General features: G+C 46.4%; 1 pseudogene; it reads left to right on the top strand.

Moving 5' to 3' along the window:
- Nucleotides 1–40,052: 40,052 nt before the first annotated feature.
- Nucleotides 40,053–44,030, top strand: LOC146871386 (methylated-DNA--protein-cysteine methyltransferase pseudogene; annotated as a pseudogene).
- The last annotated feature ends 28,059 nt before the right edge of the window (nt 44,031–72,089 follow it).

Genomic DNA, 72,089 nt, shown 5'->3' with positions numbered 1-72,089 from the left:
TTGGAATACGTTTTATTTCAATTTCATACTACCAACTTGAATTAGGTGTTCTTTTGAAATGGTCATACAAGGGTTAATTGTTTTTGAGAACAATCATATGATTGTGTTTGTGATACATTTAGTTCTATTCGGTTTATTATGTCACATGTGTTGATGTTGTCCTTTTTTGTATGTAATGATACTGTTGATGTTATTTTCAATGTGATTTGTGATGTTTGTATTCATGTATGTTCGCATTGACATGTGTATTCAAACATTTATTATATTGTAGTTTTTTATATGTTTTAATTTTACAGCCCTGAAGAAGTTCTCTTTAAGAATGAAACGCGTTTGGCTGTGGTTTTGTCTAAATAAAGAGAAGATTCTGTACAAACAATTAAGAAGGAAATCCAATTATTCACTGGATTTTATGTGGACTATCGGATTGTATATATCTGCCAAGTGGTGCAACCTCAACACAACTGTAATTGGCATTCATATTTCACTTGATCTCAGACTAATGCTTTTCAGTTTTCAAACTTCCCCAGAGGATTGCATTAAAATCTGGCAGGCAAAATCCTCTTTCTCGATTTGTTTTAGAGATAGTTTCAGTAAAGAAATTCTAACTCCTTGGAAATCCGTAAAGCGAGGCCATGAACATTTTACAACTCGCTAACAATGTGAGAGAAATGTTACATTGTGTTTTTCTTTTTTTTAATAAACTCGGAGGGGCAGCAGAGGTGGGCGCTCAAAATATTTTAGCAGGGCAACCCCAGCCGGAGCCTAGCCACGGGTCTGGCTTGGCTCTTAGAGTTCATGCACGAGCCGAGCACTGAAAATGTTTGCCATGTAAATCATCAACATATATTACCTGAAATAGGTTAAAGTCCCTCTAAAAAGTGCATTTCTTCAACATGTGGAACCTTTGCCATTAAAACTTCACATTATAGCACTGCACTGAGAAGTACATATTAAAAGTGATCGTTTTTAAACATGAACCTAGATCCTTTCCTTCTCCTGCCCCCACTCCGGCAACATTGCCATTAGTCATCTAAGAGACAAGAGAGACATTATCTCAAAATATAAAAACATATAACAGAGATTGCATCAAATAAGGTGGAGAAGCGTTGCCCCACTGCTTTTTAGTAGTGTACATAAAGGAAAAATAAAATGATAATAATTCAATGACATTATAATTTTATTTTCGTCCTGCTGCTGCAGCTTTGCGGGCAGGGCAGAGCTACTCTGCTGACAGAGGAGCAGGGGGAGGAGTGGTGAGCCGTCTTGGGCCGGTCAAACAGTCATGCGCACTTAGCATGTTCTCCACCCAGGCTGCATTACAGCCTGGGTGGAGAACATGCCCAGGCTCCCAGTCCCCGTCTCAGTGCCGAACCATGGTGCTCAGACCAATCAGAAAGCTGCATTGCATCGTTGTGATTGGCTATGGGAAACCTGGGTGCTTCCTGATCCAGCCGGAGCAGAGGGATGAGGAGAAGAGATAGGGTGAGGAGGTAAGTGACTTTTTATTTACCCCGTGATAGAGCGCGGGTCACCAGCACGGGTTAAGATACACACATACCTAAATACTCACCTGGGCCCAAACCATTCACACAAATGAGCTAGCAAACCCCGCTGATATCAATTTTGGAGTTTTTCCTGCAAATTTAATATAACTTTTAGCAAGTCTTACCAATTTTATCTCCTTAATGATTCCTTTCTTGATGAATCAGTTTTCTGAGATAGTTTAAGGTAGAAAATGACATTTATCTTACACTTGAAATAACCACATCCTCAGAAAGTTTGGAAAACCTTTATCTAAATTAATAATTTTGTGAGTCAAAATCAATCACAGCTTAAACACATTATTTCAAGAGGCAAAATTAAGTCAAACAAAACATAGTCAAAATAATGATCAATGAAGACAGTACATGAAAAAGGAAAAGAGACAGCAGGTAAAATGGCAGTCTTCTCAGATTTATATTTACCTAAGGTGATAGATGAGCCCAACTCTTTGAAGATAAGCCAGATAGAATCTGCCAGGATAGGATGCAGACAGAGTATTGGATAGATTCAGATCTGCGAAGGTGACCTCTTCTAAGTGACCTCTTTATGTGCACCCCTCTCTGATACTACTCTCCTCGGGTGTCCATCTTCCGAAATTCCCTTCTAGATGATTAGATTAGTGACCAGTATCTCAATTTCTCGAGCAGAGTTTCTGGCAACAGCAGAGTCTGAGACAGCGTCTCAGACAGAGTAGCAGCATACACATTGGGTCGGTGACGAGTCGAAATGGTGGCTCTGACAAATCTGACAAAGTCTCTAGCTAACTTACCTCAATTATACTATTTCTATATCCATGTCCCTCCCCCCGATATTGCAATTTCTGTGTTTTCCCTTATTCTGATTGGTCAGGGCAAAGAGGTGAGTTCATCACACCATATTAAAAGTAATAATTTTACTGTGGACTATTGTTCTATGTTTTCGAACCTTAATTTACTTTCCCATAGCTTTATTCCCACCCGCATTTCTCATTTATGATCAATTTGAGTTTATCCAGTTTATTCAAAATTGTTGCTTTCGTCCGGTTCAGGCGTCTTGTGTTTCAAGTGGTGCTGTCACAGGGTTTACAGCAGGTTCTTGTGCGCCTGCGTGAACATCAAGTGGGTAGGGATTTTCAGTCAGCCTTCGAGGCCCAAACATGAACTAATAATAAAATAAAAAAAAGACATGTTAGAATGTGATAATAAATGATTTCACTGTATACCACTTATCTCTACTCTATCCCCATTTACTTATTTAAATCTTTTGCATTAGTGTTTAGTAGAACTTACGAGATTTAGTTCAAGCAGTAGTGTTAGACCTGGTACCATAGACGTGAGTCTCCCTTCCATTTTTTCTGATTGCCTCCTCTGTTTTTGATATGTTTTTCTGTTTTAGATGCTTTGGGCACTGTGCCACAGCTATTCAGTGCCACAGAGCAAGTCCTCCCTATGTTAAATTGATGTATTGATTAGTGAATCCATGATTGGGTTATTTGATTTACTTGTCAGACCCTAGTACCGTGCACCATGTGTGCCCAGGGCTTGTAAGTCAAATGCTGCTGGTGGACTTGCAGCACTGATTGTGCCACCCACAGAAGCAGCCTGTAAAAGTGTGCCTCAAGTCTGCCATTGCAGAGCCTGTGTGCAGTCTCTGACTTCCATGTTTACTGACAAAGTGCACCCACTTGCCAGTCCCTAAACCTTCCCTTATCTTCATATCAGACACCCCTATGGTAGGCCCAAGTGCAGGGTGCATTGTAAGTATAAGGTAGGACATACCCTGGTGTGTGTGGCATGTCCTAACAGTGAATTGCAGCCATTTCCGTTTTTCACTATTGCAAGGCTACCTGTTCCCCATAGGCCGGAATGGGCAGTTTGATTATTACATCTTATAATCCTAACTGACTCAAGGTACTAGGTAGAAAATCGAGTTTAGTATGCCTGAACTCAGAATGATAAAATACATATTTTAGTGAAGTTGGTTTTAACATTCTGTGTTTGAAAATACCACTTTTAGAAAGTAGGTATTTTCTTGTTTAACTGTCCAAGCCTACCTCTGCTAGGTTGTGTATTGTGTGTCTGGCTCTGTGAGTGACAGGGGCTGGGGGATTCCAGGATAGAGGGTGAGTCAGCACAGGGCTGAATAGAAAGATCTGCATGTAGATGGGTGGGAGGAGCTGCACCTGGGACCTGAATAGGGCTGTGCCTTCCCTCCACAGTGCTGGCTCCACCTCCTGTGGTGCGTCTGATGTCCCTGGCCTGCTCTGTGAAAGAAAAGAAGGAGTCTTGTCAACAAAGTGCTCCAGGACTGACCAGAACTGGTTTGGAATAGGCAAAGGCCTCTCTGCCTTCAGAGAACAAAGAGAAAAGTAGTATAAATATGGGGACCCATACCCCAAGACTTTAGATCACTTCTGGAACAACAAGACAACCCTCTGCCAAGGAGAAGAACCAAAGGAAGATGTAGGAGTTTTACTGCCCCCCCCCCGCCAGTGTGCTGTGTTGCTGGGTTGGCCTACAGTGGTGTCTTCAGTGCCAAGGACAGGAGAAGGAACTTTCAAAGGACTTTCATCATCTTGCAGAATATTACTCCAAGGGCTTTGAACTTGTGCTTGCCTCCTGCTGAAGTCTCAGGGACAAAAGACTTCACCACCAGCTCCCCTCTGAATTTCCTTGCTCTGAATTCTATCTGCAGAAGCCTGCGTGTCGCTGGGAGCTGGAAGCGCGATGCAACAAGAAGAAGCATGTCGCCGCCGCAGCTGTAGTCGTCGCATCGCCGGAGAAGCGTGCCGTCGCCGCATCTCCCCAGAAGCGTGTCTTCATCACAGTTGACTGCTGTCGCATCCCGGAGAAGCGTGTCGCCACCATGAGGGTCGCCGTCGCATCACTGGAGAAGCGTGTCGCAAGGCCTGTCGTGGCTCCAAAGTACAGAGTCGCCGCAAGGCTGCCAGGGTGTGCACGCATTGTCTCAACATCATTGCATCAAAGGTGCCATCTTATCGCATCGCACCGGATTGTCGCATCGCATCGAGGTGCCATCTTGCCGCATCGCAACCGGGCTGCAGCACGAGATTCTACGCATCACCTCCTGTCCCGTAAGGATCAAGACGCATCCCCAACTCTGCGCAAGCATTGAGGCGCAATGCATCGTATCCCCTGAAGCAAGGAACCGACGGATCTCCAATGCTGCAACCCTTTTGTTTATTTTGCGTTACGCATCCAGGCACTTTTGTGAGAACTGTGCCGCGTTTACCATCAACTTGAACTAAGTTAATTCTACCATCTTTAAGTCAATTTTGAGTACAGTATTGTGGATTTTTTTCATTTGTGGTCTTGTGTTAAGTCTATATAAAGAATACTTATTTTTTATAAAACGTGTGTGGTGTCCATCTGTAGTGTTTTCACTGTATTACTGTATGTGTTCACAAATGCTTAACACACTGCCTCTGAGATAAGCCTGTCTGCTCGTGCCAAGCTACCAAGGGTGTGAGCAGAGGTTATCCAGTAGTGTAATCCCCTTTCCCTGACTTAGAAGCAAGGGTCCCTGTTTGGTCAAAGGTACCTACCTCTGCCAACTGGAGACCCCCAGTTCTAACATTGGTGGTCAGCGGTGAGGATTTGGACCTGCATTTGTGACTCATATACAGTAATTGGTGTACACTACTAGTGAGTACAGACCAAACGTGACCATATACTTTTTTGGTAGAATTTGTTTTTTTCCTTGGACTGTTATTTTTCCTGAGAACTGACAATTCTTACTGCCATGAGTAGGCCAGCATCTGTTGCATCTATGGATCTAGATTTTGAGGAAGAGAGGTTGGAAACCTACACTTTGAAACAGCTCAAGCACCTCAGCAAGAAATTGAAAGTTGCTACACCAGGCATTTCCAAAAAGGATGACTACCAAAAGGCGCTGAGGGCCTGGGTAGAAGCAAGAAATGCCCCTGACTCAGTGGTGGAGCCAGCTGGGGATGCAGATGGGCAACTGGATAGGCCAGTGTTTCCACCCAGGGAAGGGGTACCGTCCCCACCTGGCAGTAGTGTCTCTTCCAAAGACCTGTTCCCCAGAGAGTTGGAAGACAAGGAGAGAAATAGGGCGCACAAGCTGGAGATGGCTAAGCTTAAGATGGAGGGTCAGAGGGAAATAGAGAATAACAAGTTGTCCTTGGAGAGAGAGAGAATGAAAATGGAGAATGAGAGGATGTTGAGGGAGTTAGAGATCAAGGCAAAGGGCTTAGAGATCGCTCCCTCTGGTGGCAGCGCACCATATGTACATTCAGAAAGCAGAGTGTATATTCTCAAGGATGTCATCAAAGATTTCCACAAGCATGAGGATATTGGGCAGTGGTTTGCAGCCTAGGAGATAGGAATATTGGCCCACCGGGTCCATGAGAAGGATTGGGGAGCTGGGTTGTGGGGCCGCTTTATGAGTGAGGGTAGGGATATTTTGTTACACCTGCCCAGTGAGAATAGGATGTCTTATGCCTACATGAAGGAAGCCCTGATGACAAGGTATGGTTTGACCCCAGAACTCTATAGACAGAGGTTTAGGAGTTGCAAGAAGCTGGAGGGAACCACTTGGGTGGAATATGTGTCTTTCTGTTGCAGAGCTATGGATGGTTGGGTGAAGGGTAGCAAAGTGGATACTTTTGAAGATCTCTATGATTTGTTTGCATAGGAGCACTTGTCTGCTAACTGTTTTTCAGAGCTACGCCAGCACATTTTTGATAGCAATTTAACTAACCCTAGGAAGCTTGCTGAGGAGGCGGACTGCTGGGTCAGTACCAGGGTCCACAAGGGTCATGTGGGAGATTCCGCCAAAGGTGGGCAGGGTCCCCAGCAGAAGAGTGGGGGGACAAGGGTAAACAGAGGGAGTTGCAGAAAGGGCCCCAAAGTAATTCCCAAGGGAACCAAGGGAAGGGTTCCCAGCCTCCCCCTCAGAAGAAGCAAGAGGCTCCGACACGTAAACCTGTTCAGAGGGGCCCCTACAAGTGCTTACGTGTGGTCAAGTGGGCCACCATTGGTTTGATGCACAGTGTCCCATGAAGGATTCCAGAGTGCCACCACGTGCACCACCCCGTCAGATGGCGAGTGTAGCCCTGGGAGGTGAGGAGAAGGGTGCCCAAGTTGGGTGGGGTCCCAAAGAAATGTCCCTTGTCTCATTAAGAGACTTTGATATGATCCCTAAAACTCAGCTGCCTGATAACTCTAAGAAATACAGGCAGTGGGTGACCATCAATGGCCATAGAGTGGAGGCTCTTAGAGACACAGGAGCCAGTGTGACAGCTGTCAAGTGTCACCTGGTGTCTCAAGAGCAGGTTGTCCCCAATGCCTTTTACACAGTCGCTGCTGCTGACAACACAGAGAGCCACTGCAAGGTGGCTCAGGTTCCCTTTGAGTGGGGGAGGGGTCTCTGGCACTCTTCAGGTAGCTGTGAGGCCAGCCATGCCTGTGGATTGTCTGTTGGGCAATGATTTGGAAAGCTCCCCTTGGGCTAAGGTGGGGAAGAAGGCTCATTTGGAGATGTTGGGTCTGCCTGAGTTGGCGTGTGTAATCACTTGGTCTATGGCACCCAGTAAGGGTATTGAAGATGTCCTGGAGCCTGAAAGTATGGCCCAGGGACCTGCCTTAAAAAGAAGAGGTAGGGGGCCCGGGAAACCAGCCCCCTTTGTTCCCACGGTCCAGGAAGAGGCAGACCTTGAGTGGGATGTCCTGGAACCTACAGGGCAACAGGTTGCTGGACTGGGGGACCTGCATGAGCTGACCCATTGGCAGCAAGAAGAAGGACCCTCCAGGGAGGAATTTTGTGCAGAACAGAGGAAGTGCCCTTCTCTTGTAGGTTTGCAGCAACAGGCCACAAACCAGGCAGCAGGTGATCAGTCTGGATCACATTGGATCTACTGGGAGAACGCCCTCCTGTATACGGAGCCTAAGGTTGCTTAGCCTGGGTCAGCCCGTGTGCTGGTGGTACCCCAGCACTTCAGAGCCTTCCTACTGGGGTTGGCTCATGATGTATTTTTAGCTGGACATCTGGGGCAGGACAAGTCCTTTGAAAGGCTGGTCACCCACTTTTATTGGCCCCAGATGTGGAAGAGTTCAGACACTCATTGTAGGACCTGTCAAACTTACCAGGCAAGTGGGGAAAGTGGAAGGAAGCAAAAGGCTCCTCTCCAACCTTTCCCTGTAGTCAGTACCCCCTTTGAATGGGTGGGCATTGATATTGTGGGGCCACTGGACCCCAAGACTGCCATGGGCAACAGGTTTATCCTGGTCTTGGTGGTCCATACTACCCGGTACCCGGAAGCCATCCTGCTCAGGACAGTGACGGCCCCCGTGGTGGGACGTGCACTGATGGGGATTTTCTCCCATGACGGGTACCCCAGAGAGGTGGTGTCCGACTGTGATACCAACTTCATATCCAGTTATATGAAGTCCCTGTGCAAGGAGTGTGGTGTTACATACAAGTTTACCACTCCTTACCACCCCTAAGGTAATGGGCTGGTTGAGAGATTCAACCGGACCCTTAAAGGCATGATCATGGGTCTTGAGTAACCTATGAGTCATAAGTGGGACGTCCTCTTGCCATGCCTTCTTTTTGCTTAGCGTGAGGTGCCACAAAAGTCCCTAGGGTTTAGTCCCTTTGAACTGTTGTATGGACACCCGGTAAGAGGACCTTTGAGTCTGGTCAAGGAAGGATGGGAGCAATCTCCCAGGAAACCTCCCCAGGATCTATACAGTTACATGCTGGCCTTCAGGAACCAGACTCGGCGATTCAGAGAGCTCGCTCAGACGAATCTGGAAGCCAGACAGGAAGAGATGAAGCGGTGATACAATTAGAATGCCACTCTGATTGAGCTTCAACCTGGACAGAAAGTTTGGGCCATGGCCCCTGTAGAGCCTTGTGCACTCCAGGACAGGTGGACCTGTCCATTTGAGGTGGTGGAGTGCAAGAGTGATGTCACCTATCTGGTGAACTTGCGGTCTCCAAGGAACCCTTTGCGGGTCCATGTTAACCGCCTGAAGCCCCACTTAGAAGGGTCTGAAGTGGGCATGCCCCTAGCAACGGATGATGGGATGGAGGAGGAGACCGAGCATCTTCCTGACCTCCTGTCTTTAACACAGCAAGATGGGTCAGTAGATGGTGTCAGCCTCTCTGCCACACTGACCCCTGATCAGCAACAAGATTGTTGCCAACTGTTGGGACAATTCTCCGATTTGTTTTCCTTGGTTCCTGGTGTCACTGAGTGTTGCGTCCATGATGTGGACACTTGGGACAGTCCTCCTGTGAAGCACAAGGCTTACAGAGTGACTGACAAGGTCCGGGCTTACATCAAGGAGGAAGTCTCCAAGATGTTTGCCTTAGGGGTGATTGAGTCCTCCAACAGTCCTTGGGCCAGCCCAGTGGTCTTGGTCCCAAAGGCTTTCTCGCCTGGTGCCACACCTGTACTCAGGTTCTGTGTGGACTACCGAGGACTCGATTCAGTCACCAGGACTGACGCGCACCCCATCCCCAGAACTGATGAGCTCATTGATCGGTTAGGGGCTACACGGTACCTCAGCAAGTTGGATTTGACATCTGGGTACTGGCAGATCGCCTTAACTGATGGGGCCAAATGGAGGTCAGTATTCTCCACACCAGATGAGCACTACCAATTCTGGGTTATGCCCTTTGGGATGAAGAATGCCCCTGCCACCTTTCAGAGGTTGGTCAACCAAGTGTTGGCTGGACTGGAAGATTTCAGTGCCGCCTACCTGGATGACATTGCAGTGTTCAGCGCCAGTTGGGAAGAACATCTGCGCCACCTCTGGGAAGTGTTGATGGCATTGCGCAAGTCAGGCCTTACGATCAAGGCGAGTAAGTGCCAGATCAAGCAGGGTTCCGTGGTGTATTTGGGGCACCTGGTAGGGAGCGGCCAGGCGGCGCCCCTGCAACCGAATATTGATACCATCCTGGCATGGGAACCCCCTAAGACTCAGACACAGCTGAGAGCCTTTTTAGGGCTCACGGGTTACTACAGGAGGTTTGTCAAGGGGTATGGCAACAGAAAGTGAACTAGACTGACACCTGTCAGAAGGCTTTTGACGCCCTGAAGACTGCCATGTGCACAGCACCCGTGCTTCAGGCGCCCAACTTCTCAAAAGAATTCATTGTTCAAACAGACGCTTCAGAGCATGGTGTGGGAGCTGTTCTATCAGGAGATTAATGAGGAGGGCCTAGACCAACCTGTAGCCTTCATCAGTAGGAGGTTACTTCCACGGGAACAGAGGTAGAGTGCAATTGAGCGTGTGGCATTTGCTGTTGTCTGAGCACTGAAGAAGTTGAGACCATACCTGTTTGGGACTCACTTCGGGGTTCAGACAGACCACAGGCCCCTCAGATGGTTGATGCAGATGAAGGGTGAGAACCCAAAGATGTTGAGGTGGTCCATTTCCCTACAGGGGATGGACTTTTCGGTGGAACACCGCCCTGGTACAGAACACGCCAATGCTGATGGTCTGTCCAGATTTTTCGTCCTTAGTGAAAAGAACTCCCAAGGGGAAGGGAAGTTCTCCCCACATTTCAGCTGGAGGGGACACGTGTTAGACCTGTTACCATTGGCGTGAGTCTCCCTTCCATTGTTTCTGATTGCCTCCTCCCTCTTTCTTCCATCTGTTTTTTATATGTTTTGCTGTTTTAGATGCTTTGGGCACTGTGCCACCGCTAGTCAGTGCCACAGTGCAAGTGCTCCCTATGTTAAATTTATGTATTGATTAGTGACTCTGTTGGACTTGGCCCTTTTGGCAGGTTCACCCCTGAACTTTTTGCATTTATCCTAGCCTTTGTCCCTATGTAGTGTTAGTGGTTTTAGGCCTCTAGGCAATTTAGCACTGTGTCCCAGTGTAAAGTGCTTGCGCTCCCATAGGAATGCATGGAGGATATGTGTGTCCATGGTAATTCCTGGTGTGAGAGGAGTGCAGGGTCAAGTTTAGTATGTTCGAACTCGTAAGAATAAATGCTGCCCAATGATGTGTGCAGATTTATCATAACTATAGGAGAAGTGCCACTTCTAGAAGTTGGCATTTCTGTGTGCTGTGTGTCTGCCTGCCTGTAGTGGAGTGCAAGTCTGGCTTGTGATTGACAGGTACTGGATGGTGTGGGGAATTCCAGGAGACATGGTGAGTCAGCCCAGTGGTGAATAGAGAGATCTGCATGCAGATGGGAGGGAGGAGTTACACCTGGGACCTGAATAGGACTATGCCTTCCCTCCACAATGCTGGCGCCGCCTCCTGTGGTGCGTCTGAGCACCTAGCCCCCACCTGACAATGGAGAGAGGAGCTGAGCACAACAAATTGCTCCAAAGCTCCCCCAAATCAGTTGCATCTGGTTTCCCCCCAGCCCTGTGCTGGGGGACCAAAGGAAAAATGTGTATAAAAGAAGGGGCTGTGACACCATGAAAATGTTCTCTGTTGCTCCTGACTTGAGGGGGGCCTGCTGCTGGGCGCCAGGAGGAACCGCCACTAGGGACTGCCTCCCTGCTGGAGGGCCCTGTGAGCTGGCCTGCCTGGGCCCAGCCTTTGCCCCCCCTTCATCCCAAGACTTTCCCTGAACTTTGCCTTTTTATTTGGAAAAGCGCTCCACTTGTTGATCCTGGACTTTTTCCCCTAGTGCCCTGTGAGCGCTGTATTTTGATTCCTTGAGTGCTTGGCTCTGGGCAGCCGAGAAGGAGCAGGTGTGCCCTGCAGCGAGGAGCTGCCCTTTGCCCGAAGGAAGAATCCCAGCATGGGGATTCCCCCACAAGACCGTGAAACAGAACGAGTGCCACCCCGCATTGCGTGCATCGTGGGAGCCCACCCCACGTTATCTGCTGCCAATTTGGGGTTAAAAACAAACCTGAGCTGGAGCCCACCCCGCTGGTAACTTACTTAATTAACAGGAGCCTGCCCCGTATTTCCCGCAAGGAAAAATCACCGCCGCAGCCTGGGTTGAACCAGGAAGTCAGGCAGCCTCTTTGGAGACCTGGGCGGGACTTAAAGCAGGAAGCACACGGGAGCCTACCTCCTGTGCCGAAGGACGAAGCCGGAAGCCGACGGGAGCCTACCCCGCGCTCTGGTGCACCAAGGGAGTGAAGACGTGGATGCGGGGGCTGCCGCACTCCAGGAGAGAGGCAGGAATCAGATGGAAGAAAGAGGGAGGTGGCAGCTTCCTGAGCAGGGCTCCCTGTGTGGTGAGAGCGCTGCAGAGTCCAGAAGTCCCGGTTCCACGGAGACCGTACCGGAAGAGAAGGGCTCCGGTCTCACCAGACGCCTACCCAGGAAGAAGCAGCTTCGTGAGCAACTCCCCAGGTAAAACGCTTTGCTTATGCGAGGCCGGGAGCAGGTGAAGAGCCAGTGGGGGGGGGGGGGCTGTGAGCGGGCGGACGCAAAAGCAAGATTCGAGGAGCGCCCTCGCCATGATCTTGAGTACAGCGGGGGCATTCGAGGAAAGCGGTCCCCCATTGGAGCCCACGTGCAGCGGGGGCATTATACGGGACAGCGTCCTTCTGGTGATGTCCCAGATAAGTGAGGGCCACAGTTAGAGGCAGTGTCCTCTTTGGGGACCGGCGCGCCCTTGCGCATCGCAAAGGGGGCTCAAGAGGCACCGGGAGTGCCTGACCTGATTGGGGCACTTTTTTTTGCTAATTGGTTACTTCCCAGCTGCACCGCAGTTAGCGGACGGCTACAACGAGGGGGGCAGGTTTTGTTGAAGAGCCCCAGAGAGGAGCTCAGAGGGCACACTGGTGCCCAGGCTCAATGTCACAGCTGCCCAACAAGTAGTGGGCAGCTGCAACGTTTAGGTTGTGCCCCTGCGCGCTTTGCTTTCGCTGCTTTTGCAGCCAGCCCTGACACTGTTGGACAGAGGGCGTTGGAGCCCTGTGAGAGGCCAGTTGGCCTGGGGACAGTTTTTCATGTGTTGTGTCCCCGCTTGGGGCACCCTGTGTTTATGCTGGTAATTACATAATGTAATTGAGGATATGTCTTATACCTAATGCTACTGTGATAATGCCGAGGTCATTATTGTGCCAGTAATTACTGGTTGTGTTCTACGTCTATGAAAAATCTTACTATTACTATTTCTACCAAGTGATGATTCTGACAGTGGTCCATGTGGCCCTGTCATGTGTATATACTGCCCAGTGCCAGTTGGCACAGTGTATATTATGTGATTATGATCTAATGTGTTTATTATAATACAAAGGCTATTTTTATACATAACCTTGTGTGGAGTTCCTTTTGTGGTGTGCCTGGGGTGTTGTTGCTGTGTGCGTGTGCAAACGCTTTACACATTGCCTCCGGGATAAGCCTGACTGCTCGTGCCAAGCTACCGAGGGGGTGAACAGGGGTTATCTTTGGCGTGTAACTTCCTTGCCCTGACTAGAGTGGTGGTCTCTGCCTGGCTTTGGCGCAAGCCTTAGCCAACCAGAAATACCATTTCTAACATTGGTGATCAGCGGTGGGATAGGACTTGCGTTTGCGCAGTACCACAGCAGCGACTGGCTGCACTACAAAACTCTGCATTTAGATAATCACGTATTTGGGGATTATTGTTCTGAGTTTTATTTTAATTCTTCTCCTAAAAGTGTCATTTTTGAATTGTGTACTTTTGCTTCAGCTCAGACACCTAGGTCCCTTGTGTTGCATGTGTCCCTGAGCGTCCTGCCAAAATGGAGTCTGCTTTTCATTTTTGTGGTCTGTTTAGATACAGTATGTGGGAGTTGGTTGAGTGTTGTGAGGAGAGAGACATAGCAGTGAGTGGGTCAGACTCCCAGTCAAAACCTAGGGAAAACCTGATCCAATGGCAGAAGGATGAATGGGAACGTGAACGCAGTGAGGAGGAGAGGGCCCGGGCCGCACGCCAAGAGGGTGTTGGGTCTGAGGGGAGCCCTGAAGAGTCTGAGGAGGAGGAAGAAAGTGACAGGACAGGGACGCCAGTAGATAGTGAAGACCCAATAGATAGGGAGTCCCTTGCTGGGTCCAGTGTCGGGGGCAACGCCCCATCCCTTTCCCTGTTCCCAGAGGAGTGGGTAGATAGGAGGGAAGAAAGGGAGTATCAGCTGGCTTTGGAGAAGCTCAGGTTAGAACATGCCAAGGAGATGGCGCAGCTGGGTGTGGAGGAGAAAAAGTTTGAGACCGAGAGGGTCTTAGCGCAGGAGAGGATGGCGGAGGCTGAGAGGGCCTTCGCCAGGGAGAAATTAGCTCAAGAGGGTAGAATATCGCCTGAGTACAGTTGTGGTTTTCTGGATTCACCAGTAAGGGTGGGATCCAGTGGTGGCAGCAATATAGAGTCCAGTGCAGGAAGCCCCATTCCCAGTTCCCAAAGTATGGTACCTTGTTCACAAGAAGAGGAGTATAGTTTGAAATTCAGGGGCAGTAAGAAACTGTCTCACCAGACTTGGGGGTAGTTTGCGGATACATGTTATGATGCACTGGTTGATTGGGTGGTGGTTAACCCGGAACAGGATTTGGATGGAATGATGAATATGGTTATCAAAGAGCAGATGCTCAGTAGTTGTTTGCCGGGGTTGCGCCAACACCTGCTAGAGTGTGAGTCCTTTGATCCTTGGGAACTTGCACAGGAAGCAGACTTCCGGGTGGTGGCCCAAAGTTCTGATGAGGCATGGGAGAGCGATTCCAAAAGTAGTGGTTCAGGTATCTTCCCGTCCTGTATTGGGGAAAAGGTTCAGAGTAGCCCAGCTAGGTCCCAGAGTAGTGAGAGGGGTGTAGGGGCTCACGTCCTGTCTCAGTGGAGTAGGAGTGAGTGTGGGACTGAGTGTCCCCAGGTGCCCGAAACCCAGTCTCAGAACCTGGATGGTTTCTTCGGGGAACACCAGGTTGGAAGCCTAGGCTGTCCTGTTAGTCCATTTGAGGAGGATCACCTAGTGTCTGGGGAACCTGGAGCATCTGTAAATAGAGCTCCAGTGGTTCTGGTGTCTGGCGGTACCGCTCCAGTTGGGAGGGTACAGAATTCCAGAGAGAGGGGTGACATGGGGCTGTGTTCCCCAGTGGAGGAGCCAGTGGGTCAGGGACCAGCCGGAAGGGCTGAGTCTCCTAGAAGTGACCATGGTGACACCACGTCTGTCCTGGAGGATCTTCGCGCACTGTCAGGTGGACAGGGGTCGGGAGATCTGCGCCAGGCAGACTGTCACACGACACATGAGTCATGTATTACCCTTGGGGGGCTACTGTGTGAGTCCCCAGAAGTCCTGGCGTGCCAGGCAAGTACTCCGCCAAAGGGTTTAGACCCAAGTGTAATGCTCAGATCTCCCCTGGACCAAGGTATGTACCGTCACTTTCCCAGGGAGAGAATATCAGTTCCAAACTTATGGAATATAACATATACACAGAACTTCCTAAGGTGGGCAAACTTTCAACACTCCCCCAAAGGCAAGGCAAGAAAACAATATATACACAGCACTTCTCTAGAGCGAAACATATTTTGCACATCACTTGCCAGGAGTAGAACAACTTCCTATAACACAATTACCTGCTAGAAGGGAATTCACCCATCCTTCTACAACAGAATACTTGGCCAAGAAGAGTCCACACCTCCTGCTACAAGGAAAAGACGAATTGGTATATCTGGGATGTATTTATTAGTAAATAGCACCACACGGTAAGCCAAATGCACCTATCATAGCAGACTCTAACATATCAATAGTATGATTGAAACACAATCAAGGCAAACATATATGTAGAAATATATATGTATGGATATAAGAATAAGAAAATAAGAAGGAAAGGAAAGAATCAGTAAAGAATCGAGAGACAGTTAGTAGCAGAGACACCTCACCTACTGCTCCATCATTTCACCCCACTTCGCTCAAGGGGAGTCCATTGCTTGAACCGGGTGAAAGCTCAGAGGTGACACCACTCTTCCGTGACAACACGTCTACTCCACGGCGTGAACTTCCACCAGGACAGTGTAGACTCCCCTTTTTAATACAAATTCAAACACAACGAAGCTTCTAGCAAGCCTCGCCCCCTCGTTCTCATGAGAGCCCGTACCAGCCTGCTCCAAGGCCACTGCAACGGTTGATCAGGCCTTTGCTATGGCTCCGAGACAGACCATGTACATTCCTCTGATAAGAACCAGTTCTCTCTAGTCAGTAAAGTGCGAAGAGCAAAACATGCCCTCCCCACCTTTGCAGCTTCATGCAGGCACAGAAAATAGCTTTATTCATGAAAATGGAGTTAGTTAAGCCATGCACACAGAAAGGCCCAAAGCAAGATGAAATTGAAAAGCAAGATGACATGAGAACATGTCAAAGGCAAATGTCAGCACTGCCATAAAGCAAGGTAAAGTCAGAAAACAGAATGACATTATACCACGTCAAAGCCAATAGGTCAAAGTCATAATTCACCTAACGCAAATAACATTATACACTTAATCCCTCAGTATCCAACAGTGAGCACATGTGTGCACTACCACCCACAAGACTGCACCTCAACATCCCATACCTTCTATTCTTGGCAAGACTATTCTACTAAAAGACAGCAAGATTACAGGACAGAAGAGAAGCAGGCATATGCAAACCCATCCTACATTAAGGCTAGGGTAACATAACACACTTAAGTCAGTACAAAATGGTGGTGGTTGAGGGTCATCATAGGGTGTCAGACCACAAAAGTGGCTCGTTCACTACACCTAGGTTGGGAGGCCAGGTTCAGGATCGGCCTGACCTGGAGGGAAGGACAACTGTAAGCAGTGTCCTGACCGATGTAGCTGCTAGAGGCACCACTCCAGTTGGGAGGGTGCCGGACTCTGGAAGGGGGTGCAGATGGAGGGAGTCCTCGCCTCTGACCCCGGTGCAACCTGAGGGGTTAAACCCTAGGTTGGGAGACCAGTTCTTGGAAAGAGGTCCTGAAATGGTGGGAGAGTTGTGTTATAAGGGTGCCTCTCAGAAGAAGAGAGGGCGGAACCCTAGAAGAAGAGGTAGGGGGAGGAGAGCCTCACCCGTGACTTTTGGTCAGCTTGAGGGTGCAGACCCTAGGCTGGAGGATCAGTGGCAGTTTAGAACTGCCCTGATGAGGGGTAGAGTGGAGAATGGTTACTATGTACCAGGGGTTACTACCCCCCACTCTATGGATGGGCAAGGACCAGTGGCATCTGGATGGCCTAGGGCCTGGTCCTGGCCGCGGACAGCTAGGGAGTACCAATGGGGTAGCCCAGTTGGTCCGCAGAGCTTTTACAAAGGGAACCACGTGGGTTCAGAGTGGCGTAGAACCGGAGGGTGTCCCTGCTGTTGCGGGCCAGCGTCCGTGTTCTATCGCCCAAAGCAGGGAAGCCCATCACGGTGGTGATTGGTCTACCATGCGTTTTGGCTGGAAGGGGGTTGTGTTGGACTTGGCCCTTTTGGCAGGTTCACCCCTGAACTTTTTGCATTTATCCTAGCCTTTGTCCCTATGTAGTGTTAGTGGTTTTAGGCCTCTAGGCACTTTATCACTGTGTCCCAGTGTAAAGTGCGTGCGCTATGTGTTACATTTAGTGAGACTGGCCTGCCCTCCCATACGAATGCATGGGGGATATGTGTGTCCATGGTAATTCCTGGTGTGAGAGGAGTGCAGGGTCAAGTTTAGTATGTGCGAACTCGTAAGAATAAATGCTGCGCAATGATGTTGGCATTTCTGTGTGCTGTGTGTCTGCCTGCCTGATGTGGAGTGCATGTCTGGCTTGTGATTGACAGGTGCTGGATGGTATGGGGAATTCCGGGAGCCAGGGTGAGTCAGCCCATTGGTGAATAGAGAGATCTGCATGCTGATGGGAGGGAGGAGTTGCGCCTGGGACCTGAATAGGACTGTGCCTTCCCTCCACAATGCTGGCGCCGCCTCCTGTGGTGCGTCTGAGCACCTAGCCCCCACCTGACAATGGAGAGAGGAGCTGAGCACAACAAAGTGCTCCAAAGCTCCCCCAAACCAGTTGCATCTGGTTTTCCCCCAGCCCTGTGCTGGGGATACAAAGGAAAAATGTGTATAAACGAAGGGGCTGTGACCCCATGAAAATGTTCTCTGTTGCTCCTGACCTGAGGGGGGCCTGCTGCTGGGTTCCACTAGGGACTGCCTCCCTGCTGGAGGGCCCTGTGAACTGGCCTGCCTGGGCACAGCCTTTGCCCCCCCTTCATCCCAAGACTTTCCCTGAACTTTGCCTTTTTATTTGGAAAAGCGCTCCACTTGTTGATCCTGGACTTTTGCCCCTAGCGCCCTGTGAGCGCTGTATTTTGATTCCTTGAGCGCTTGGCTCTGGGCAGCCGAGAAGGAGCAGGTGTGCCCTGCAGCGAGGAGCTGCCCTTTGCCGGAGGGAATCCCAGCGTGGGGATTCCCCCACAAGACCGTGAAACGGAACGGGTGCCACCCCGCATTGCGTGCATCGTGGGAGCCCACCCCATGTTATCTGCTGCCAATTTGGGGTTAAAAACAAAACTGAGCGGGAGCCCATCCCTCGGTTAACTTACACTGTATAATGTATAACCTTGTGTGGAGTTCCTTTTGTGGTGTGCCTGGGGTGTTGTTACTGTGTGAGTGCGCAAACGCTTTACACATTGCCTCCGGGATAAGCCTGACTGCTCGTGCCAAGCTACCAAGGGGGTGAGCAGGGGTTATCTTTGGCGTGTAACTTCCTTGCCCTGACTAGAGTGGTGGTCTCTGCCTGGCTTTGGCGCAAGCCTTAGCCAATCAGAAATACCATTTCTAACAGACACCATGATTGGGTTATTTGATTTACTTGTCAGACTGTCAAACCCTAGTACCGTGCACCATGTGTGCCCAGGGCTTGTAAGTCAATTGCTGCTGGTGGGCTTTCAGAACTGGTTGTGCCACCCACAGAAGCAGCCCGTAAAAGTGTGTCTCAGGACTGCCATTGCAGAGCCTGTGTGCAGTCTCTGACTGGCATGTTCACTGACCAAGTGCACCCACTTGCCAGTCCCTAAATCTTTCCTTATCTTCATATCAGACACCCCTATGGCAGGCCCAAGTGCAGGGCGCATTGTAAGTATAAGGTAGGACATACCCTGGTGTGTGTGGCATGTCCTAACAGTGAATTGCAGCCATTTTCATTTTTCACTATTGCATGGCTACCTGTTCCCCATAGGCCGGAATGAGCAGTTTAATTATTACATCTTATAATCCTAACTGACTCAAGGTACTAGGTAGAAAATCGAGTTTAGTATGCCTGACCTCAGAATGATAAAATACATATTTTAGGAAAGTTGGTTTTAACATTCTGTGTTTGAAAATACCACTTTTAGAAAGTAGGTATTTTCTTGTTTAACTGTCCAAGCCTACCTCTGCTAGGTTGTGTATTGTGTGTCTGGCTCTGTGAGTGACAGGGGCTGGGGGATTCCAGGATAGAGGGTGAGTCAGCACAGGGCTGAATAGAAAGATCTGCATGTAGATGGATGGGAGGAGCTGCACCTGGGACCTGAATAGGGCTGTGCCTTCCCTCCACAGTGCTGGCTCCACCTCCTGTGGTGCGTCTGATGTCCCTGGCCTGCTCTGTGAAAGGAAAGAAGGAGTCTTGTCAACAAAGTGCTACAGGACTGACCAGAACTGGGTTGGACTAGGCAAAGGCCTCTCTGCCTTCAGAGAACAAAGAGAAAAGTAGTATAAATTTGGGGACCCAGACCCCAAGACTTTAGATCACTTCTGGAACAACAAGACAAACCTCTGCCAAGGAGAAGAACCAAAAGAAGCTGTAGGAGTTGTACTGCCCCCTGCCAGTGTGCTGTGTTGCTGGGTTGGCCTACAGTGGTGTCTTCAGTGCCAAGGACAGGAGAAGGAACTTTCAAAGGATTTTCATCACCTTGCAGAATATTACTCCAAGGGCTTGATCTTGTGCTTGCCTCCTGCTGAAGTCTCAGGGACAAAAGACTTCACCACCAGCTCCCCTCTGAATTTCCTTGCTAGGAATTCTATCTGCAGAAGCCTGCGTGTTGCTGGGAGCTGGAAGTGCGACACAACAAGAAGGAGCGTGTCGCCGCCGCAGCTGTATTGGTCGCATCGCCGGAGAAGCGTGCCGACGCCGCATCTCCCCAGAAGCGTGTCTTCGTCACAGTTGTCTGCTGTCGCATCCCGGAGAAGCGTGTCTCCACCGTGAGGGTTGCCGACGCATCACCGGAGAAGCTTGTCGCAGGGCCTGTCGCGGCTCCAAAGTACAGAGTCGCCGCAAGGCTGCTAGGGTGTGCACGCATCGCCTCAACATCATCGCATCAAGGGTGCCATCTTATCGCATCGCACCGGATTGTCGCATCGCATCGAGGCGCCATCTTGCCGCATCGCAACCGGGCTGCAGCACATTCTACGCATTACCTCCTCTCTGGTAAGGATCAAGACGCATCCCATACTCTGCGCAAGAATTGAGGCGAAAAGCATCGTCTCCCCCGAAGCAAGGAACCGCGCATCTCCAACTCAGCCAGCCTTTTGTTTATTTTGCGTTACGCATCCAGGTAATTTTGTGAGAACTGTGTTGCATTTACCATCAACTTGAACTAAGTTAATTCTACCATCTTTAAGTCAATTTTGAGTACAGTATTGTGGATTTTTGTCATTTGTGGTCTTGTGTTAAGTCTATATAAAGAATACTTATTTTTATAAAACCTGTGTGGTGTCCATCCATAGTGTTTTCACTGTATTACTGTATGTGTTCACAAATGCTTATCACACTGCCTCTGAGATAAGCCTGTCTGCTCGTGCCAAGCTGCCAAGGGGGTGAGCAGGGGTTATCCAGTAGTGTAATCCCCTTTTTCTGACTTAGAAGCAAGGGTCCCTATTTGGTCAAAGGTACCTACCTCTGCCAACTGGAGACCCCCAGTTCTAACAAGTAGCATATGCGTTAATGTGTGAGTTTCAAACGGCCATATTTAATATTGTGCAGCTGCAAAGTTTTCTCACCAAGCGACAGAATACGTCATACTACGTAGATGCAGCAGACGCATGCACAATGAAATTCCCCCATTTTTGGCGGCCATATTACTTGTTAGTAATACACATAGGAAAGCTTCCCCTGGATACTGTATGTCATGTTTATTGTAATATTAGTATTCACAAAACAGGTTGATTATGGTGTTATACGTTATTTGAGAGCATTGCATCCGAGCAAGTCTCTTTTATTACGAAAACTTGCTCCATCGATCCCCTCTCTGATGACATTTAATGCCATCACTAATTTCTACTAAATCAGATGCCAACTTTAGCACATCTCAATTTCTTCGTCAATCTTTTCATTTCTTTCTTTTTCCCTCTTACACTGTAATCCTCTCATTCTTTTGTAAAAATCTCCTTTTAATTCTGCTAGCTGTATTTCCTTGAATTTTCTTTTCTTACCTCTTTCATTCAATTCATATTTCTTTCTCCCTTTGCAACATTTATGCCAGAACATTATAGCTAATACTAAGAGTGTTATTCCCATTATGGGCAGTATTATATGGCCTAGAATACCATTACCTGTATTAGAAAACCAAGTACCTACACTAGTAATGCTATTTGTTAATTTTGTCCAAACATTTTCAACTTCCAGTGGTTTCAAATCTTCTTCTAATTTCCTAATATTTTTAATGTATTTCCCAATTTCAATGCTTTTGTCTGGAATATACGTGCAACAATGTTGCGCTTTCGATAATTTACAGACTCCACCCTCTTTTGCCAATAGTATGTCAAGAGCAAGTTGATTTGCATAACTATAGATCTGATCGCAACTAATTCAGTGTTGATCGTTAAGAATCCTCCAACAGTGTCAGTGGATAATCGATCAACTACTGTAGATAACTGACAAATTTTCCGTGAATTCAGAAGAACTCCCACTGAAGGTATCAATGCTCCAAAAATGTCACCTACTATTTCTGAAAAACGAGCTCTTTTTACATGTGTTAGTTCATTATCGCCTTCATTGCTTCCAGTGATTCTCTTTACATGATAAACTTTAGGGAATATTATTCCAAAATTGCAACTACCATACCAGTGGTCAGGTAGCCTAAAGTGGGCTTTATTTCCACACACATAATAGATTCCAGGAAATACTGGATCTGTCCCTCCTTTTAGTACCTATCCCCCAATTACTAAGAAATTATGTTCACATTCACTGGAACCTATAAACATATAGTTATATTCAGTCTTTAACCTATGAAGACAGATGTTTCCCTTCTTTTCAAGATCCAAAGACATTGCAGCATGAGTCTTGCAATTTGCATAATGCTCTTCCTCCTCAGCCTATTTAGGTATCTGAGGTTTAGGATCAGCAGCTCTCTTTTGAAAATCCTGTCTCCTTCCCTCAACTAAATCCAAAAATATTTTCTCTTCTTCATGTAATTTACAAGTTAAATTGTGCTTGTGTGCTTCAGCTATAGCTATTGCTTTCATTGTTAGAAAATATTCACTCATAAATTGTGAGTCTCTCGTACTAAGGACAGGGTTCATACTTTTTCGCATAGGAACCTCAGAAAAAATTACATCTACATTAGAATAATAATACTGCAATTTTGCTGTTCTATAAAATAAACTAGCTAAAACGCTACACGAAATACCATATGTCAATGGTAAATGATGATATGTTACTCCTACTGCTATAGATACGGGTAATTTCATACATACATAACAATCACTATCCTCCATGGTTTCTACATATTGTACTAACATATTGGTAAAAACATTCAAGTCTGTATCATTTTTATTAACAGTGTGATCTAAATCGAACTCATTTGGTACTTCTAATACTCCTTTGATGGTATCTACCTTTCCATGTGTATTAGTGCTATTTTTAGGTCTCGCTTAGCATTGCAGCGCGAATGCGCTGACATCACTTTGCGAGACATGCAGTATATACTGTAGTGTGGAAGCTTTGTGGAAGCTCCGCCCACTCTCTGCCCATTGGCTTTTGTCTTAAATGCTGCCTTCTGATTGGTTTGAGAGTTGTTAGTCCCTCCTCGTTCATCATTTGTATCCTTCCACGGCTATTGGCCCCTTTACTCCTAACACTATTTTCTTTTAGGTCTCGCCTAGCGTTGCAGCGCGAATGCGCTGACATCACTTTGCGAGGCATGCAGTATATACTGGAGTGTGGAAGCTTTGTGGAAGCTCCGCCCACTCTCTGCCCATTGGCATTTGTCTTAATTGCTGCTTTCCGATTGGTTTAAGGCTTGTTAGTTCCTCCTCATTCATCATTTGTATCCTTCCACGGCTATTGGCCCCTTTACTCCTAACGCTATTTTCTTCCCTGTCTCCCCACCCCACCGCCACCTTCCTCAGTCTGTGATTTCTCACCCTCCCCCACCCCCCACTCCCATTCGTGTTTTCTTGCCTGCCAGCACTTACGTTTTCATCTTTATTATTGCCACCTTGAAATATGCGAGTTCAAGATGCGTGCTTTACAAAAACTTCTTGTATTTAATGAACTAGATTTTAATGTTACTCTAAATATAAAAAGACTCAGGGAAACATTCGGGGTATGCATGGCAACTGACGCCTCTTAGTTCACAAATGGCATTGTTGTCGGGCGGGAGGAGCGGCAGTGTTTTAACTCAAGCTTAAAACAAGCACTTTTAATAACTTCCTCTCAATTCAGTGCTATAATCTTGTGTACTGTGCTGAAGCGCTAAACAAATGCACTTTTTTGAATTCTGAAAAGATATTATCGCACATTACATCATGTTTACTGTATGATTAACATGCCAATCATTTTCACGGCTTGCCCACTGGGTCGTATACGCTTGGCTCGTCTCCGGCTGGCTCTACCTGCTAATTAATATATTGGCTTGCACTCCTCTAACCGAGAGAGATGAATGGATACATGACAGTGAGCCCAGTAGACGGTAGAGAAATAGACTGGTGCAGACAGACAGACAAAGTCAGTCTCCATTGCCTCACGTCAGAATCACTTTCAATAACCTGGATATCTGCCGGCAACTCCCGCATGCCCCAACCGAATCCCCCTCACCTATTCTTAGCAGAAGCGGCAGATTCTGAGCTGTGCCCTGCTGGTGCAGAGGAGCACAGCAGAGTCTGTAGAAGCGCTGGGATCCCTTGCCTCTCAGGGGGGGCATCTAAGCCTTCCGGATGCCTTCACACTCAGGTTAAATGAATACATTTTGTTCTGTGCTTTAGTCACCCCTCTGTGAGCACTGTCTGGTAGATGGAGCTCTGTGTTAATAAACACATTCAGAGAGGTGATTGTGTACAAACAAACATCAGCCACAATACCGTACATTTTGAACGTGCAATTAAATACCTGCTCATCGAGTACCTCAATGGCTGATCATTCCATGGAACCACCAAAATTACAGTTGGACACATTTGCTCAACTGTAAAACACTCCCTTCTATTGGTCATTTAACAACTAAGGGCTTTGGGGTTAGGTAACCTACTTTGGATGCTGTGTAAAAGAGTAAATACAAAAATTAATGCAATGAAACTAAGCAACCAGTACTGTCTAAAACACTGTGAAAACTGACACACATTCTGGCATTTTGTTTAGTTAACGTCGATTTTCCCATAGATGCGAGTAAAGTACTCTTAATATCTTAATGAAACCTGCACACTTTTAACTAATAGCACCGGATGACCTTTGACATCTAGCAATGAATACATTTTCATGTACCCCCGAAGCCTCCCTGCCCCCGCCCCCTTGGCAAACTTCATTGCCTCCCAGTTTTTGGGGGATAAGCAAGACGCAGGAGAGTGAGTCAAATAGTCTAGAAAATGAAAGCGAAACCGGGATTCAGTCTGTAAGCACTACTTTTATTAATGAGTTTTGCATTAGTAAATCACCACAGTGTGCATGTGTGGCGATACTTCACCCATGAGGTACGTGCCAAGCAATTGACACAATCCACACTTTGCATCTTTTTCAATATATTTATTACAAAGTGCAGGACCTTTCCAAGGGATTCTGCACACTACATACATTCACTCCAAAAATAAAACGTGTAGATAAAAAACATTGCCATTTACAACGTCAATAGCTCTCACTCATAAATGCGAGACCTATTTGCATTGCAAATGCTTGTTTACATTTGTAACCATCAAATAAGGAATGGCCACAGTTAGTACTAACCATATTATGAGTACTAAAAATATACTACCTATACATATTCTACAACATTTCTTTACACAATTCGGTTTTCCAGCAGCTCTATTGTCAGCCATTTATCAATTGGAATAAGAAGATTTCTCTTCTTTACTTTAATATTAAGTTTCGTGACAGAATACAAAAGGACATTTTTTTCAGGTTGGTCTCACTTCTTCATCAATTTGTTCTGCGTTTAAGCTTTCATCATCTTCTCCAATTATCTCCAAATTTTTTAAATCTTCAAGAATAACATATGTCCATTCGGGACCCTTGAATTTGTTAGTTATTATTTTCAATCTTGGACTTCTTTGTTTTGGCACTTCATTTGACTGTCCAGATTGACTGGATATTTTGTCTACTTGTTCTGGTTCCTCTGTTATGGGTTTAAAATGGTATTTCACTCTCTTGATGATACTAGGCCAATTATCACCTCTCCTGATTCTTATGGCTTGCACTGCGCTTTCACCTTCTTCAAGTGTTTTGGCACAACTTGGTTATTTTTGTTTTCTGAATTCCTCTCTACCTGACCTTGTCCAGGGTTTCTTATTTTGATGTCTTCTGCCTGAATGCGTTCTTCTTCCCTAATCTGACCCTGTTCAGGTTCAGTTTTTATTGGCTCTTCTTCTGTCTTTACCTGAACTTGTTTGACTTTGCCTGTCTGGTCCTGCTCAGGTCTTTCTGTTTCCTGATTTTCTTCTGCCTGAAAGTTTTTTCTAGGACCTATCTGTCCCTCCTCAGACACTGGGGCTGTAATTTCAACTTCGTCTGTCTGAGTAGATTGCTCTTTCCTTATCTGGTCCTGCTCAGGTTCCCTAACAATCGTGGTTTCACTTACCTGAGCGTGTTCTTCTGTTCCTACCTGGTCCTCGCTCTTTTCCTGACTAGCTAATATAGCTTGGCTCCTTGTCCTTATAATTTCTTCTGGTATCTCAACTATTGGGATCCAGTCATCTTGACTGGTGCTTGGTTGTTCCTTCTCAGCTACTTCAGGATTTATAATTTGTGATCCTTCAGCTGTACAACCTTCCGCCCCTTCTCTTGCTTGAGTCTGTTGAGATTCTTCTTCATCTGGTTCTGGTACTCTTTTAGTATGGCTTGCATGAATCCAATTAGGCAAACCTGATGTGGTTTTTCCTACTTTGGTGCTAGGCACGACTGTCGAGTGTGATTCTTCACTGCAACCCAGTCACCGGGATTCAGATCATACACTGCATTCGGGTGCCTGGGGACTGCGTCTTCTCCAACCTGGTAAGATATAGAACGCACTTGGTCAGCCAAACTCTTTGCAATACTCCAGTACCAAATCATCAGTTATATTTAACAGCTTGTGTCCTGGTATACATGCCTGCCTCATTGTTCTTCCCATGATTATTTCATGGGGACTCAATTTGGTATTCTTGTCTGGAATACTTCTAAGTCCCATCAGAACAAGAGGTAAAGCATCAGGCCACTCCAGTGGGGTGGATGCACACACCTTTCCCAACCTTGACTTAATTGTGTCATTCAATTGTTCTACCACTCCAGATGCCTCTGGGCGGTAAGCACAGTGCAGCTTTTGTTCAATTTTGAAGGCTTCGCAAATTAATCAAATTATTTCATTATTAAAATGAGACCCTCGGTCTGATTCAATAGTTACTGGAAAACCGAAACACGGTATGAACTCTCTTAATAGGAGTTTGGCCATTGTCAAGCTGACATTTCTTCTGGAGGGGTATGCTTCCACCCATTTTGAAAAAAGACAAACGATGACAAGTCCATATTTTAAACCTCGACAAACAGGCAACTGAATGAAATCAATTTGAAGTCTTATAAAAGGACCTTCAGCTTTTCCAATTTTCCCTGTATAGACTATTGTTCTTTTGCCAGGATTCATTTGCTGACATTTTAAGCATCTTTGGCAAAAGCTCTCTGCAATGTTCCTCTACCTTGGATTAAACCAATCCCGTCTAAAGAGTCTAATCATTGCATCTCTACCTATGTGGGTGTCTCCCTGGTACATCCTAGCCATGGGTGCAAGCATACAGTCTGGCAATACAGGTCTATCACCTAAGTAAACCCATACACCATCTTCTGCCCATCTCTGACAACCAATTTTATCCCACTCTTCTCTTTCTTTTGTCTCTGCTTCGTCTTTCTCTCCATGTTTGTAATCCTGACAATAGCATAAGTTGGCAGCTGATTCCACAATTTTCAACTTTCTTATTTACTGCCATTTGAAACTTAGCACAGTGTTGGGCAACCTGGTCAGCATATCGATTACCTGCAGTCCCACGGTCATTTTCTGACTTGTGTGTGGCACATTTTACCACAGCCACCTCTTTTGGTAATTGTATTGCTTCATGCAACTCTTTAACAAAAATTCAGTTTTTAATGGGATACCCTGAGTCCCGCTGCAACCAAAGCTGGCCAAAGTCCTGCATAACCCCGTAACCATACTGACTATCAGTCTAAATGGTTACTCTCCAATTTTCCCCATTTTTGCAGGCTTTAATTAAAGCTATCAATTTGGCTACTTGTGCAGACTTGACTCCTGGTAAATAGGATGCTTCAACTATTCGAGCCAATGTACATACAGCATAAGCAGCACTTAACCTTCCTTCCTTGTGACGCATACATGAGCCATCTACAAAAAGTTCATGCTCAGCATCTTTCAAAGGTTCAACCTGTATGTCTGGCCTGGGTTTAGTACTGAGTTCTGTTACATCAAGACATTCTTGTTCAGCTTCATCTTTCACTCCCTCATTGTATGGGTCTGGCAACAAAGTAGCTGGGTTAAGAATTGTACATCTGATTATGGTCACATTTTCTGCTCTCAATATGATCCTTTCATATTTGGTTAATCTGCTCAGGGTGAGATACTGAGTACGTGTTCTTGTTAGCAGAATTTCAACTGCATGAGGGACATATACCTTAACAGGATGTCCCATTACAATTGACTCACTTAGTTCTATACTTACACATGTTGCAGCCACAGCTTTTAAGCATCCTGGCAATGCAGATGCTACAGGATCTAGGGTAGCAGCAAAATACGCCACTGGACGTCACATTAGACCATGTCTCTGTGTTAAAACTGAGAGGGCACAGTTTTCTCTCTCACAACAGAACAATGCGAATTCTTTCGAGTAATCTGGCATACCTAGAGCAGGTGCTTCACATAAACAATTTTGCAGTTTTACAAAAGATTGCATGCTCAGATCATCCCACTCTACTGGGTCTTTTGCTCGTTTCTTTGTCATTTGTATCAAGGGTTTTGCCAGTAGAGAAAACCCCACAATCCATTGCCTGCAATATCCCACAACACCAAGAAACATTTTTATTTCTTTTTGTGACTGTGGTAGCTTCATTTGCTTTATTATTTTTATTCTCTCAGTGGTCACTCTTCTTGATCCTCAATCTATTTGATGTCCTAAATACTTTACTTTGCTTCTGCAGAATTGCAATTTTTTAGGGGACACTTTATGTCCACCCTTGGCTAGATGGTTCAATAAGGCAGTGGAATCAGTTACACAATCACTTCTTGTTTTAGACGCGACCAATAGGTCATCAATATACTACACCAAAACTGATTCCCGAGGCAGCACCAATGTCTCAAGGCATTTTTTCAAAATTTGGTTATAAATTGACAGACTTTCTGTGTACCCTTGAGGAACACGATTCCAAACATAGATACGATTCTCAAATTTAAAGGAGAATAAAAACTGACTATCAGGATGTAATGGGATGGAGAAAAACGCATGGCATACATCAATTACAGTGAACCACCTTGCGTTCCATGGTATTTGGTACAAAACCACTGCAGGGTTGTGTACTATATGGCAACATGGCACACCAATCTTGTTCATCTTTCTTAAATCTTGAACTACCCTTTGTTTTCCGCTTGGTTTCTTAATGCCAATTATAGGGGAATTACAGGGACTACTCATGATTTCTTTTAAAATGACCTGTTCAACCATTCGATCAATTTCTGCAGCAACACCTGCCTTCATTTTGGGACTCATCTTGTATTGTCGAGTATTTGGATAGACTGCACCTTCTTTCACAGTCACTTTAACAGGGTCTACATTTGTCATTAACCCTACTTCTTTTCCTGTAAAATCCCATACTTCAGGATTCACTGTTGTTTTGACTTCATCAGGTAAGTCGTCTTTGGTCATTACTGAATATAATTTAACAACCCCTGTTCCTTGCTTGGCTAACATGATTTTATATATTCCATCTTCATCAGGAGTCTGAATGGCAACACCGTCCGGTGTGCAAAATATGGCGCAATTCATTTTGCACAACAAGTCCCTTCCCAATAAATTTACAGGACTAGAATCGCACACTACAAATTTGAGCATTTCTTTAAAGTTCCCAATACACACTTCCATTGGTTTTGTAATAGGGGTCCTAATCTGTTTATTAGAAACGCCCACTACTTGGATCGCTTCTCCAGAGAGGGGTAGGTTTGGGATGTCTGCTGTTCTCACAGTAGAACGGGTAGCACCAGTGTCCAACAAAAAGGTCATTTCCTTCTACCTTTCCGTCAATGTACGGACCTGACTGATCTACCGGTAAGGATGCACCACGTACGCACTCCTCTTCCCCCACTCGCAGGCACCGTCGTTGATCATGATCTCCAAAATATGTATCCTGCAAAAGAAACTGCAATGTTACATAGTTTTTCTTACCACTTCCTTCTTGGAATCCTGTGTCCGCACTGTATTTGGCTTGACTCACAAAATTTGGCAAAGGGGCAGGTGCCAATTGACTCTGTAGGTTTACACCCTGCTGGGGCTGATTCATTAGCACCTTATTCTGCGTCTGTGTATTTAAATTTTTATTTGGGCCATTATTATTTTGTATGCTTTTACACTCGTTCTTCCAGTGCCCCAATTTTCCGCACCCATGACAGGGAAACCTCTTTTTGGCCTCTTCCCTACTTAACCGTCTTTTTGGTTTACCCCCATTATTTTCCCCCTGACCTTGCCCACTTCCTGTATTTCCCGCCTGATTCTGTAATTGGAGTTCTTGCTGTTCTGCCAATTTCACTTGAGCCCACGTCACTTTTTCTTCTAAATTCTTTCGTTTATTGTCAATTTCATCTCCACAATATTTTGCATATTTTAAAATCTCGCCTATTGGCTTTGCTTGCCAGCACAAATTATGCTGCTTAATCATTTCAGATATTTCTTTTCTTAACCCAGACACAAATCGATACACAAAATGCGTCATATCCTTATCCCAAATACTCTCAAATCCACTATACTGTTTGAACACCTGTAAGAGGCGCTCATAATACGCATGTACAGACTCATCTTTTTCCTGGGTTGTTCTATCTATTTTTATCCAATCTGTTTCCTTTGGGGGAATTTTACCTTTCAAGAATGTTATTACTTGGTTATATTTTTTCATGACCTCCTCTGAGGGAGCTCCTGCTTTCTCATTTCTTGGGTACTCATCATTAGGCCAATCAACTGTGATTTTACATTCAGTCCACAAATCAGCAGGCACCACTATATCAAAGAGACCATCTAAATCTTTCAACATAACTTTCGAAACCTTCACAAACCTTTCAACTTGCCTATACCATTCCACTGGATTTTCTCTCAACTTTCAGAAATCATTTGTAAATGATAATATATCCTGTCGGGTCCATGAGATATGTACATATCCCTCTCCTGGAACCTCTCTCATTGGGTACAACTTTTCTGCCTTTTCTGTTTCTTTTACTAAATATTCAGATGTGACACGATTTGCCTGAGCTTCTTCTTTCTTCTTTGACCACCGAACTTTCCATCTGTCTAAGTCTCCCCATTTCTGCAATATCGTCATTAATTCTTTAACCTGTAATTTTCTTCCTGACACATTCATATTTTCTAAAACTTTATCAGAAAATTCGGCTCTATATGGTTTTTGCAATACTTTGGATCGCCCTATTTCTATTCCATTTCAGAGGCCAAATTTACCAATTTTTCATGAAATGTTTTTGTGTTTCGTGTTATGCTTCCGCAAATGAATAGCAATTCTTCCTCGTTATAGGTATTTAACCTATCTAGTCAAACATTCCCAGCTATCATTTCTTCTAATTCAACTTTCAATTTGAATATGTCTAATATTTTCGGTGGTGAATTTGTTTTTTCTATTTCTTGTGCCCATCTTTCTATTTCTTCTGGGGTTACAATTGTGGCATTTTTTGATCCGGTGGCTGTCTCGATTCGTACTTCTTTTGAACAACTTGGGGTGACTCTTCTGTGTGTGTCATTTATTTGCCCTCTTATCGGTAAGTCCATTAATGAAATTACAAACTCGCAATCTCTAGCTTGGTCATCAATTACTAACTTCTCTTTTCTTGGTTGAATAATAGGTGTTGTCATGACAGGTGTTTTAGGACGATTCGATTTATCCCCACACAATGGGACTACAGGACCTATAGTCGCTAGTATAGTCAGAGCTTCGGGATGTGCATTTAACTGCGTAATCTTCTGTATTAATTCGTCTCTATTCTTATTTATCGCTTCTCTTTCTTTTCCCTGAAGTACCCTTTCCATTGTTCTTTCATGTAATATTTGTGGCACTAAGGGTGTGTCTAAAATTGGAGCACTCTGGGTAGTTCTATTTGGTCTTTCTTGATAAGGTGGAGGATTTTTCATTAAAAAATCTTCTAAATAATCATCTTCTGATTCTCCGCAACCAGTTAACGTTAAATGCTTTTTCTTTTCTGTGCACTTGCCTCCTGTTTGTTCTTTTGTCATCAATACAGGATATAACCCTTCAGTTAGCATTGCCTGTCTCCACTGTTTCATCTGCTTATCTCGAGTTTCATGTGGAAATTTTGGATAATATCTGCTCAAATTTCTGTCACTCCTAAGTCTATCTCGCTCAAATGCCTCAGTTTCCCATTCTTCTAGGGCTTCCTACTGAGTTAATCTGGGTCTTGGTTCTAACGCATTCATTCTAGTGCGTAAGTTATGCAAAATTCTTCCATTAAATGTTCAGTTCTCTGGGAACGCCAATATTCCATAATTTTTTGTATATTCTATCCAATTTTCTATCCAGACACAAGTATGATAACCTCTTCCTACCATCATATAGGATGCGGGAGTTTTCGGAGGAGGAATTATAATTCCCTCTCCTAGTCTTAATGGGTTTATCCTTTTTAAAATAATTCTTAACTCTATGCATAAATGACATTTTTCTTTTTTCTCCATACATTTTACGTGATCTTCCTTTTATGTACTGTTCGCAAGCAAAACCTAAATACTTTCTGTCCGGGCGATTCCCTATTAAGGTTGGATCGTGTCTCCATATGCAAGACCCACTATAAATTATTATTATTGTTTTTATTTTCAACCACTCAAATGTTCGCTTTTATTTTAACAACTGACTAATACAGTACGGCTTCCTTTTTCTTCTCACCAATCAGATTCTGTTTTGCTATGCGATTAGCCAATACTAGGGCGGCTCTCAGTGACGTCAGTATCACTCCTCACTACTGACCCCTGCTTTACAATTCTTCACGTTAATCAAACGCCCGCTGTTCCAACCAATCCCAGCGCGGCCCTTTGTGACGGCAGTGCAGCACCCGCAACTGACCCTTCCTTTGCAAGGTAATATGAAAACGTATTTTTCTCACAAATTTACATAAAATTTTCATTAATCAACAACATAGAAACATTCGCTACTGTGTCTGATATTCTAAATTCAAAGAATAGTCAACTTTTCACTGCGAGCAACCTTTTCTGCTTACTCTTCACACACTGCGAGTAAAACCCTTCCGCTTACTCTTCATACACTACGAGTAAAACTTTCCGCTTACTCTTCACACAAGCATCAAAGAACCTGCTACTCCTTCAGTATTACCCTTTCTAGGTGATATAAGACCAAAGTTTCACCAGTGGACTCCTTTGCTACCAATTACTCTCACTTTATACTAAAGAAAAGAATCCCTAAATCAGTGCTTCTAGTCCTGCGTAACTTTCAGCACTTTTCTGATCCAGACAAGTAACCTCACTGCGGTATGGCTTCCATTCGTCACACACTATTCAAATATTCCCGGGAATTTCCAGACGACATGAAACAATACATAACATTTAACGAATAGTGGTTATTAATGCATAAATCAAAATATTTCAATCCACAATATTTTCTACTTAAGTAACTAGAACCTAACCATCCCTCTGCTACCAAAGAAAAACTGATAGAGCGCGGGTCACCAGCTCTGGTTTAAGACACACACATACCTAAATACTCACCTGGGCCCAAACCATTCACACAAATGAGCTAGCAAACCCCGCTGTTATATATTTTTGAGTTTTACCTGCAAATTTGATTTCACTTTTATAAAGTCTTACCAATTTTACCTCCTTAATGATTCCTTTCTCGATGAATCAGTTTTCTGAGATAGTTTAAGGTAGAAAATGACATTTTACTTATACTTGAAATAACCACAACCTCAGAAAGTTTGGAAAACCTTTATCTAAATTAATAATTTTGTGAGTCAAAATCAATCACAGCTCAAACACATTATTTCAAGAGGCAAAATTAAGTCAAACAAAACATAGTCAAAATAATGATCAATGAAGACGGTACCTGAAAAAGGAAAAGAGAGAGCAGGTACAATGACAGTCTTCTCAAATTTATATTTACCTAAGGTGATAGATGAACCCAACTCTTTGAAGATAAGCCAGATAGAATCTGCCAGCAGGATGCAGACAGAGGATTGGACAGATTCAGATCTGCGAAGGTGACCTCTTCTAAGTGCAATGCCAGCGTTGCACCCCTCTCTGATACTACTCTCCTCGGGTGTCCCTCTTCCGAAATTCCCTTCTAGATGATTAGATTAGCGATCAGTATCTCAATTTCTCGAGCAGAGTTTCTGGCAGCAGCAGGGTCAGAGACAGCATCTCAGATAGAGTAGCAGCATACACGTTGGGTCGGTGACGAGTCGAAATGGTGGCTTGGACAAGTCTGACAAAGTTTCTAGCTAACTTACCTCAATTATACTATTTCTATATCCATGTACCTCCCCCCGATATTGCAATTTCTGTGTTTTCCCTTATTCTGATTGGTCAGGGCAAAGAGGTGAGTTCATCACACCATATTAAAAGTAATAATTTTACTGTGGACTATTGTTCTATGTTTCCGCCCCTTAATTTACTTTCCCATAGTTTTATTCCCACCCGCATTTCTCAATATGATCAATTTGAGTTTATACATTCTATTCAAAATTGTTGCTTTCGTCCGGTTCAGGGTTTTTTTTCCCAGGCGTCTTCGGCCAATGTGACGTTGGCTGTGTTTCAAGTGGTGCTCTCACAGGGTTTTCAGCAGGTTCCTGTGCGCCTGCGTGAACATCAAGTGGGTAGGGATTTTCAGTCACCCTTCGAGGCCCAAACATGAACTAATAATAAAATCAGAAAAAGACACGTTAGAATGTGATAAGAAATGATTCCACTGTATACCACTTATCTCTACTCTATCCCCATTTACTTATTTAAATCTTTCATATTAGTGTTTAGTAGAACTTACGAGATTTAGTTCAAGCAGTAGAATATGCGTTAATGTGTGAGTTTCAAACGGCCATATTTAGTGCTATTGCGAAGCTGCAAAATGTTCCCACCAAGCGACAGAATGCGTCATACTACATAGATGCAGTAGACGCATGCGCAATGAAATTCCAGCGTTTTTGGCGGCCATATTATGACACTTGGGTTACTTGTTAGTAATACACATAGGAAAGCTTCCCCTGGATAATGTATGTCATGTTTATTGTAATATTAGTATTAACAAAACAGGTTGATTATGGTGTTACACGTTATTTGAGAGGATTGCATTCGAGCAAGTCTCTTTTATTACGAAACCTTGCTCCATCACCCCTCACTCAAACCCTCTGCCCACCACCCCAGATCTATGCCAGCGGCCACTGGCATCAAACAATACATCATTTATTTATTCAACATTGATCAGTATAGCACATTAGTTTAAAACAATACTTCATGTGATATTTATTCACAACAAATGAGAAAAGACCACCCTTCTGTCTCAGTGTCCAGGTGTTAGTTTATGTAAATGTATTGTGCGACATTTATTGAAAACAGCTTAGAAAAGACCATGCAATTATTTCTTATGCCTAGACAATATTGGTAAGAGCGAACCACGAGGCAAGTTACTTTGTAATGAGCAATGTATGTAAGGCCCATATCACCATTATATATGGGGTAACATTTTCATCTATAAATCCATTTACGGTTGAGCTTTTTGCATAATTCACACCCCGAACTGAAGTCCGTCAAAGAAAATGGTAAACAGCAGAGTAAAGTAATTTACCTAGGATCACATAATTTGGACAAAAGAGCTAGGATTTTAGACCAGATTTCACGGGTTCTAATTTAATTGTTCACTCAAGTCACTAAATGGTGATCATCTTCTGTCACAAATTTATCAACAAATAACATCCCATTGCGTTCAGTTCTTTAACGAGCTGAGTGCTATATTCAGTAAAACCAATTAACGTACACCTGTGACATGTAAATCAGTCCTACCTAAGAATATTTCTATCCAGCAAAAGGTGGACATGTGTCTGGACTGTTTTACATAATCCAGAGTCAATGCTTTGATACAGGACACCTACCACTGGCTTCCTCTGACTAGGGATCACCTGGTAGAGGCCGCACTCTTAGCAAACTACCATGGTGATCCTGTGGAGTCCTCTCTGGTGTTACACACCTTTAAGAGACACCGAATACATCACCTTCATGCTCTGCTCGTACAATGTGCATCCTATTTCCGGCCTATTCTTCGTGAGGCAGATTTAGCTTTTGATAGTATACGGTGGAAAGAAAGAGGAGGAGCCTGAGATGAAGGCCCTTGATAGGTCTGGCTGGACAGCACTGCTGTCTTCAACAGCACCGAGTGCTGCTAATGCTTTGAAATATACAATGAATTGACAGTGGCTCATTCCAGAGAATTAGTTCTCTCTTGCCTCATTTGTGTGTCTTTTGCTTTCTCCCACTAAGTGCGCCGGTATGCTCAGACGTGGGTCCCGGGGTCACTGTGCCACTGGCTCCAAGCTAGCCTGGCTGATGAGAGGTGAAATGAATGGACTTTGGCTCAATCCAGAGAAATTGTTCTCTCTCACCTCATCATATTTGCTGTTTGGTACGACATTCCGCCTCCTATCGCTTGCCGTGCAAGAGGCTTATTTACATCTCAAAAATGCACTGATTCATCACATTCTAAATACACTCTTTATCTCTTAGATGCACGCTATGCAGAAAGAAATCGTGTCCTCTTTTTAGTGTCGCAGGCTTGTCTAGTGTCGTACTTAGGATTCCAACAAACGCAGATCAGTCCTATTGGCTGCACCTGCTAGTTGTGGCTCTGTTGCATCAAGCTACCTGTGAGAGAACAGGGTGACTACACACAACATTCCTGCTGGACCTTTTCCTGGGAAGCACCTGTCAAACGCTCGGATTTCTCGAACTTGCTGAATGACGTAAGGTGTTCATTTACGTGATGCAATGTTGTTGGAGGGAATACAAAATTTTCCAGCTATCGCAACAAGAATTTTAGATTCTATTAAGGACACGGAGGCGAGGATTATCCCACCCGTTGGGACAGTTGTATCAACTATTATGTTGTATTATAGTTAAACATTTTGAACATAGAATCCGTAGACCAGTCAGCCGCTCTCAGGATATCCTCTAACCGAGAGCCCAACATATACGCTTTAGAGGCCATAGCTCCTCTAGTGGAATGAGCACCATATACAGAGACATCAATGCCAGCTTCTGAAATCACCCACCTAACCCACCTGGCCAAGGTGGCAGCTGATACCGGTCTATAGGGCTTTTGAATTGCAATTAACAACTGCCCCAAAGGATCAGACCTATGGGCAAGTGTGCGTTCCTCATAAGTTTTCAGGCAATGCAAAACACATAATTTATTATTGTGAGGGAAAGCAGGATACTCTACCGAACATGACATTGTCTTTGTCCGTCTTGTGATGATAAAAGAGACACCCTGTGGAGAAAACATTCTGCCCGCCACATCCGAGACTCTGCGACAGGAAATCAGACATAACAGCATAGTGAGTTTGGCCGATAATTGTTTTAAGGAAAGCTCAGGATGATCCGGCCAAGACTCCAATAAAGAGAGTACCTTAGAAACGTCCCATAAGGTCGAATACCTGGGTCGAGGGGGATTGGCTACTCTAACCCCCTTAAGTAACTTGCATACCAGGGGATGCATCCCCACCGGCTTACCATCAATAGAGTCATGGCCTGCCGAGATAGATGATCTGAAAATATTAACTGACCTGTAAGCAAGACCCGATTCTGCACACTCCGACAGGAAACTCAAAATCTCAGTAACATCTGATCCCACGGGATCCACCTGCCGTTGAAGGCACCAACCCACCCATCGCTTCCAGGAAGCTGAATATCGTTTTCGGGTGGACGGAGCCCAAGCTTGACATAAAAAGCCGGCAGCTGCCTGTGAAAGGCCTTCAATGCTCTCGTGTCTCCTGAGAGCGTCCACACCATGAGAGGTAGTTGGTTCTGCAGGACTAACGGGTGGCAAGCCCCCACTGGGTCCTGGAGAATCGTTGGGAAGTTCGGGAGCTGAAAGGGAAGATCCATAGACAACTCCAATAGTGTGGGAAACCACGACTGAGTCTTCCACAAGGGTGTCACCAACACTATTGAAGCCGTCTGCGGGCAGACAAAGGCCGCCACTCTCGGGATCAAGGCAAAAGGAGGGAAGGCATAATTCCTCTGTGGGCCCCAATGCTGAAGGAACGCGTCCGTTCCTATCCTGCAGGGACCTCGCATACTCATGATCTCCGCAAACAGCGTGGGGTGAAGCTTCCAATCGCTGTAATCTCTCAAGAATCTGGAGTTCCAATCCGCTACCTGGTTGAGTTTGCCCGGGAGGTATTCCGCTATGACTGTGATCTTGTGATTCAGACAGAAATGCCAGAACTCCTTCACAATGTTGACCAACATTTGGAACCTCGTCCCTCCTAACGGATTGATATATCTCACCGCCGACACATTGTCCATCCGTGTTCCAGCCACCACAGAAGCTCCTCTCGAGCGTCTGGAGATAAAGGAATGAGGTGGTCGTAATAAAACTTCTGAATGTAATGTATTTTGAGCCGTTGAAGGGCTCGATAGTGAAGGGGGGCCCGGGAAGATGGCCTGAATGGAGGAGGCCAGTAGTCCCACAATCCTCGCCAATCCTCTCAAGGAGATCATCTGTTTGGACAAGGTGGATTTGATTTCCCGTTTGATAGACCTGATCTTGGGCAGAGGGAGGAGAAGCTGGGCAGAGACTGAATTTATTTGGAAACCCAAGAATTCTATCTGTTGGTTCGGAATCATCATTGACTTCTTGTTGTTGATGACGAACCCCAGATCCTGTAATAGGGACATCATCCACTCCGAGTGAGTGAGCAGAAGATTCCGATCTTGAGCCAGGAGCAACATGTCGTCGAGGTAGACAATCATGCGCACCTCCATTTCCCGAAGTCGGGAAACCACCGGTTTCAAGAGTTTTGTGAAAACCCACGGGGCTGACGATAGGCCAAAGGGAAGGGTACGATACCGGTACCATTGTCCCTTCCATTGAAATTGAAGGAATTTCTGATGAGAGGGACAAATTGGGACCGTGAGGTAGGCATCCTTCAAGTCCAACCGGACCATCCAGTCCTTTTCCAGCAGGAGGTCCCTTAGAAGATGGATGCCCTCAATCTTGAAGTGCCTGTAGACGACAAAGGGATTGAAATTTCTGAGGTTCAACACTAGCCTCTGACCTCCTCCTTTCTTTTGCACCAAGAAGACGTTGCTGCAAAACCCTCCGGGAATGAAGGGTCCTACGGCAATAGCCTGTTTGGCCAAAAGCTCTTGAAGTTCGGAGTCTATAAAATTCTGTTCTAGAAGGGAAAAAAGGAGAGGTCGAGGAGGAATCAGTTGACATGGGGCTGCAGAAGCTCTATCTGATAGCCCTGAACTGTCTGCAAGATCCAAACATCTGTGGTGAGGCGAACCCAATTTACAATAAAATGCAATATCCTGCCCCCCGGGGGAATCGTAGGGTACATAGGACTTACCAGAAGACTGGGACTCAAAGTTTTTGTAGCCTCGGTTGACACCTCGGTTGAAACGGCCCCTGTATCCACGCAATCTGGAGGGGTAGAAGCCAGCCTGCTCTGGTTCTTGGGTATAACCCCTGCGTCTGGGCGCGAAACCTCTTTGAGGACTGGGGTTGGAGTAGCGGCCGGTCGCGCGTCCTCTGCCACGCCCGGCCCTACTAGAGACCTGATGAAACACCTTCTTCATGGAGGATTGTGACTTATCGAGTGAGGCAAAAGTGTTCACAAATTTGGCAATGTCCTTTACGAATTTGTCACCAAAGAGCTGGCCTTCAGCTAGCGGCCCCGGTTCCGCCGTGGCCAATTCCACCAATTGTGGATTGATCCTCAGGAGGACAGACTTGCGGCGCTCAGAGGCCAAGGCGCAGTTGGCATTACCCAGCATGCATATTGCTCGTTGAGCCCATCCAGCCAAAACCTCGGGGTGAATAGCCGCCCCGGTCTCTTGCGCCTGTAGGGCTAACTCGAGAATTTTTGCTAAGGGGCCCGCAAGGTCAAGAACCTTATCTTGACACGCCCGAAGGGTGTGATCGATCCCTTTCTTTGGATCCTTTTTGTATTTTTTAAGGAAAGTGGTCATGGAGGAATCTATGTCAGGGGTAATAGCAATCTTATGGGGTAAATCCAGACGTGGGCATTCAGATTTTAGACGGGCCCTCACCTCCTTATCAAAACTTTTTCGTAAGTGGGTCTGCATGTACTCAGCCACCGCCGTGTGGGACCCAGTCTGCAGTGCGAGGATGGACAATATCAGATGGGTCAAACAAGAAGGGGGAGGGATGGGTGGGAGAAGAAGAGTGTTTGTGCTTCTTCGCGCATTTACGAGGCTTGGACTCCAGAGAGGAATCTGTGTCAGTGTCGGGACCAGAAGTGGTGTCCAATACAGGAGTAGGAGAAGGAGGAATAGGTGGGGGATCTGGGGCGCCCTCATGGGCCTGTTCATTAGACTTATAGAGTTTAGAGTAAGAGTGTGCATGTGGCCAAGGAGTGCCCAGGGGTTAGGGGGGAGGGAGGGGCGTCAGAGCAGGACCAGTGCCAGAGGGAGCAGGACTCAGGGCAACCAGACGATCTAATTTTTGAGCAATCGGTAATAAGGCGGAGGAGAGTGCCTTATCTAGCTTACCATCCAGCTTCTTATCAATTATGTCCTCCATGGAATCATCATAATAGTATTCATCATCTCCCTGATCCTCACACGCAGCCACCTCCTCCTGGTAGAAATCGCAGTCTGCCATGCTTTAGTTGAATAAATGCTTATTCAATCAAAATATCCCCAGTGGGAAGCAAAATTATCAACCCCACCTTCAGCAAGCTAGGGTGTCAGGTGGGAGCAATGCAGGGACAAAAAGAGCCAAAGAGTACAGAAAAAATCCCCACAGGGATACCAACAGAAAACCTGAACAACCCAGGACTAATGGGGAAGGAAGTACTCCCACCTGCCTGGATGAACAGAAGTTCCCAAAAATTATATCCTCCAGGACCTGTAATGCAAGGGTTATTGCCCTTGTGAGTGTAAAAACTCAAGCGCTGCCTTAAAACTGCATAAATGGCCCGTACTCGGCTCTAATTGCCTGCTGCATCTCTCCCCTATTCAGCCCGTGGCAGGGCGTCGGACCGGCAGTAATTATGAGAAGCGCGCGCACACACACGCGCGTGCGAGCTCCCGAGGCGCATGCATGAAGCCGATCTGGCCCCAGCGTGCGTCTCGCTCCCTGCCAGGGGGCGGGGGCAAACCCCTCCGATCGCGGACCGCGATCGGGATAGCCAGCGGCGCTGTTAGCAGCGAACGGAACAAATGCGGGGGAAAGAGCTACAGTGCAACACGCGCTGGAAAGGGAAAACAATCTCCGGTTACCGCCAAACGCACCTGAAACTGCAGCGCGCGGCTAGAAAAAGGCAGAAAGGCATAGCGCAGAGGCAAAAACAAACAGTACTAACACGCAGTGATAACACAGTCAGTTTAAATAGAAACAATCAATCAGCCATAGTTCCATAACGTTTTAGGCCAGAATCAAAGTATACAAAGTAGAGAGGCACTTATTTTGACTACGGAGCAGCAAAGAAAGAGGAGGCCAAGAAAGTGTCTCTCTGCTTTGTATACTTTGATATGTTGCCATTGGCTGTTATGAGGAGGCGTGGTTCAAAGCCTCATGGGATGTGATGTTTTTCACTTGTGTTGTTCACTTTTCATTGGCTGCTGTGAGTTCAGTAAAGAAATGGAGACAGCATAATCAGAAGCCTCCGGTCCTGACATAGAATTCGCTTTCCATTTTATCCCTCACTCTGGTTAGAGTGTAGTGGTGGCCACTAGAGGGCAGTTCATTCATATTACAATTGCTCTCCGATAAATGCTTTTTCAGTTTTCGAACTTCCCTAGAGTTTTGCATTAAAATTAGGCAGGCAAAATCCTCCTCACTTCCTTTCAGAGATAGTTTCAGAAAATGAATTCTAAATCTTTGGAAATCAGTGTAGCGAGATATAGTTTCAGAAAATGAATTCTAAATCTTTGGAAATCAGTGTAGCGAGGCCAAGGACATTTTTCAACTCTCTAGCACAGTGACAGAAATGTCACATTGCGTGTTTATTATTATTGTTATTTTTAATAAAGTCGGAGTGGCAGTAGAGGTGCTCGATCAAATTTTTTTTAGCGGGGCAAGCCCAGCCGGAGCCCAGCCAGGGGGATGGCTTGGCTCTTTGAGCCTGTGCATGAGCCGAGCCCTGAAAATGTTTGCCATGTAAATCATCAACATATATCACCTGAAATATGATAAAGTCCCTTCACAATTCAAACAGGTATTTGAAATGCAATAGGTCTCGCATTTACGCGAGTTTGAGATATTGACAGTGTAAATGACAATGCCTTTTATTTATGTTTTGGTTTTTAAAACATAGATAACAATGCCAAGAGCTTAAACTATCGGAAATGCGAGACCTATTGCATTGAAAATGCTTGTTTCTTTTAGTTACAGCTCTCCCTAAGAGTACATTTGCTTGCAGACAGTCTCCCTCCAATCCTTCAACCCCAAACCGCACCAGCTCCATGTTATTGCTTGCCCCTTTCACTCCCAGTATTATTGGTTGCCCCTGTCACCATCCCGCCTCAATCCGTATTGTTACTTTACTCCATACCACAATTCCAGTGTTATTGCTTGCATCCTACAACATTCCATTACCAGCAGAAAAAAACAAGCATTGGCAAAGCTAATAAGTCATACTTGCATGAGAGCTATTCGCTCAGTGTTTTGCTTACCTGTGTAGCAAACTAGCTACTGTGCAGCGCTCCAGACAGTAAAGAAAAAAACACTATGACGCAGCCAGTGCTGACCATGTCATAGTGCTTTTATTTCCTTTACTTTCTCACACACATACACAACAAAACACACAACATACTGACAAAGCTGATCGACTTTGCGTATGTGGGTCCTAATGGCTTTGACAATGCGAGTCAGCATCAGCATCAAGCACTGTCAAACCAAAAAGTCCTTCACTTTTTGTGAGATGCCCCCATTGCACTTGCATCTATAGAAAGCCTGTAGGAATCCCAACTAGGGACAGCCCCATTTGTGTTTACAAACCAAAACGGATGCCTAACATCTTTCAAAGGTGAGAACTTGTTTGCTTGCCTAGCTATTTCTCCTACTTTTGTTTGGATTCAAAACGTCTTTAAAGACTGGACCTCTACCTTCTGATGACACCATTAGTTCTGCCTGTCACAGCTGGCATCCAGTGGCTCTTAAGGTTAAGACAATTGCTCACTGTACTGGGTTACACTCCTATCTAGCTTTATTAGTCAAGACTTGAAAGTCCGTAAAAATCTCAAAGCTAAATAACATGCCAAGTTTTTTTTCTCTAGTTATGTGAATCAGCTGTGTATTTTGAACTACGCCTTCATGTAGCTTCTAAGGATTCTAAATATAGAGTTATTTTCTGTTGTGACTACTCGGTAAGGCATGGAGAAAGAGGGAATTTACCTTGAGGGTTTTTTGGAGACACTTATTTCTCCAGAACACTGTTTTCTAGTCTACAATATCTAGTGTACAGCAAATGTGATTTTTGGGGTCTGAAAGTTTGAGCCATCCTACTCTGGTGGAAGAGAGATTTGTGGCTACCTGATCTTTTAGTGATCTGGCAGTTTCAGGATCTCCTCCAGGAGCATAGCGCACGGGAAGAGGGGAGAAAAGGCTAGTGAAGAACAAAAGCAGCCTTAGCAAACATTTGCAGAATATCGATAATACACTTTCGTCACTTGAACTTTTAACGGCTAGCTTGTTTGCTCATTATAACGTTTCCAGTGCTATTTACCTTTCTGAAAACAAAGTCCTATTGTCATGGGTTAGCATAGACTGGACGCTCCAGTTTATTTTTATTTGTATTTATGTTTTTAATGCAGTGCTGAAACCATAAGTTGCTGCCACAGAAAACAGAAAAACATTGGGCAGAGGAGATGCCAACAGGGGCATAAAACCATGATCATACCTTGCCTCACATCCTCCTGCCTTCTTACACGTTTACATACACTAGCTACAAACGTGCACTCCTTATGCTCCTTATTTCTGCACCCTGAACATCTAATGAATTTCCAACATATATCACTGATATTCTAAAATTGTAATAACTGTTATTCAAGTGATTGCAGCCTCCATAAAATGTATTATAAAAGCGACAGATTACTGACAACCAGAGAGTGGACGACTGCTCTGCAGTCAGTACAATAAAAAATTTGAGCTGGTAACATGGTTTCGTAATATTGGACCTTCAGAGCTCGCTGGGCCTGATCCAGCTCTTGGGCTGCACTGCAGGGGTCCACGAGGTGAAGCTGCAGGCTGCCGCCGCGCCCCAGCCGGTGAGTGATGCGAGGCCCTTAGAGTGCAAGGTCCAGGCTGCGCCCGATGAGGTGCCCGAGCCCGTGAAGCTGTGCGCAGCCTGGCTGGTGGCCTACTTTTCAGATCCCGGGAGGGTTGGCGAGCTCCCGCTGCCCCCATTCCATCACCCGGTCTTCGAGAAGGACTCATTCACCCGCTAGGTATTGCTGACCCTCTCCAGCCTGGTGAAGTTCGGCAACTCGGTCTCCTACAAGCAGCTGGCTATCCTGGTGGGCAACGAGAAGGCTCCCCGGGCGGTAGGCTGCGCTATGTGGTGCAACCCTGAACCCCTCCTGATCCCTTGCCACCGCGTGTTCTGCAGCAACGGGGCTCTGGGTGCCTATATGAGCGGGAAGGGAAACCATCTCAAGGAGTGGCTGCTCGGCTGTGAGAGGCTCCTGCGGGCAGAGTTGCAAAGCAACAAAGTGCAAGGCATGCAGCGTGCTTGAGACAAAAAGTTCCAACACAAGAAGAGAGAGAGACGCCATCTCTGTCCTCGCAGTGGGAGAACAGATACCAGCGACTGCTGCAAAAACTCTGTAGAACTTGTTGCGCACAATATAGCACCTTTGATTTTCTTATAGCTCCTGTTGTCTTTTGCTTTTGTTCGAATGTTAAACGATGAAAAACAGTTTTGTGAGCGTCTCTGTCCCTTGAATAGATCAGACCGAAGGAGCGGCATGCCGAGCTGTAAACAACAGTGTTCCGTCGTCTCCATTTCTATTCTGCTTAAGTCTCGCTTGAGAGGGAAGTTGTAAAGTAAAACTCAGAAGTTCCCACACAATTTATGTCACCAGCCGAAACAAAAGTGAGCGCTGTGTCCCTAGAGGGTGCAGCGCTCAACAACATAAACGTAAAATATAAATAAATAAAGTGAACTCAGTGTCCCTAGCGGGCGCCGCGCTCATTTAAGTAATAAAAAGCTTACAATTTAGAGCGCATAACGCTGCAGCCGTCATTGTCCCGATTAGTGTCCATTTTTGAAATAGTGCTCGCCCACCAGATAAAGGCCACCGTGTAACGCCGCAAGTAAAAGATTCAGTCTGGATGGGCCGTCCAAAAAAGAAACAGGGCGGTAACAAAGAAGCCTCAATTTGAATCACAAGCCAGTGTTTAGCATAAACGATGACGCCAGCCAATGAAAATGATGGGCGGGGTATCAAGTCCCCTTCAGAAATCTTATCGATTACAAGACGCCTCACAGAGCGAGGAGCCCATGCGCACTCCAACGCTAGGTGAGACCTAAAAAGTGCATTTCATTAACATGCGGACCCTTTGCCATTAAAATGTCACATTACATACAGCACTGCACTGAGAAGTACATATTAAAAGTGATATCTTTTAAACATGAACCTAGATCCTTTCCTTCTCCTGCCCCCACTCCGGCAACATTGCCATTAGTCAACTAAGAGACAAGAGAGACATTATTTCAAAATGTAAAAACATATAACGTATATTGCATCAGATAGTGGAGGTTCCTCCGCTATGGAAGAGCGTCACCTCACTGCTGTTTAGCAGTGTAAATAAAGTAAAAATAAAATGATAATAATTCAATGTTATTATCATTTTATTTTGTTACTGCTGCGGTAGCTTTGCGGAAGGGGAGGGCTGCTTTGCTGACAGAGGAGCAGAGAGAGGAGTGGTGAGTAGTCTGTAAGTGCTCATGAATGTTTGGCCTGCCGTTTTGGGCCGGCCAAACAGTTATGCATACTTTCCATGTTCTGCACCCAGGCTGCATTGCAGTCTGGGTGGAGAACATGCCCAGGCTCCCAGACCCCATCTGAGTCCTGAACCAGGGTGCTCAGACCGATCACAAAGCTGCATTGTAGCATTGTGATTGGAAATGGGGAACCTGGGTGCTTCCTGTTCCGGCCGGAGCGGGGGGACAATGAGGAGAGATGCTGTTAGGAGGTAAGTGATATTTTCTTTTTATATTCCCTCCTCGCCCAAACCCCACCGCCCGCTACCCCCGATCCATGCCAGCCACCACTGGCATCAAACAATACATAATTTATTTATTCAACATGTGTCAGTATAATACATTAGTTTACATCAATGCTTCATGTGACATTTATTCACAACAACTGAGAAAAGACCACCCATCTGTCTCAGTGTACAGGTGTTAATTTATGTAAATGTATTGTGTGACATTTATTGAAAACAGCTTAGAAAAGACCATGCAATTCTTTCTTATGTCCAGACAATATTGGCAAGAGTAAACCATGAGGCAAGTTACTTTGCTATGAGCAATGTATGTAAGGCCCATGATATCACCATTATATATGGGTTAGCATTATCATCTATAAAACCATTTACAGTTGAGCTTTTTGCATAATTCACACCCCAAACTGAGGTGCGTCAAAGAAAATGGGAAACAGCAAAGTAAACTGATTTGCCCAGGATCATATAACTTGAACAAAAGAAGTACGATTTGAGACCAGATTTTACTGTTTCAAATTCAATTGTTAACTTCAGTCACTGTCAACAAATAACAGTCCATTGCGTTCACTTCTTTCACGAGCTGAGTGCTATCTTCAGTAAAACCAACTTACGAATAAACCTGTCACATGTAAATCAGTCCTACCTAAGAGGAAGGAAAATAATAATGGCTATCCAGCCAAAGGTGGACATGTGTCTGAGCTGTTTTACATAATCCAGAGTCAATGCTTTGATACAGGACACCTACCACTGGCTTCCTCTGACTAGAGATCACCTGGTAGAGGCCGCACTCTTAGCAAACCACCATGGTGATCCTGTGGAGTCCTCTCTGGTGTTACACACCTTTAAACAACACCTAATACTTCACCTACATGCTCTGCACATACAATGTGCATCCTATTTCCGGCCTATTCTTCGTGAGGCAGATTTAGCTTTCAATAGTATATGGTGGAAAGAAAGAGGAGGAGCCTGAGATGAAGGCCCTTGATAGATCTGGCTGGACAGCACTGCTGTCTTCAACAGCACCGAGTGCTACCAATGCTTTGAATTATACAATGAATGGACTTTGGCTCATTCCAGAGAATTAGTTCTCTCTCGCCTCAATTATGTGTCTTTTGCTTTCTCCCACTAAGTGTGCCGGTATGCTCAGATGGTGTTCCCGGGCTCACTGTGCCACTGGATTCAAGCTAGCCTTGCTGATGAGGGGTGAAATGAATGGACTTTGGCTCAATCCAGAGAATTAGTTCTCTCTCACCTCATGTTATTTGCTCTTTGGTACGACATTTCGCCTCCTATCGCTTGCCTTACTTGAGAGACTTATTTACATCTGACAAGTGCACCGATTCATCACATGCTATTTAAACTCTTTATCTCCTAGATGCATCCTATGCAGAAAGAAATTGGGTTCTCTTTTTAGTGTGGCAGGCTTTTCTAGTGTTGTACTCAGGGTTCCAAAACACGCAGATCAGTCCTATTGGCTTCGCCTGCTTGTTGTGGCTATGTTGCGTCAAGCTGCCTGTGAGCGAACAGCGAGACTGCACGCAACATTCCTGGTGGGCCTTTTCAGGCACCAACATACATTGGGCAGAACAGGCTTCAGTCCCCCCATCAGCTGTGCTGCCCGGGCGGGAGTTGGTGTCTGCCAGCCTGACCTTCAAGTAAGTTAACTAACCATCCTTAAATTTCACGTTCGTCCCTGATTTGGATCTCACGTCCGCTGTCCGTGATGATCCCTTTTAAGGATGCCTTTTGTTCATAATTTTGGGCTTTGCAGGGAGCAGCACTGTTTCCCTGTGAGAGGCCTCAGCTCCCTCCCTGATGGGGCTGCCTCTGAGCACAAGAACAGCCTCACCTCGTCCATTGTCATTCTGTTGGCTGGCTGATTATCACATACAGAATGACAAGGGGCCAGTCTGGGCTGTTAAAGGATGTGGTGGCCTCCTCCTGCCTTGGTCTAGGGCAGGGCGTTCTGTTTTAACAGTACATAAAGAAAAATGTTGTACCTCACGCACAAAGTGAAAGAAATGTACAGAATCCAGTTCATGAAAAGAAGCCAGTGAAAGAAGTTAAAAAGAATGGGTTAGAGTTCTTTCCCAGTCTCATCATTTTATTACTGAAGCATTTTCAATATTATATACAATGAAACCATAGTTGCTGCTTTTTTATTTTATGCAACTAACAACCATTGACAAAGCCAATAGTCCTGGCTTGTTTTAGGCGTGTTGTATTATATGTCTGGATGCAATACCAGAAGTAGCAGAATAGCAGCAGCACACTATGCTAAGCACAGATTTATAACTACAGTGTTTTAAGCTACGCCCTTAATTACATTGAACACGCCCTTTGGAGAGACCCCCCCAAGTTTTTTCAACCCACTTAAAGCTCTGGAAACAACACCATGTCACAGTCACCTCAGGTCCCCGCACTGGGCATCATGCATGACTCATGACTTCCACGTTTTCAGATTGCTTCTATGCAGGGGCATAGTGAACCCTCCCCTCCCCCCTCCAAAGCCTTGCTTTGGGAACAACAGCAAGGGTGAAGTTCTTGATGGGCCTCTTCTGCCTGCACCTCTGCAGACAAAGGCTCAGCTCATAATTAATGTGAAAAGGTGGGTGAGTAAGTAAGTGAAGGAATGGGTAAATGGCTGTATGGATTAGTGAAGGGATGACTGGATGAGTGAAAGAATGAATGGATGGATAATGAGAGAAAGGATGGATGGATGAGGGAGTGAAAGGATGAGAAATGGTAAAAAATAGATGTATGAGTGAAATGGTGAATGTATGGCTGTAATGGCGGATGTATGGGTAAAAGGGTGGATAGATGGGTAAATGGGAGGATGGATGAGTGAAAGGATGGATAGATGAGTGAAAGGGTGGATGATGGGCGAGTCAATGGGCTGATGGATGAGTAAAATGGTGGATGGATTGATGAATTGATAAGTGAAAGGGTGAATGGATGGATGGATGAGTGAGAGGGTGGCTGTAAGGATGGATGAGTGAGTTAAAGGGAGGGTAGATGAGCAAAAGGATGGATGTAGGGTCAATGGATGGATTCATGAGTGGATTAGTGGATGGATTGTTGGGCGGATGGATGGTTGAAAGGATGGCTAAGTGAAAGGGGGATGGAGAGAGAAAGGGAGGATGGGTGGATGAGTGAAAGTATGGATGGATGATTGGCAGGATGGATGGGCGAATGAGTGTATGGATGAGTGAAAAGAAGGGTGTAAGGATGGATGAGTGAAATAATGCATAGATGAGTGAAAGGGAGGGTGAAGAGCTGGAAGAAAGAATGGATGGATAGGTGAGTGAAATGGTGAATGGATGGAAGAATGGACGGATGAGTGACTGGGTGAATGGATGGATTGATGAGTAAATGAAAGGATGGTTGGATGGGTGAGAGGCTAAATGGTTGAATGGATGGATGAGTGAAAGGATGAATCGATGATGGAGGAATGAGTGAAAGGGTGGATGGAAGGATAGATGATGGATAGGTTTGGAAATGGTTGAATATGTTTGGATATGGATAGGCACACAGGTGGAAGGACAGAATGAATGGTGAAAGACTGAATAATGGATGAAAGAATTAATGGATGCCAAATCCGGGGTGACTCAATCCACCATCCCAAACCGACACATGACGTCAGTCAGAAAGCACGGAACTCGGTCTAGAAATGCTTCTTCTGCCTGCCAAAAAGCAGAAATGAATTCCTGGTATGGCACCTTGGTACCACAGGAGAAGTTCCACTGTTGTGCCACTGGGTGGCGCTGCTCTCATGCCACCGGGAAACAGAGTGAGCAGCTCCCACCTGCCCGAGGATATGAGAGATGCATGAGGGCACAGCTCTGTGCAGCCCTTCTGCGGGGAAAGGCAGGGAAGACAACATAACCTGCAGTTGCAGGCACAGCACTGACGTGACTCGAGTCCCTTCCACCGAAAAAGTTTTTTCTTTTAAAATGTTGCACCCCTAAGAATATTGCGCCCGGGGCAATCACCCCTGTGGCTCTGCCTAGCAGTATGGATGATGTTAGAAATGAGGGTGTCTAGTTGGCAGAGGTAGGTACCTTTGTCCAAGTAGGGACCCTTCTTCCTAGTCAGGGTAAGGGGGATACACTTCTAAAATAACCCCTGCTCACCCCATTGGTAGTTTGGCATGAGCAGACAGGCTTATCTCAGAGGCAGTGTGTAAAGCATTTGTGAACACATACAGTAATACAGTGAAAACACTACAAATGGACACCACACCAGTTTAGACAAGCATTGGCATAGCCAATAGGTCTCGCCTTTGGGACCTTATAAGTTTTGAGTTATGCAGCACAATATCCTTGGTGCAACAACATCAAGTGTTGCATGGCTAAACACTTATACGGTCTCAAAGGCGAGACCTATTGGCTATGCCAATGCTTGTTATATCTGGTAAAGGGTATCACTGGGCTGTACATAAGGCAACAGAATTCAGAGATGCAGAAATGGATGGTTCACATGGGGCTGTAACATACACAAGATGGGGGTTACCATATAGTTTTAAATACTCAAAACGGGAGATGACATGGAGCCGGAGAAGGAGTAGGATGAAATAAAAATCTTAGCAGAGAAGCAGGTTGCAAATTAGGCCGGATATGGGCCATTCATTAGAAATGTGATACTACTATATCACTGAACAGGGCAAAACATGCTGACATGGGTTCCAGTCCCTCACTCTATGAGAAGCAGATTCATTCCCCTCAGTTTTATGTATGAACTGTGCAGACACAGCTATGAAGCAGGTTCCTAACCTGCTACGCTAGTAATGATAGTTGTTTGGCGACACAAATGGCAAGCGTCTGGATCGTACAATAGGACAGAGGTAGTACTGATCTAAAGAACTCAGAAGACACTTCGCACTGCCTGGAAGGTAAAGGAAGTGAGTTAAAAAGATCAGTAAACTATAGGGAGAGTAAGGGTGTAAGATTGTATAGGAGAAGGGGGTGTAGGCGCTTACAATACAAAAGGAGCAGGCGGGTATCGATCAAATAGTACAGGAGCAGGGGTTGGGTAGGAATTTCAAAGACAGCAGGATTGTATCAGCAGTAAAGTTCGGTGGAACCTTACTTATGATGCTTTCAAACACAAAAGAAGAGGGGTTATGTACAGGACTGTAAAGAAAGAAGAGAGGGTTTATGAATTAAAAATAGAATGGTGTTGACTAGTAAATATAGGCAATGGGGTTGTCAAAATGGTTTTCAGACATTCTTGTGGAAATCACAAAGAAATTCACAATCTGTGAGATCTGGGAGCAATAAAAGTGGAATTAAGGTGGCACACACACAGGCACAACTGCTAAGCACGCAGCTTAACGTTTTATGAGAACAACGAACAAAGTACTCCACAAAGCCAGTAAGTGAAACAATTAAATACAAGTATTTAAGTTCGGGAGGAGAAACTGATCCACAACCCACTGGTCAAAAAAGAGCTGTCCTGCCACAGCCATGCATTCATTGACACACCGGCGCATTTCACTTGCAGTGCACCAGAAATGCATCAAGTGGCTGCAGAGGAACAAAGAAGAAATAAATGGGTTCATCAGCAAGAGTTGAAGGTGTAGCCATAGCATTGGTGAGAGAGCTAGTGCACAACAGAGCTCGCCTTCTGTTTGGAGATTGTCCGCACGGCAGGGACTGACAAATGAAGGTCATTCATGACAGCAAAAAGTGGGAAGCTAGTGAGCTGAAAGTATAGACTCTGGAATTATGCAACAATGGAGGAACAATTTTCTGGCACAGCTGACTATATTATGCGGCAAGAAACAGCCAATTACGTGGCTTAATGTGGCAGATTAGATGGCAGTATTACTTCGCTATTTTGTTATTCAAAAACATATACTGTCAAGACAAAAGCTTCACCCCAGTACCAGGAGTTTAACATCTGTATACAGCATTCAGCAACTCAAAGGGACCAGTTAAATGCGGGGACGTGTCGGCCATTGTTCCTTTTTTAGAAACTTTTCATCTGCTTAAGGTAGCAACACATTGTTTTATTGAAATCTACAAATTACGTGGCAGATGGATTGTGTGCCAAGTCCTGTAAATCCATAATGAGATGAAAAATGCAGCAGCCGTAGGATTCTATAGTTAAAGCTTTTCCACATGTGCAATTTTGGGTGACAAATAATTGTGTGATTGTAATAATGGTTAGCCTGCATATAGTCATAACCGATAAACTAATGATGTTGCACTTAAAACGATAAAAATATACGGTTCAGAAGAGAGCTCAAAGAGTAATATAATTATGTCACATGTTCAAGTGAGACACCATTTTATTAAAATGGATGCATTTTTTGGTGTCTTGTTTATCTTGCTCCTGCTTAGTCCCTCTCTCAATCAGTGACCCGCTGCAGGTCTTCTCTTCTCACAGATTCTGCGGTCTTCAGGATGTGGTGTCAATGACAAACATTGTAAGAAAGCGTGTGTTGTGAATGAAGCTTCTACCATGTTCCTAATGTATCATTTTGAAGGACATCTGCTGGAAGTTCTGATGTAGGCTTGCAGGAGAACATTATCTAATGGGCTTTGTTTAGAATGTTTCATACTGTATTCTGCATCTCCGAACTCTAGTTGTAGTGGAAGCCAATGGATGTTTTCCTTACCTTAAGAAATGGGATAATATTAAGTATTTTAAAACCAATGACGATATTTCTTTTGAATTGTCCAGAATGAACTAACCATGATTATACAATGATGAGTTTGTAGTTTAGTTAATTGATATGCATGAATTATGTATAAAATCTACTGTTTTTGGGGGATCAGGGACAACTTCATTTTCTTCCAGAGGCTATGCCGGATATGACTGAGACTTGTTTCCTTACTTTAAAAATGCTTCTAGGACTCTATAAGCATCAAATATTTAATTTCTAAATGCCTAAATAGGTACAGAATGCAGAAATCTAAATCAGAATAGCAAAAAACCCAGAGTCTTCATGACATTTAATGCATTCTCCTGTAATTACTTTATTGCGATTTCCTCAAATAAATCGTTAAACTTATTCTCCTGATCTAAGACTCAGTTATCTAGTGGTCCCAGTTATTAATTGACTATGATGATTAATACTTTGCTAATTTGATGAACTTGAGGAAATGTGGTGTTTCCAGCTGCTAAATCAATGGAACAGTGGAGCGGAACCACTTACCTAAAATATAAGGTGATTTAAAAATATTGGGGTTCATATGATTATTGGGGATCAGCGCCCACGGTATCTAGCGACCCAGCCTCAAAGTCACACTTTTCAAGGAAATAGCAACATCTTGTGCAGAACCATAAAACCCTGTAACAAGTGGCTGTAAAAGAATGTGGCTGCAAGCCAAGACCTGTTCTCCCACCCTGCATGATCAACTTCTCGACTCCCTGTGCATCTCTGCTTCATGTATAAAGTGAATCATCAGGGAGCAACCGCGGCCCTGGAACACTGTGACCCTCTTGCACATGTGATTATGTCTTGTTACTGTTCTAAACAATCCCATAAATATCTTCTGTGTGTTCTGCACGCTGCCTTGTTAGGTTACTTTCACCATACACTGGATGCTATGCGCATGAGCATTAAGGAACATTGGTTAAGACAAGTCCAGGGGGAAGCAAGTCAAGACTCATTGGGAGGGAAGTTCTAATTCTAGGGTGCTTCTCCATGAAGCTGAGCACTGGCATCTCGGAGTCCAGTTCCCGTGCAATCTGCTGTGCATAGATGTATATTTAGGAGCTTTGTAAAGCGCCTGTCACTGGGTGATGTCACAGAGCACAGAAAGGTGACGGGTGCAGCAGCAGCACACGTTGAGTCTTGCCCTGATCCTCCCAGCCAGGGCACAAAGTAACTATGTGGTGTCCTAGCACAGAACACCTGTTGATGCTTTGTGAGGGGGTAACAGAAAAAGAGGTCTCTCTTAATAGCGTAGAAGAAAGTGAAGTCAAATGGAAAAATCCGAAGGCAGAGAAAGAGAATGAAAAACAAGGAGATGAATTAATAATTTAAGAAAAGAGTGGCTGAGGCTAGTAAGGCGTTAGCTGTGAATAGAGAAAAACGAGATAAAGGGGATCAGGTAGGAGAGGAGAAAATGACAGGAGAAAAAGCAGAAGTCAGCAGGAAAGAGAAAAGTATCTAGCGAGCGAAAAGTTAAAGAAAGGAACAGAGGGAGAGAATCAGTTGAGTGAGAGGAAGTGGTGGATTAGAGAACTGTATGTATGAGTGAGGGCTTGGGGACAGATGGAGAGAATAGAGTGGGTGATAAAGAAAGCAAGTGTAGGATGTCATGCATAAACGGGCTGGTAGGAAAAACAAGGAGCTGTTTGTTTTGACATACCGCGTTAAATGATTTGTGATGTTTACGCAGAGGTCGAAGTGCAGTAAAAACAAGAAGGGCTGGGCGAGAAGGGAGGGGGGGATACGAGGAGCCTGAATACAAGTGACGAAAAAAGAGGAGGAGAAGGGAGGAGGGAGATGCGAGCAGAGCATCAAAGGGCTGGGTGAGAAGGGAGGGGGGAATGCAAGGAGCAGAGGAGCAGCTGTGCACGTGCATGCCATCGTGCACGCAAGCTCTAGGCCAGCAAAACCATGTGGGTAGCACTTTTGAAAACCCACTTACAAAATGTCTCAAAGAGACAGCTTGCGCTGTCTCAGCGAGACCTAAAAAATAAGTAATCTTTATCTAAACCAAACAAGACCAAAACGACAAAAATCCACAATACAGTAATAAAGATATGACTTAAATGATAAAAATAGTTCTGTTCAAAGCAATTTGCAGATGCAACACTTTTCACACAAAGTACCTTGGATGTGTCACACACGCAAACAAAAACTGTTGCAGGGAAGGTGGCGTGTCGGTTCCTTGCGCCCAGGGATGGTGATGCGCCGGTTCCTTACTTCAGGGGAGGTGGTGCGTTGGTGCCTTACTGCCACGCAGGGGAGGGGAGGTGATGCATCCGTTTCTTACTGTGCGGGGAGGTGATGCGTCGGTTTATTACTTCGACTCCGGTGTTCTTGAGGGCGTGGTGCCCAGCTGCGATGCGTGAGGATCGGGGATTCGTTGGTTCTCAATGCAGCGGCGGCGACACTGCGTGGCTCTCTCCAGCTGCGGTTCCACACTGCGTTGGTGCTTGCAGCCGCAGAGCAGGGCCTGCATCGGGATCAGTGCGAAGATCTCAGCGTGCGCTGATTTCTAGAACCGCGGTAGGCACTGTGACAGTTTCTTCACGATGCATTGAAAGCAGATGTGGATGTGTCGCGCTTCTCAAAGTTGCGTTACTTTTCCCGCTCCCAGCGGCAAACAGCCTCCAGAGGTCCAAAACAACAGCAGGCACCTCTTACCAGATCAGAACTCCCAGCAAGGAAGTTCATGGGAGCTGGTGGTGACGTCTTTGTGTCCCTGAGACTTCAGAACAGGAGTCAAGCGCTTCTTTCAAGCCCTTGGAGATCTTCTTCAAGCAGGGGACACAGCACACAGTTAAGTCCTTTCTCCTTTCCTTGGCAGAAACAGCCACTGCAGGCCAACCCCAGACAACACACAGCAAAGGGGCAGTACTTCTCCTCAGTTTCTCCAGCTCTTCTCCTTGGCAAAGGTTTCTCTTGATTCCCAGAATGACCTAAACTTCTGGGATCTGGGCCCCACTTTTTATAACACAAAATCATTTTTTCTCTGGAGGCAGAAAGTGTCTGTGCCAGCCAAAATCTGTCCTGTCCTCACTGGTGCAGTTTCCTGGCAGGAGGTGGAGACAGCATTGTCCTTGACAGAACATGCCCATTCAGATGTTAAAGAAAGAAATCAATCAATCAATCACCTATTTGTAGACCACACTAATCACCCGTGAGGGTCTCAAGGCGCTGAGTGGGGGTGGGGGTGCAGCTACTGCTCGAACAGCCAGATCTTGAGAAGTCTCCTGAAGGTCAGCAGGTCCTGGGTCTGTCGCAACTGTGTGGGGAGGGTGTTCCAAGTCTTGGCTGCGAGGTAGGAGAAAGATCTGCCACCGGTGGAGTTCCTGTGGATGCGTGGGAGGGCGGCGAGGGCGAGGTTGGCTGAGTGCAGCTGGCGGTTTGGGGTGTAGAAGGTGAGACGCTTGTTGAGGTATGCTGGTCCGGTCTTGTGTAGTGCTTTGTAGGCGTGGGTGAGGAGCTTGAAGGTGATCCTCTTCTTGACTGGGAGCCAGTGCAGGTCCTTCAGGTGGGCAGTGATGTGGGTGTGGCGGGGTATGTCGAGGATGAGGCATGCGGAGGTGTTCTGTATACATTGGAGTCTCTTCTGGAGTTTGGCTGTGGTTCCTGCGTAGAGGGCGTTGCCGTAGTCCAGCCAGCTGCTGACGAGGGCCTGTGTGACCGTCCTTCTGGTTTTGGTGGGGATCCATCTGTAGATCTTGCGGAGCATGCAAAGGATGTTGAAGCAGGAGGAGGGGACGGCGTTGACTTGCTGGGTCATTGAGAGCGATGAGTCCAGTATGACCCCCAGGTTGCGAACATGGTGGGTGGGTGTGGCTCCCAGGGTGGCTGGCCACCAGGAGTCATCCCAGGCTGAGGGGGTGGATCCAAGGATGAGGACTTCTCTCTTGTTTGAGTTAAGTTTTAGACGGCTGGTCTGCATCCAGCTGGTGATGGCCTTCATTCCTTCACCGAGGTTGGATTTGGCAGTGGCAGGGTTTTTGGTGAGTGAGAGGATCAGTTTTGTGTCGTCGGCGTAGGAGACAATGGTGAGGTTGTGTGAGCGGACGATGTTAGCGAGCGGTGCCATGTAGATGTTGAAGAGGGTAGGGCTGCGGGATGATCCTTGGGGCACGCCGCAGATGATCTTGGTGGCTTTGGAATGGAAAGGTGGGAGGCAGACCCTCTGGGTTCTGTCGGTGAGGAAGGAGGGGATCCAGTCCAGGGCTTTGTCACGTATTCCTGCTTTGTGTAGGCGTGTGCGTAGGATGTGATGGCAGACGGTGTTGAATGCGGCCAAGATGTCCAGGAGGATGAGGGCCGCGGTTTCGCCGCTGTCGAGTAGGGTCCTGATGTCGTCTGTGGCAGCGATGAGGGCGGTTTCGGTGCTGTGATTGCTGTGGAATCCAGATTGGGACGGGTCCAGGATGTTGTTCTCCTCGAGGAAGTGGGTCAGTTGCCTGTTGACGATCTTTTCGATGACTTTCTCCGGGAACGGAAGAAGGGAGATGGACCGGAAGTTTTTGAGGTCCTTTGGGTCCGCTGTGTTTTTTTTGAGTAGGGCTTTGATTTCGGCGTGCTTCCAGCTTTCCGGGAAGGTGGCGGTCTTCAAGTAGCTGTTGATGATCTTTCGAAGTTGGTGAGCGATGATGCGGTTTGCTTTGTTGAAGATGGGGTGAGGGCAGGGGTTTGTTGGTGAGCCGGAGTGGATGGTGTTCATGGTTTTGATAGTACAGTCGTCGTTGAGGTAGGGTCCAGGAGAGCAGGTGGATGGTGAGGCTGGGGGGCAGTAGTTCTGCAGTGTTGGCGGCTCTAGGGAAAGTCTGGGTGTTGAAGCTGTCACGGATGTCTGTGATCTTGCGGTGAAAGAAGGTGGCTAGGGAGTCACATAGGTCTTGCGACGGCGGGATGTCATTGGAGTTGGAGCTGGGGTTGGAGAGCCCCTTCATGATGTTGAAGAGCCCTTTGCTGTTGTGTGCTTTGTTGTCAATGCGTTCCTTGAAGGAGGAACTTTTGGTGGCTCGGATGAGTTGGTGGTGTTTGCGGATGGCGTTCTTTAGAGCAGTGTGGTTTTCCAGTGTCTTTTCATGGTGCCACTTTTTCTCGAGTCTTCGGCAAGTCCTCTTGGTTCCCTGGAGGTCGGTGGTGAACCAGCTGGCCTTTCTGTTGGTGCGTCTGTTTGAGGGTTTTTTGATCGGGGCGAGAGTGTTGGCGCAGTCGTCGATCTATTGCCTGAGGTTGCTGGCAGCTGTGTCGGTGGTGTTTGACGGTGGGTCTCGAGCGAGGGTGCTGATCAGCTGGTCTTCATGACCTTGTTCCAGCTGCGGTAGGGGATCCGTAGCAGGTGGCGGTGCATGGCAGGTTTCTTGAAGGTGAAGTGGACACAGCAGTGGTCGGTCCAGTGGAGTTCGGTGGTGTGGCTGAAGCTGACACGGTTGCTGGCTAAGAGGATGGGGTCGAGCGTGTGACCGGCGTTGTGGATAGGGGTCGTGATGAGCTGTTTGACTCCGAGGTTGGCGAGGTTATCGAGCAGAGCGGCGGAGTTGCTGTCGTCGGCGTTCTCGAGGTGGAAATTCAGGTCACCGAGGAAGATGTAGTCTGCAGAGGCAAGAGCGTGCGTGTTGACGATGTAGGAGATGATGTTGATGAGCCGTGGCCAGGGACCGGGGGTCTGTAGACGAGTGTTTCTCTGAGAGTGGTGTTGGGGTCGGTGTGGATCTGGAAGTGCAGGTGTTCGGTGGTGCTGGAGGTGTCTGTCATGCAGGTCGAGACTCTGAGGGTATTTCTGTAGACGATGGCGATTCCTCCTCCTGGTTTGTTGGTGCGGTCCCTTCTGGTGAGCTTGTATTCATCTGGGATGGCTATGGCGATGTTGGGTGCCGAGGAGGTGTTCATCCAGGTCTCTGTTAGGAAGGCGACGTCTGGGGAGACTGAGTCGAGTAGGTCCCAGAGTTCGATGGCATGCTTGTGGATGGAGCGGGTGTTGAGTAGTATGCATCTGAGGTGGTTGCGCTCTGCTCTGACGGGTAGAGTGGGCGTTCGGGTGTTCGCTGGCTGCAGTCACGGCAGGTGAAGGGTCCGTGGGTGAGTGTCGGGCTGGCCTGGAGGCAGTTTGATGATCGGCCGGTGTTGAGTTTGTGGAGGAAGCCGGCGTCGTAGCATTGCCGGGTGTCGTGGCTCTTGCGAGGGCCAGGGGTTCTTGCACTGGGCACGGTCCAGGCACAGACGAGCGCAGACGGGCTTGCCTTAGGCGTGCCTTCGGCTCGCCAGTGGCGCGACCGCACAGCGGTCTGCATTTTATAGGGGAGGGGAGCTCATCTGGGAGGCGGGAGAACAGGCGCGGGTAGAGGGGTGGTGCCGGGGCAGCAGTGGCAGGAACGGGGGATGCATGAGGGGGCAGGCACAGATGGGGCGGGAATCCGTAAAACTGACATGGAATGAACAAAATGAAAACAGAAGCTGGAAGTTTAGCAGGCCCAAAAAGGAAAACAGAAGCTGGAAATTAGCGGGCACAAAAGGAAAACAGAAGCTGGAATTTAACGGGCACAAAAGAAAACAGAAGCTGTAAATTAGCGGGCACAGGGCAAGTAGCAAGTGATAAAACTTTGCACAAATTCAGGAAAAGAAAATCTTGGAGACAACAGCCTCGAACACCCAGGGCCGGGGGCTCTGCAGGCAGCAACGGAGAGCAGGAGCTGCGGGGAGAGTGCAGGACTATGACCGGAGTCAAGGTCTTATGAGCGCTCCCCCGCAGCGGTCTGTATTATATAGCGGAGGGGAGGAAGGCTCAGCTGGGAGGCGGGAGAACGGGCGCGGATAGAGGGGTGGGGCTGGGGCAGCACTGGCGGAGGCACACTGGATGGTTAGGCAACAAAATACCTACTTTCTAAAAGTGGTATTTTGAAACCCAGAATGCAAAAATCACCCTCACTAAAGGATGTATCTTAACATTCTGAGTTCAGGCATTTCAAACTTTATCTCCCTATCTTGTTCCCATGGGCAGTAATACTCATAAGATGTTATGAGCATACTCCCCATTCTATCTTATGGGGACCTATAGCCTTAAAATAGCAGGCCCACTAGCAGAATTTGATTTACAGGCCCTGGCCATACATAGTGCACTGTACAAGAGACTGACTAGTAAATCTGCCAGTTATGGAATCACTAATGCATAACAACAATTTACAAAGGGAGCACTTGCACTTTGGCACTGAACAACAGTGGCAAAGTGACCAAAGCATCTAGACCAGCAAAACGAAGTCCAACACACAATAAAAACACAGGAGGCAAAGGCTAAAAATACTGGGGAAACCCACGCCAATGATGCCAGGCATAACCGATGACATCTGACTCCTACACCTTGTAGCCCTCAATGTCTTAAGAAACATTTCCTATACATTGACTCTATATAATGTGTGTGTGATGTGATGCACTCTTAACACCCTGCCATACATACTTCGGATGAATAGCTCTCATTCCGATTGCGCCATCTTACTCTGTGCCCCGAAGGTGGGTTTTCCCATGCCACACCGATGGAATTTAACGCTGCCCCAGATTAATAAAGTCATGTAAACCTGGGGAAGTGCCAAATCTGTACGCTTCACAAGATGACGCGAAACGAGGAGAAATATGTTCATTTCTCCTCATTGTTTCCTCTTTCTTTGTGTGATGCATTCTGCAGCACACATAGAAAGAGGAAAACACCTATTAGCATTGTTTTTGTGCAGAAAGGTGCCCCTTTCTGAACAAAAACAATCCTGCATGCAAAGGAGGCACCCTAGCACCATGGTGCAAGGATGCCTGTGTTGGCACTAGGCTGCACCAGCGCAGGGTGAACGGACAGGAATGCACTATATTGCAAAAAAATTATGCATTCCTGCCCTTTCACTTAGGCATAGGGCAGCACAGCAAGGTGTCTTATTGCACTGCCCTATGCCCAAATCCCATAAATAAGCCACTAAGAGACAAGACAGTTGTCATGTGCACACTATGAGGGACAAAAAGTAGATTTCCCGTATATAAGGAGTATCGGATCTATATTATGTTAGCATGATGCATCTATACGTACACTCACTATATGTTTCGCTTGGAGGACACTCGTTTAATTTGTTTAATTCCTCCCTGTATATCTATTACTGTAAGAGTAGGCCGAGAAGCACACAGACGCCATCTTCTCCTCATGTGCTCAAGCAGGGGACGTGATCACGTGCTGATCACGTGAAGTTGTCAGGCCTCAGTTCTTCTGAGTTACTGGTAGCAGCTGAAGGTAGGCTGTTTAATCGACTGTTCTAAGACTCAAGGTCGCATCTGGCTTTGGGGGGCGATAAGCGCATTCCTGGAGGCGCCATGCCTACACTCCCAGGCACCAAGACGAAAGGGAGTCACCCCTTCTGACCTCATCAGTAATAGATAGTCAAGCCTTTGTACTGGTCTGATGTGTGCCATATATGGTCCTTTCCTGGAGCTCGAGGGCCAACTGGTATTTTTCCTTTTACAGTGATTATATGTGTTGAACCAAAAGTATATATTCTCATGTTTGACTAGGAGCCAACAGTCTTCTCGGCGCACCTGATGGGTGAGGTTCGGAGAGGCTCCTCTATAGAGTATTCTTGTTTAATAAATGATTGAACCTTCTTCACTGCCAACTGACTGATTATTTGGTAATGGTATTGGGACTATTGGTAGGTATAGCCATTTAGTTTGATTCTATGGTACTTCAGTTGGCGACTCTGGTGGGACTCCGTGACTGGGTCGTCCTCCCCGTAAACGGTGGTAAGGACAAGGGGTAATTCGAGTGGGTAGACGGAAAAAGGATCCTTTTGAAATTTAGCCATTTTTGGCATGAACTTACTCTGCTCTCACGATCAGGGTGTCCTCAGCTGCTAGTGACCCTTCACCGGAGTCCTACGGGCGTAACCCAGGAACTGACCGTGTTGGTCTTCAGTGGTTGGCAGTGGAGAACGCGCAATCGTACCTGTGTGCACCAGGTGAGTGGAATTGTTTTGCTGTTCTTGGTATGCACTGTCGAGCAGTGCTTTTGAAGCAGTTAACTGTGTAAGTATTTGGTGGTCAGTGTACCACGGAGAATCTTGGGGGTCTGATGGGGCAGCATTGTGGCTGCACGTGTAGATGCTCCATGGACCTTTTTGTGAATAATGGAGACGCCGATCGGACGCCCGGTGTAGCACGTGCGGTGCGCGCCCGGCCTGACTGCTCTCGGAAATGCCTGTGGCTGTAACTGGGTAGCCTTGGGAACACATCTGAAGCGGCGCTAAGGAAGCGGGCTTAGTCAGAATAGTCCCAAGAGTGAACCAGGAAGGCTGCGGGATGGTCTGTAGGTCGGTCTGTGGTTATACCTGTCTGACGGTCTCTTGGTAGTCTTAGGACTGCTTGATTTTGGTATCTGTCGGTCTTGGAAGCTGAATTTGCTTGATTCTCCATGGACAGGAGTCGACGGACTCTGTTCTTTGTTTGAAAAGACGTCAATTTTTTGAATATTTTTGTATGTATATATGTATTATTGTTCTGTGTATGTTCGAATGAGCGTGAGGTTGTATGTTTTGCGAATGTTTTGAACATGGCCATGTGTGGTAGTTTATTTTTATGATCGAATGAGGAACGCGTGACGACAATAACCATGCCGTGTTTTAGTAAATTGAATTGTTTTGGATGTTGTTGTCGCCCTAATGATACGCGTTTGGCCGAAAGTCAACCTGCCCCGCCTGAGGGCAGCCCAAGTTATGTTGGGTTATTACACCTCTTTTGTTTAATACATTATGGCATAAATATACGAAAGCTAATGTAGAATTACAATGGCCCTTAACCGGGTCTTTTGATGAGAAAAAAGTAAATTATCTGCAGGATAGATTATTTTCTAAACGTAGTCGACAGGCAATGTTTGACTCCTTAAACCTGTGGCAGAAAGAAGCAAAGCGTAGACGTAAGCGGGAGGAGAAAGTATGTAGGATGAAAGGAAATCAGACGATTATGCAGAAAGCTATAGCTTATGATAAAGCACTAACTGAACAAGGGATTGATTGTGCAGATAGACAATTTAGATTGCAAGTGGATAAGACCTATGTGGCTAGGACAGAAGCGGAAGATGAGATAGAGGATTTATTGGACACTCGTCCACCTCCATCTTATGCTCCGCAGCGTATATATCCCGTTGTTCCCCCGACTTTAGTACAGGCCCCTTCAGCTTCCGCCCCTGTTGTTCCCTCATCCCTTGCCTCTCCGGGAACGTCCTCTGTTTTGTCTCCCTCAGTGTCTGAGACGGCTACTTTATGACCTGTTACCCCGCCATCTTCCGTTGTGTCCACAGCTGTTTTGTCTTCCCCCACCCCTGTGTGGGCTTCCCTTTCTGCGAGCACGACCCCATCTCCAGCTGTTTCGACTCCATTTCGTGCTCCGGGGGATTTCGACACACAAAGGTTGTTTACTCGTTCTGCTGTAGGACCGACTGAGAAACAGTGGATGCGACAGCCTATTTACACTATAACTGATATATGGAGCACGCTTCGAGACTATGAGCCTGTTATGCAGCAACATGCCTTGAAACACATAGCTGCACGTATTATTACTCTCTGGGAACAGTGTTTTCCAGGAGGGGTGGCCCCCCAAGTAATGTATGACTTCCGGGACAGGGCTCATAAGTCTGAACTTAGTCCAGACAAATTGAATAGAAATGTGGAAGTTTTATTAAATTATCGGGAACGGATGTATCAAAAGTGTCCCTCGTGGGATACTCAGCATCCTATGCGAGAAGTTCATCTTATCTTTCATCCTGAAATACCGGAACTAAAGGATGACCGTGGCGTGGTGACTAGACCTCATGTAGAGGCTCGAGTGCAGGAGCAGTGGGTTTATACCCCCTGGAAGAGGAGTGAAGTCCTCTCATTAAAATCCCAATTACCTGACTCCCGTAAGAATCCCACGGCTTATTATAAAGAACTCACAGAAGCGGCCTCTTCGGGCGTCATGACCTTAGCTGACATAGAGCTATTTTTTGCATTGTTAGTTCCCGTTGACGTTTGGCGTCAGGTGCACGATCAGGACCATGCTCCAGATTAGGCAGAACATGGGAGCAGATAAAAGATTGGGACAAGTATCGTAAGCCTGGAAATAAGCCGAACCCTGAATTATTGGCATTACCTGGCCGTATTATCACTTACATGCATTCCTTAATTCCGCCTCGTAAGGTAGATTGGGACAAATTGACTGCATGTAAACAGAAGAAAGATGAAAGTGTTTCCGATTTCTTCACGAGATTTGAGGGCGTATTCATTGATTTTAGTGGACAGGATTTATCATTGGAAGGCGGTATGCGATTATTTGTTAACCGTTTTGTGACCAATTTGTTACCAGAAGTCTTTGCACGGTTACAAGCCGCTGAAAGTACCTGGACTACTTCCACGCCCTCGGTAATATTGAGTATGGCCCAATATTACGAACACAGAGAAAATGAGAGTAAGGATAAGACGTAAAAAGAAAGCGAGGGATCTTAAAACACGGGTGTTGATGCAGCAAGTTGTTCAAGGACGAGGCAGAGAGAGAGACGGTGGAGGGTTCGTCCCGAGGGGGACAGGAAATGGACGAGGCAGAGGGCCAGCTGCTGTTTTGGGAATAAATCAGTGTGCTTATTGTAAGGAGGAAGGGCATTGGCGGTCTCAGTGTCCATTGTTGATGGCTCAAAATGGGGCTATAAGAGGTAGAGGAAGAGGTCGGGGAAGTGTGGATCGCAGTGATATGCGACGAGAAGAGGCGACGCAAGTTGGACAAGAGAAGAATTATTTCGATAATCCAAGAGGTAGGCAGTATTATAATGAGGAGTGTGCGATGGATGCGTCCGAAGGGTATGCTTATGCATAGGATAGCCATGGACAGAGTAAGGGCCAGGTGTCAGTACCCGTTGATCAACAAGGACCTTATGTAGAGGCGCGTTTGATGGGGACATCTGAAAAGATTTTTTAGTTGATACGGGTGCAATGAATAGTTCTATTTCTCGTTCCCTGGTCCCAGGGGCTGCTCTGTCCGGGCACAATAATGTTTCGGTAGCATTCTCGGGAATTCCGGTGGTGAGCCCCATCTCCAAACCTATTCCTTTTACCATTGGTCCTGTTACAATAGACTCCATATTCCTTTTGACTTCCCATTGCGGTGAAAATTTGTTGGGCTTGGATTTTTTGAAGAAATTACATGCTAAGATTCATTGTTCACCTGATGGTATTTACTTGACTATTAATTCCCTTGGGAAGCAGGGTTTGCTGCTATTCCAGCGACATTGTGGGCCACTGGTGACACAGATGTAGGATTATTAAAGATTCCGCCCGTTTCTATTACTTTGAAGCAAAATGCTCGGCTTCCTCGTATACCTCAGTACAAAATGTCTCCATCTGGCGAGAAGGCTTTGCTCTCTATCATATAAGATTTGGTAAAAAGGGGCGTGGTAGAAGAGACAGCTGCTAATGTGTGTAACAGCCCCATTTTGCCTATCTTAAAAAAGGCCCCCGTTGGAAGCGATCCAGACTATGTTGATACCTAGCGTTTTGTGATTGATTTGCGCGAAATTAATAAAATAGTGGTGCCCCAATACCCCGTGGTTTCAGACCTCACTACTATTCTCACTATGATTCCTCCTACTGCTAAATATTTCTCTGTGCTTGATCTAAAAAATGCTTTCTTTAGCATTCCGATTCATCCTGAAAGCCGCCATATTTTTGGTTCCTCATTATCTGGTCGCAGTTTCTGGTTTTGTCGTGCTCCCCAGGGGTACACAGAGAGCCCTAGTATTTATAGTCAAGCTTTAAAAACATTGTTGGATTTATTTGGTTTCACCTCCTGGTAATGTGCTTTTGCAATACGTAGATGATTTGTTGGTGTCCTCTGATACCGAGGAAGGTTGTAAGACGGCCACTGTAAAATTATTGTCTCATTTTGCTGCTAATGGCAATAAAGTATCCCTTTCTAAATTTCAATATTGTCGACAGGAGGTGACCTATCTCGATCATTTACTTTCGAAGGAGGGAAGGAGACTAACCCCTGAGCGTGTGACTACCATTTTTAATATGTCTGTACCTCGTACTCAGCGTGATGTTCGTGCATTTCTCGGCATAACTTCTTACTGTCGCCAATGGATTCCTAATTTTTCTCTTCTTACTAAACTTCTGCTGTATTTAACCACTAAAGATGTGAATGAACCTTTACCCTGGACTGATGCTTGTCAAGATGCTTTTGACTCTTTGAAATCTGCGCTTTGTTCTGCACCTGTTCTTGGTACTCCTGACTACCGCAAACCTTTTGTGCTTTATGTACATGAGGTTCACGGTTGCTCGCTTTCAGTGTTAACACAAGGATTTGGTGGTGAGCAGAGACCTTGTGCCTATTTATCGGCGGTATTGGATAACGGCGCCAGAGCACTCCCTAGCTGTTTAAGAGCTACTGCTGCGATTGCGGTGGCTATTCGACAGTCCGAAGGGCTCCTTTTGAACACTGACCTCACAGTGATGGTACCGCACGTTGTGGATACATTATTGAACAGAACAAAGACTCAGCACCTTACAAGTGCGCTTCTTACCGGATACGAATTGACTTTGTTTGCTCCACACATTACGATTAAACGATGTGCCACTCTGAACCTTGCCACGTTACTACCCCTCCCTTCGAATAAAAAGAACAATGATGTTCATGATTGTATATTTCGGACTGAAGAAGAAACGAAGGGACGAGTAGACCTGACTGACACTCCTCTATCTGACCCTCAAGGGGAGTTGTACGTCGATGGCTCTTGTTTTAAGTTACCAGATGGCACGACAACTGCTGCATATGCGATAAATACTCTTCACACTATAGTTGAGGCTTCTCGAGTACCCTATCAGTCAGCACAGGCGGCTGAATTAGTGGCATTGTTTCGGGCCTGTGAGTTAAGTGAAGGACTGAAAGTGAATATTTACACCGACAGCCAGTAGGCCTTCGGCGTGGCTCATAGCTTTGGCCGACTTTGGGCAGAAAGAGGTTTTCTTACCTCTCATGGCCAGCGAATACAGCATGGCCCTTTGATTTTGCGATTACTGACAGAATTGACGTTACCAGAAATAGTGGCTGTAGTCAAATGTAGTGCACACAAGGCAGTGGTTGACGCAGTAGGGGAGGGTAATGCTTTTGCCGATCAAGTAGCTAAGGAAACTGCAAAATCCAAATTGACCTCAATGTTTGTGACTAGGTCTGCTAGGTGGGTGGCTGAGACAGAGATGTTTGATAATACCATGGAGAGTGTCCGGGAAATACAGAAAGAAGCTACCCCTATTGAACTGGCTCACTAGAAAGAACGAATTGGGAGATTAGATGCAGATGGTTGTTGGACTGATCTGACAGAATGGCAGCGGTGGCTGTTGCCTAATGCATTAGTGAATGCGGTGGTGACAATGGCACATGGTTCAGCTCATATCGGGGTGAAGGGTATTTGTGCATTGTTAGATCCTGTATGGTACAACCCCAATATTTCTAGGACCGCTGCTCATTTGGTACAATATTGCATGGTTTGCGTACGACATAACCCAGGGGGCAGGGAACCTGTTCTGAGTGGCAACTTTGCACCACCATCTTTGCCTTTTGAGGTGCTTCAAATGGATTATATCCAACTGGAGCGCGTCAACAATTTGAAGTATGTCCTGGTCGTGGTATGCGCTTTCAGTAAATGTGTGGAGGCCTACCCGATGAAAGAAAGTACTGCTTTGGCAACGGCAAAAGCGTTGGTAAAGGAGTATTTCCCTCGCTACGGATTGCCTCGAGTGATCTGGAGTGATAACGGAAGTCATTTTAATGCAGAACTCATTACACATATATGTAATGGACTACAGATTAAACAGAAATGCCATGCGGCTCGACACCCCCAGTCTACTGGGTTGGTCGAGAAGTATAATGGGATATTAAAGCTCAAATTAGCTAAGATTCAAGAAAGTACTGGATTGAGGTGGCTGTGAGAAGTTGGCCTGATATATGATGTCACTAATTCTAGTGTACACCTTGTATCAGTCCAAACAACCCTTATGGTGATTGGTTGTAAAGTCAGCCTTATAGACCAGCTATACTAGTGGTAGCATGGACAAGAGCAGTCTTAGGCTAAACTCTGTATGGCATGTGAAGCCAGCTGTTATACCATATGTAATCCCTTGAATACCAAATGAAAGGACACCACAATATATATATATAAAAATAGAATGTATTTATTCTAGTCAAACCCTCAGCACTCTTTATGAGATTCGAGGTAAGTACAACACAGTCTTATTTAAGCATACATTAAGTCACACAGGTAAGTAATACAGTTAGGCCCTAGGGGCCACGCAAACCATATACTAAGTAAGTGGTATAAGAACTACTGTCACGAACACAGGATAGGCCTAGGCCTAGGGAATCGCTGGGGCTACACAATACTACCAAAGGTTAGGAAGTGGGAGGCCCACGGGATTCAGGTGCAGAGTGGAAGCACTCATGCGTAATGCATAAAAGTCGATAGAAATAGTAGTTATTAGAAATTAACAGTTTTAGGACACTTCTGGACTAGCTAGGAGTTCGAGACTTGGAAACTAGACTCTAGGATAGTCAATACCCTTGTGAGCACCGGAGTACTCAAGTTACCTAGCCCATGGGCGGCGGGTGCATAGGTGTGAACTTGCGTCGGGTTTCGTCGTTGACTCCTATGGATGCCTGAAGGAAAGTTGCTGACAGGCAGTCAGTGAAGAGTGTCCGGTGGATCCCAAGGATGGAATCAAGAAGGAAGGATACCTGCAATCAGAAGGGACAGAGTCTAGGTCACCAGCCAGGAGCCGGGAAGGAACCAGGAAGGAACCAGGCGATGTCGTGCAGATGCAGGTGAAGAGGTGAAGCTTGTCGCAGCAGCCATGGGTACCAGGAGGCGTCGAGGATGACCAGAACCAGGAGGCGAGCTGTCCCACGAAGGCTCTTGCTGTCTGCGGCGTCGATGTCGAGTTAGGACCCAACAAGCCTTGGCAAGCGGAACCCACGCAGAATGGAGGACTTGCTTCTGGTGCAGACCAGGAAGGTCTGGGGTGCTTCTCTTTCACAGAGGAGCGAGTGCCAGTCTGGAGGAGCCGGACCAGCAAGGTGAAATCAAAGGTTCGTCGTCGCAGAGGTCACTAGCCAACGGGCCAGCCTCCGGACAACACGTCGAGCAACTCAGGTGCAGAAGGGCCCCACGCAGAACACGTGAAGTGTGGGGAGCTGATCTTCTTTGCAGATGGTGCTCGGGATGGGGGCTTCTCAATTCCCCAAGCACAGCCTCGAGGAAGCCTCAGAAGTCACGCTAGTCAGTTACTAGCCACTTTTCCCAAGTCGCCGGTCCCACGTCCCTCGTCGCCTCCACGGGTCTCAGCTTTGCTGTAGAGGTGGATCTGGTTCAGAGGTGTCTGGAAGTCTCAGCGCTGGTCAGTCTCTGCAGTCGTCCCTCGTAGGATCAGTCGCAAAGCAAGCAGCGGTCGCTGGATGGTGCCTGGTTGCCCAGGGTGGTCACTCCTTGGCCACAAGGGAGATTCTTCAGTCTTCTTCCTGAGGTCGAATGTCGAAGGTCCAGAGTTTCTGTTCAAGTTGCAGATTCAGGCTAATCTAATTTTGCAGGGCTCAGCTACCTACTGATATACTGGGCTAGTGGGCTGTGCTACCTGCAAGGTCCCTCCTATGGGTGGGACCAGGAAGGGGAGTGGTTACACCCCCTTTCCTTTGTCCAGTTTCGCGCCAGAGCTGGGGCTGGATTGCCCCAGCACCGGTTTGAACTGGACTATGCATGGGACAACTTGTGTGCCCCAGGCATGTCTCATTCCTTTCAGCCCTCCCTGCCCCAATACACTAAAGTCTGTCTGGGGAGGTGCTAGCACCTCCCCAAGCAGGAAACCTATTGTCCAGGCCTCCCTAGCTGGGAGGGCTCCCAGCTGCAGGAGGTCAGACTCGTGTCTGTGGCAGCAGGATCCATTTTGTGATGCTGAGGCTTTGGTCAGAGTTAAACAGCAAAGTAGGATTTTAACTTGTCTCTCCCTCTAGAAGGGGGAATAATATCCTCATCATCAGAAATGGTATGGGGGTATTATTCCAAAGTGTTAGACACCTTACACAACATGTTATGATAAAGCCAAACCATAGTTACCATAACCGTTTAAGATTATAAGGTACTTTAAGAGTATATGGTAGGCTATATCATAGAACAGCTATAAGGACATGGTTCCGAAAGCTGCAGACAGGCTCAGCTCATGCTAGAGCACCATCTCACATGTTACCAAGCACTCTGCCTCCAGGATTGTTAAGACCTGCCATAGGAGTGGCTCACAGGTACATATGTGTCTATTTTAAGGGTAGATATAGGTATACTATATCTAAGCAAGGGGTGATTACACGACCTTGCCCCAGCTGAGTGATCAGTCAGTTGTGTCTGATTGGAAGGCCAGGCCAGGGGTGGCATAATACATGCTGCAGCCCCAGGGAGGCCTAGGGTACACCTATGACCTGGGTACCTAGGGTACACTGTACAGGGTCCAATAAGGTGATCCTTACCAATTGGGTATGTACCTAGGGTACATGGAGTCCATTTTAAAGAGAGAGCAGACAGCCTGAGACCCTGAATGGCAGGATCTTAGGTCAACTAAGTCGAAAAACCAGCTGGACACTAGGCAAAAAGTTGGGGGTAACCATAGTCAGATATCCACCTTCCTACAGTGGCCAGATGCTCTGCCATCGGCATTAATGTGAATACGAGTTACCCCACATTCTTGTTCTGGTTTGTCTCCGTATGAGGTCATTTTTGGGCGCCCTGCTAATGTTTGGGGCGTCCCGAGACCCAGGACGTTTCGTGATATAGAGTATCCTATGCTGACAGACTATTTGTATGCTTTGACTAAAGATCTTCGTTCCATTCATCAACAGGTATCAGCAGTTTTGCAGCCCCTGCCGGAGAGTCCTGGACATCACTTGGAACCAGGACAGTGGGTTCTGGTCCGTAACTATCAGCGCAAATACAGCTTGGATCCTCGTTGGTCTGAACCGTTTCAAGTCTTGTTGGCCACGGTAAACAGTCAAAATATCGAAAATAAAATTTCGACCTACACTAATATCGAATACAAAATAGGTTGCACACTGCTCGTTGTGAGAAGTTGGCCTGATATGTAGTGCTCACTATTCTAGTGATCACTGTGTATCATTCCAAACGACCCTTATTGATGATTGGTTGTAAGTCAACCTTTTAGACCAGCTATCCTAGTAGCGTGGATACGAGCAGTCTTTAGGCTAAACTCTAGAGGGCGTGTTAAGCCAGCTGTTTACCATCACATATACCCCTTGAACACCAAGTGAAAGGACACCACACAAGTTGTTATGAAAATAAAAGGATATTTATTTATAACAAGACTACCCTGGCTCTTTATGAGTCAGCGAGCTAAGCACACTACAAAACTCTTAGGAAAATACTTCAGTTGCACAATTTACACAAATGCCCGAAGGGCACGAGAAACCATCTACACTAACAGTGAAATGCGAATGGTTAGAGTCTGGAGGTACTGATTCCGGAGTGATCCGATCAGTGGGACTAAACGAAAAAGGAACTGGACACTTGTAGAGCGAACCTGCGATGGAGCACCGAGATGCTCGAGTTACCTAGCCCGGAGGCTGCGGCTGCGTGAAGTTCGGCAAGATGTCGGGAGTCCTCGTGTAGTCTCAGGAGCCTGAAAGAAGAAGTTGCTGGCAGGCGACCAGTGACGATGTTCGGAGCGATCCAAGCCTGGATCGGTGATGAAGGAAACCTGAAAGCAGAGGGGACTCAGTTCTCAACCGCTAGCCAGCGATCGTGTGGGTACCAGGAGGGTACCGGCTGAAGTCACCTCGACCAGGTGAGTGGGTGACGTCGGACTCGGCTGTTCCTCGGACCAGGAGGCGCGGCGGCGACCAGGATGGAGGGCGAGCTGTCCCACGAAGGTGTCTGCTGTCGATGATGCTGGGCCCAGGCAGGGGCAGCGGATCTTGGCAGTGGCAACCCAAGCGGGGGAGTCAAGATGGCGTCGGGAGTGGACCAGGAGGGTGCGTGGTACTCCTCTGTTGAAGGGGAGCAAGAGAAAGTCTGGAGCAACCAGACTAGTGATGAAACAATCGTGGTGCGTCGTGAAGAGGGCCACAAGCCGGTCGGCAAGTGGTCGAACAACGCGGTGAACAACAAGGAGCGGAAGGGCCCCCACGCAGATCTCGGGGATGCTGGGGAGGCAGACTTCGATGCTGGAGCTGCTCAGGGTTAGGGCTTCTCAAACCCTAGGTGCACTCACTCGAGGGTCCCTCGGTGGGCGTGCTAGATAAGCGTCGTGCAGGTTCTGAAGATAGCCGGTCCCGCAGGTCTCGTCACACCTACGACTCTCAGCTGGGCTGATGAGGTAGGTAAAAGGTCAGAGATGGCAGGGTACTCGGGTCTCGTCGAGCTGGGCAGTCTTGATCCGTAGGAGAGACTTACAGCAAACCGCAAGCGCTTAGATGGTGCCTGCTGGTGCAGGGTGGCTACTCCTTAGCCACAAGGGAGAGTCTTCAGAAATAGTCAAGAGTTCCTTTCGTGGAAAGTAGTTCGTGATTCGGAGTTATCCGATTATCTGATTATCCAATTTGGGAAGGGGACTCGCTCCTACCTTTATTCTAAGAAAAGGGGCTGGCCCGTGACTAGGTTCTACCTATGGGTGGAGCCAGGAGGGGGGTGGTTACACCCCTATCCTTTGTCCGGCTTCGCGCCAGCTCAGGGGCTGGTGTGCCCCCGAAACTGGTTTGAGCCGGGCTATGCACAGTGAGCACCGGGGTGCCACTTGCAATCACCTTCCTTTCAGCCCTGCCTACCTGGGATACACAAACCCTGTCTGGGACGGTGCTAACACCGCCCTCGACAGGA

This window comes from Triturus cristatus, chromosome 1_1 (genome assembly GCF_964204655.1).
Source record: "Triturus cristatus chromosome 1_1, aTriCri1.1, whole genome shotgun sequence".
Taxonomy (NCBI): Eukaryota; Metazoa; Chordata; class Amphibia; order Caudata; family Salamandridae; genus Triturus; species Triturus cristatus.
The sequence above is the reverse complement of the archived record's forward strand: the minus strand, read 5'-3'. Positions and strand labels throughout refer to the sequence as shown.